Below are 70,806 nucleotides of genomic sequence, written 5' to 3' on the forward strand. Positions count from 1 at the left end.
GATTAACACAGAAAGATTGTTTAATTTGTTTCCTCAGGTGGAGAAACTGTTGCAGGATATTCGTGTAAATGTTGGTAATCTCATCAAGGTGAACTACGGTGAAAACAACATGTTCACCACTGCGTGGAATCAGATGATGGCTTTGGTACATCACATTTCACTGTTTTATTTCAGGCTGGAGCATTGAGCTGTATGGATGAATTAGACTAGTTTACATTATTATAATCAACATATGCATTTATTTCATTTGAGGGAGCACGAACGTTTGACTATTTCTCACAGCAACTCTAAGTAAGATATGTAACTAATATGGCTAACTCTGGCCTAGGCTAACTCTTTTAACTATGCTACAGTTACAGACCTAAAGCTTGCACTTAAAGGTTCATAAGTCAGAATTACAAGTGAGACCTGTGATTCTATTCACACACAGTAAATCCTTAAAGCTTTAAAAAAAAAAAAAAACCTCTCCGCCTGCTATCACTAGCGACTCAACTAGCTAAATGCTAGCAAAGTAGTTGTCACTGTCATATCACAGCAAACCAGTGATTACATTTCCCATCCTGCACTGTGGCCTACAAATATGGCCGCCATGGACTACACTTCACACACATGTTCACCTTCACTGGAATTCTAATCACACACACCTGTTGCCAATCTCACACTCACTCACTCCACACCATATAAGAGACTTTTTGCACAGCATGACTTTGCCTAGTATTGAGTGTATTCTCGTTACCAAGCGGTTATTGCTCATTTCGAGTCATGTTTATTGACTTTATTACTCGTTTCGGATTCTAGCCTTGCCCAGTTTCTGCCTGTTTGTAGATCGCCTGTTTTGACCACACTCTTGTATCATGATTTTATTTGTCTGCCTGTCTCTCTCTATTAAACGTCTTTTACTGCACTTGAATCCGTCCTATCCTCCCTTACGTTCCGGAATGTGACAGAATACTAGGCCTCAGCATGGATGCAGCAGGAAGACGGAGGAGACGTCACGCTAGGAAAACCAAGCAAACATCCCAGCTGTAGATTCAGTCCAGTTTCCTCAGTGGACTGTAGTAGATCTCCCAGAGCAGTATGATGGGTTGTCAGGCGAGCCTGAATATTTTCTTGTGGACTGCCAGATCTATTTTTCTAGCCTTGTGGACCCCAAGCCCGGCGAGAAGCAATGGCTAGGGTTCCTGTTGTACCGGTTTTGTGGCCCAGCATGCCAGTGGGTGCAGCGTCTAGCAACCATGGGATCCAGGGGACTGGAGAATGTCGCTCAGTGTGTGGGACTATTCGTGATGGTGTTCAGCAGTCCAGAATCCAGGGCCATCCTGGAGGATCTTTTGGGGGAGCCTTGCCTCAGAGATGAACCTGACATGCCATTCACTACCCATTATGAGCAGGCAAACTGGGTGACCTCCTTCTCAGAGCTCCAACCTGAGACCCATGAGATGGCCTCACCAGCCGAGCTGCAGCCGGAGGTCAATGTGGCAACCTCGGTTCCAGAGCTCCAGCTCGAGACCCACGAGGTGGTCTCACTTGCTGAGCTTCAGCTGGAGGTCAACGTGGTGACTTCAGCTCTAGAGCACCAACCTGAGACCAACAAGGTGGTCTCACCTGCCAAGCTCAAGTTGGAGGTCAACATGGTGACCTCTGATCCAGAGCTCCAGCATGAGATCCATGAGGGGGTCTCACCTGCAGAGCTCCAGCCAGAGGTCAATGTGGCAACCTCTGCTCCCGAGCTCCAGCATGAGATGCACAAGGCAATCTCATCCCCAGAGCTCCAGCATGAGATGCACAAGGCAATCTCATCCCCAGAGCTCCAGCATGAGACTCACGAGGTTGTCTCATCTCCAGAGCTCCAGCATAAAGTCGAGTTCCTGCTAGAGGTCAACGAGGTGACCTCCCAAGCCATGTTCACGTCCGAGGTTGAAGAGGCAACCTTTCAAGCTAAGTTCCTATCTGAGGTCGAAGATGCGGCCTCTCACGCAAAGGTCCTGTCCGAGCTCGAAGAGATGGCCTCTCATGCCAAGTTCCTGTCCGAGGTCGGAGAGACGGCCTCTCACGCCAAGTTCCTGTCCGAGCTCGAATAGACGGCCTCTCACGCCAAGTTCCTGTCCGTGGTCGGAGAGACGGCCTCTCACGCCAAGTTCCTGTCCGAGGTCGGAGAGACGGCCTCTCACGCCAAGTTCCTGTCCGAGGTCGGAGAGACGGCCTCTCACGCCAAGTTCCTGTCCGAGGTCGGAGAGACGGCCTCTCACGCCAAGTTCCTGTCCGAGGTCGGAGAGACGGCCTCTCACGCCAAGTTCCTGTCCGAGGTCGGAGAGACGGCCTCTCACGCCAAGTTCCTGTCCGAGGTCGCAGAGACGGCCTCTCACGCCAAGTTCCTGTCCGAGGTCGGAGAGACGGCCTCTCACGCCAAGTTCCTGTCCGAGGTCGGAGAGACGGCCTCTCACGCCAAGTTCCTGTCCGAGGCCGGAGAGACGGCCTCTCACGCCAAGTTCCTGTCCGAGGTCGAATAGACGGCCTCTCACGCCAAGTTCCTGTCCGAGGTCGAATAGACGGCCTCTCACGCCAAGTTCCTGTCCGAGGTCGGAGAGACGTCCTGTCACGCCAAGTTCCTGTCCGAGGTCGGAGAGACGGCCTCTCACGCCAAGTTCCTGTCCGAGGTCGGAGAGAGGGCCTCTCACGCCAAGCTCCTGTCCGAGGTCGGAGAGACGGCCTCTCACGCCAAGCTCCTGTCCGAGGTCGGAGAGACGGCCTCTCACGCCAAGCTCCTGTCCGAGGTCGGAGAGACGGCCTCTCACGCCAAGCTCCTGTCCGAGGTCGGAGAGACGGCCTCTCACGCCAAGCTCCTGTCCGAGGTCGGAGAGACGGCCTCTCACGCCAAGCTCCTGTCCGAGGTCGGAGAGACGGCCTCTCACGCCAAGCTCCTGTCCGAGGTCGGAGAGACGGCCTCTCACGCCAAGCTCCTGTCCGAGGTCGGAGAGACGGCCTCTCACGCCAAGCTCCTGTCCGAGGTCGGAGAGACGGCCTCTCACGCCAAGTTCCTGTCCGAGGTCGGAGAGACGGCCTCTCACGCCAAGTTCCTGTCCGAGGTCGAAGAGACGGCCTCTCACGCCAAGTTCCTGTCCGAGGTCGAAGAGAGGGCCTCTCACGCCAAGCTCCTGTCCGAGGTCGAAGAGAGGGCCTCTCACGCCAAGGTCCTGTCCGAGGTCGAATAGACGGCCTCTCCCGCCAAGTTCCTGTCCGAGGTCGAAGAGACGGCCTCTCACGCCAAGTTCCTGTCCGAGGTCGAAGAGACGGCCTCTCACGCCAAGTTCCTGTCCGAGGTCGAAGAGACGGCCTCTCACGCCAAGTTCCTGTCCGAGGTCGAAGAGACGGCCTCTCACGCCAAGTTCCTGTCCGAGGTCGAAGAGACGGCCTCTCACGCCAAGTTCCTGTCCGAGGTCGAAGAGACGGCCTCTCACGCCAAGTTCCTGTCCGAGGTCGAAGAGACGGCCTCTCACGCCAAGTTCCTGTCCGAGGTCGAAGAGACGGCCTCTCACACCAAGTTCCTGTCCGAGGTCTAAGAGATGGCCTCTCATGACACTTTCCAGTCCGGGATCGACAATGTGACCTTCCACGCCACGTTCCAGTTTGAAACCGATGTCACGACCAGCCAAGTTCTCCTTATGCCTGAAACCAACTCCACGACCAACCAAATTATGCTCACGCCAGAGTCTGCTGACACGACCAACCAAGTTCTGCTCACGCCCGAGTTTGCTGACACGGCCAACCAAGTTCCGGCCCACGCCCGAGTTTGCTGACACGGCCAACCGAGTTCCGGCCCACGCCTGAGTTTGCTGACACAGCCAACCACGTGCCACTCACGCCCGAGTCTGCTGACACGGCCGACCGACATGCCGCTCATGCCCGAGTCTGCTGACACGGCCAGCCAAGTCCTGCTCACGCCTGAAGCGGACGTCACGACCGGGGATCTGTCACAGCAAACCAGTGACTACATTTCCCATCCTGCACTGCGGCCTCCAAACATGGACTACACTTCCCACACACATGCGTTCACCTTCACCGGAATTCTAATAACACACACCTGTTGCCAGTCTCACACTCACTCACACCACGCCATATAAGAGACTTTTTGAACACAATGACTTTGCCTAGTATTGAGTGTATTCTCGTTACCAAGCGGTTGTTACTTGTTTCTCGGTTTGAGTCATGTTTATTGACTTTATTTCTCATTTTTCAATTTGGATTCTAGCCTTGCCCCGTTTATGCCTGTTTGTAGATCGCTTGACCCATTGCCCGTTTTGACCACGCTCTTGTATCATGATTTGGATTTGTCTGCCTGTCTCTCTCTATTAAACATCTTTTACTGCACTTGCATCCGTCCTATCCTCCCTTACGTTCCGGAAAGTGACAGTCACAAACAGACGCGAGCGGTGTCTGATTTCTGATTTGCTTCATTGTACTCAGTAATGTATTTAGCAGGGGAAAAAAAGAAAAGGAAAAAAAAGTATCAATCCAGTTTCCTCAGTGGACTGAAGTAGATCTCCCAGAGCAGTATGATGGGATGGCTTAGCACCTAGTGTCTGTGGTTGAGATGAGTTTTGCTCTGAAGTAACACTGACAGATCCTCAGTCTAAGCCATTCAAGAGTTCATTTAGGACTAAAATATCATGTGTGTGTAAAATGTGGACAGTGTTCAACACTGGTTTTCAGATCCACTCATTTATTCAGGTTTTTCCTTGCCCTAATTTGACATCCTTCCTGTATAACAGTGGACAGGAACCTATCGCTCGCAAGCCACATGTGGCTCATTGAAAAAAATCATGTAGCTTGCCAGGTGTCTCATCCTTCACCAACACATGATCATTAAAAACCCATCACTAGAGACCAGTTGTCTGTAGAAAATTGCAAAGTCAACTACAATTCCTTTGTTGTTCAGCTTACTGAAGTGAATGAACAGTCAGTTTACATGAATAATTTTCAAGTTGTTCTGGCCCGTCCTCTTTATCTTTGAGTTGTCTATGGACCTAAATAAAGTTACTGTTATTGAAATGTTATTGATAAAACCGTGTTTGTGCGGGGGGAAAAGGCTTTGGTGAAAAAAGGTTCCCCGACCCCTGGTCTAATTCGTTCATTCCTTGCAGAAGTGGGACTAATTTACCGTCAAGTAACCAAAATCGGTGTGTGATCTGAGGCGTTCCTTCATTTTCCTACTTCATAATTAGCTTTAGACTTTTAGAGTTTGTATTTGTGTGTTAATTCTAGAAAAATGTTAGAAAAAAAAGCGGTGCGTTCACTTTTACCCAAGTCGCTATTAAAGGAGTGTTTTTACTTTTACTTAAGGAAAGTGTTACTTCTACTACCACTGATTAGTAGCTTCATATGGACAAAACTAGTTTCTAATCTGCTTGAATGAGCAGGTTAGAGTGCTTCTCTTAATTTAACAAACAATATAACACCTGAGATAGTACTATTGTATTATATAACTTTGTATTATTGTTGATTCTCAAACTAAAGTGCCAGAATTATGAGGTGTGTGTGTGTGTGTATGCTCTTGTAGATTAAATGCTGTGGATACAACAGCTACAACGACTTCACTGGCTCCCCGTATGTAAACAAAAACTCACTGTACCCCCAGTTCTGCTGCTCACCAGCATCTGTACAGTGTGTTGAAGGAACTGCAGCTTCACAGGTACACCTCCTGAGTCCACTCCTGGAGTCTGATCACAAACCTATTCATACTCTATAACCTTTATATTCACCACAAACAATTTCAAGGCTTTTCCTTCTCCTGAATCTGCTGATCTGGTTGAGGGTTAGACCTCTTAATGAGGGAGATATAATTTACGGTGGCAAAACCTATCCATCTTTGTCCTTTTGATATCATCATGTCATTTCCTTTGCAGAGTGTGCACGGCTGTTTGGATGCTGTGGTGAATTTGCTGAAAGATAACATTGCTTCGGTAGTGGGCGTGGCTATTTGTGTCATTGTTATAGAGGTACTGAAACCATAACACTACATACTCGCAGAAAACTATATACACAGTGCTGAATTAGAGACAAATGTAGGATTGCCCCCCCCCCCCCAAATATGGTGCAAAGCCACATAATGATGCGACTGCCAGGGTTATTTCTTGACTCCCATCGTCATCTGGCCCAAACATGTCAACTGTCACGGGTCTTACATGGATATTTGTCTACATATTACGTGTAATGCTTGCAGTATATTGTGTTTTGTGTCTCTTTTTATAGGTTGCTGCGATGGTCGTGTCCATGATACTGTACAAGAGGTAAACCTGGAAACCTGCACAGTACACTGTGACCTCTCACATCGAACAGGATACAATAATAAAGTCTGAAATTACCTTGGTACAAAATTATACATGTTCTGTCCCACATGTTATAACCTCCAATGAGTACAGAAAAGAGTCTTTTTTTAGTGCATTTGTAATCCTGTATGTTTCTTTAATAACTTTGTACACTTCTATAGGCCAGTCAATAAAGGTTTTATATTGTAGATACATATAGTTTTATGTTTGTTCGAGTGTATCTTGTTTGCCAAGAAACTTCTGCATATGGACGAATGTGACGCCTCAAGAGCCGTTTGTTACAGCTGTAATTACAAAACAAAAACCATTGAAGACCACATAATTTAGAGAATACAAAATTGGAAATAAATATTCCATATTATGTAAGGGCTGGACAAAATTCTTTTAATTGATGAATTTTAAATGTAAGTTTTCAAGGAAGCAAAGTGGAGCAATTTTAGACACATTACATGAATCACTATTGAAAACCACTAGATAGCGGTAATGCACAATACACTGGGGTGTATGTGTGTGTGTGCGCCACCTGCTGTAGAAGATGAAGGATGTCTGTCTAAAATGCCGGATGTGAATAAACCTGACTATCATGAAATTGTGGATTTCAATTAACTTACGTTCTTATTGAAGTCGTCTACTCTCACAAACCTGAAAAAAAACCTTGTTTTTTAAAAAATGCATTCTGCCATTAAAAAACAGTACTCACCTATAAATACAGAGATGACGATTAGTGCGTAGTGGACATCTAGTTATTTCAAAGAATGCTTGGACCCCATTGATTGCTGATTGCAGCTAAATTAGTTTGTATCTGTATGAGGTGTAAGGTTAATACTTCAGTACTCACCTTTTTACCTGTGTGTTACTTTAAAGTACTCTACTGTACTTTTGCCTGAAAATGATTCAAGCTTAGTAGTGATAAGTAAGCATCATGTTAATAAAAGATGTTGATAAAACAGTTTGTAGCACAGAGTCTTAATAGGAAATCAGTTAATTGTCTGATTGGTCGTGCCCTGTTCCATCAATTAAAATATTTTTGGTTTCATGAGACACCCTAAACTTTAACATGTTCTTAAATCCCTGACATTGTAGAGGCTTTGCCTTGTTCTTTGAAGAAACAGTTGAAAATCTTATTGGAAGCTATAAGCCAGTGTTCTTGCATCATAAAATGTAAGAGCCAATCATGTTTCAGTATGCAAATGCAGGTTATGATGCAGTACCGGTTTACCAAGGAAAGGGGATGTTGTTTCCATGTGGCAGATTCACACAACATTGGTTTGGTGAGAACACGGAGATGCTTATACACTTACAAGCCATGATATTAAAACCCCTGGCAGGTGAAATGAATAACACTGGTTACAATAGCTCCTTTCAAGGGGTGGGATATATTACACAGCAAATGAACAGTCAGTCCTCGAAGTTGATGTGTTGGAAGCAGGAAAAATGGGCATTGTTGTGCCCATGCTGAGCCTTGTCCACCTCCAGAAGCGCCAACACTGGGCACGTGAGCATCAGAACTGGAGCATGGAACAATGAAAGAAGGTGGCCTGGTCTGAATGAAGGAATCACATGTCCTTTTACAACATGTGGATGGCCAGGTGTGTGTGCGTCGCTTATCTGGGAAAGACCTGGTACCAGGATGCACTATAGGAAGAAGGCAAGCCGGTGGAGGAAGTTTGATGCTATGGGCAATGTCCTGCTCTTAAACCTTGGGTCCTGGCGTTCATGTGGGTTTTATTTCGACACGTACCACCTACCTACGGTTCAGTCCATCTCAAGTACTCAAATAATTGTAAAGTTGGTTGCTTGGGCGTTTTTAATTTTTCAGATTTCTTTGAGTGATTAACCAATAAACATTTTGTACATTCTTGTTCCTTCTTGTCCTAATGTAACGCTCAAGATTGCTCACAGTTCCACGTTTAGGGTCAATGTATAATGGGAAGGGTCTTAGTCTTAATTTTTTAGGGGGTACTTATTAAGAATAGTGTGCATGCAGATCATTTCAGGGTTTTTTACTTTAAATTTTTATGAGGGCAAGACATTTTTGAAAGCAGCAGTAAATGACGAATGAGCTGTAGACACTTTCACCAAAAAAGAACACCGCAGCTCTGTTTATGAGAACGTCCCACAAGAGTCGAAGCTGTTCGTGGCTTAACACCCTTGTTTTAAGGAAATGACCAGCCTAGCACCAATGACAGCTGCAGAAGGCAGTGCAATAAACTGTCAGATAACTTTTATGTAATATTATGTACAGTGGATCTGTCAGAAGATGTCAGAATGGATGTAAAACCTCAACACACCACATTTGCATTCGCTGTATCGATGGTTGAAGATAAAATGACCAGTGATTATTTTGATATTATAGCCTTTTTGCAAAAATATAAGCACCCTACATGTTAAAACCTGTACTGTTTCAAATAAACCATCATTGTTTATAAAATCAAACGACCGATTTTAAATTCTCCTGCAATACATACTTTTTGTTGCTGTTTTCCAAATCTATATTTATTAATATATAAGCAGGGTTTTGTTGTTTTTAAAAAAATGCTTTAACTGATATAACAACTGAGTACTGTTTGTACTGGATCGTTTTCCATGTTGTCATCTTGACTTTTCTCAAACAGGAAGCAGTGAGGTCGGGGGAAGTATTGCACACTACACGTCTGAGCTTCTTGGTCGTGAGATGAAACCGCACGCATTTTTACGAAGAACTGCAGTAGCTCACTTCCTTTCATAGTCGGACTTGCTGTGTTTTAAACAATAGACATTTTTCCAATTTACATGTAAGAAAAGTGAAGAAAGAAAAAAAAAAACACTGGTAAGATGGCTTGCAAATGGATCCTGAAGGTACTTATGGTCGTCTTCAACTGTGCAATCTTTGTAAGTCACATTTTCTTGAATACAATATATAAAATATGTTTTTTTTTTTTGTTTTTTTTTTTGTTTTTTTTAAAATGGTGATCATTAATACAAATAGTTTTAGTATTTAAGGTGTATTAATATTAGATCAAACCCAAGTGTGTTTATAATTACTATACATTACGAACTGAGACTGTCTGCTGAACGAATATACTGCCCAAGGTCAACCGCAAAGAGTACACTAACAGTGAAACTGAAAAACAAGAGGTTAGGTCACAATTTATCCAAAGCAGATCAAGATTGTTTTTGTCAAATATTAATCAGATAAACCAACATTTATTTTCAGTCATAAGCAGGGGAAACCTTGGTTTGTTTGGGTTTTTTTTTTTTTTAATAAAAGCTACTGAAACATGTAAACAGCTGTTTTTATGGTGTGGTGATAAGAAAGATTTAAAATTTTATCTTCATCTGTGTAATCAATTGCACAAACAGACAACTACATGTGAGTTACATCAGCCGTATTAAATATACCATACGTTTCTTACAGTGGAGACCGAAAATCTGACACCACATTCCAATTATTTTATTTATAACTGGAAATAAACAGCAAAAGAACAACATTAAAACAAAGATTTAAATAAAAAAAAAATTAAAGGAAAGAAAAGCAAATGTTCAATTCAATATTCAAGATTCTGCGTGATTTGTTGGTCACTGTTTAAATTTAAGCAAACTTGTGACACTTGTGAGTCCTTTGTACGAAAGCGCAGATATTTCTTGAGATTGATCGCTTCCACTTAAGAATTCGTTTTGATTGAACATTAATCATCAGGTTTTACACAAGTTTGTGGCGTCCATGCCAGCTGGAGTGCAAACCGTCATTAAAGCAAAAGGGAGACAAACTAGAAACATCTTCTTTAGCGTTCTCATACTTTTGGACCCCACTGTATTCTCCTGAGGGAACACATCAATTATGTCAAATCCTGGAGTCCAACCCTGAGGTGTGCACTGGACTGATGTTCTGCTACACCGTCTCTACACCACCCATCCAGTGCCCATTAAACAGAGGCCATATTGGTCGTGTATCCTGTCTAAAAAAATTAAGATGAAACCTTAGATTCTGTGTGGATTACTGTAAGGTTAATGCTAATACAGAGAACGATGCTTACCTAATCCCAAACCTCCTTGAATCCCTCTCTGGGGCAGCCAGTTCTCCACCTTAACAGTGGTTACTGGCAGGTGACTATGGACCCAGAATGTAAGCCAAAGACTGCCTTCGTCACTCTGTCCGGGTTCTACCAGTTGAATGTCATGCCCTTTAGATTAAAAAAATGCCCAGATGACACTCCAAAGACTGATAGAGATATTCCTTGGAGAGTCACGTGGAAGCATATGCTTCGTCTATATTGATGACATAATCATCCAATCAACCTCCATGGCCGAGAAGTTTCTCACCCTCCCCACCGTTCATCATCAGTTGCAAACAGCTGGCCTGACCATCAACCTGATAAAGAGTAAGTTTTGCCTTCAGGAAATAACTTTCCTCAGTCATGTTCTGTACACCCAAATAAGGTCGAAGCCACCTATCCGTATCCTGTGGCACACCACATCATAGAGGTCCAGTGTTTCCTCGGATTAGCCAGCTGGTACCACCGGTTTGTACCAAACTTCTCCAGGATTGCTGAGTCCATTAATTCTTTGAAAAAAGAAAGGGCCATTCATTTCATTCAATATCACAGTGGTAAAAAGTCTTCTTTCGACAGCTGAAAGCATGCCTCACATCACTTCTCATTCTCGGTCATCCCAAACTCCAACTTCCATTCACTGTGTATACTGGTGCCAGCAACACTGGACTGGGTGTTGTATTGACACAGCAGAAAGACCTGGAGGAGGTGATCGCCTGTGCCAGTAGAACCTTAAACAAAACAGAAACAAATCATTCTGCAAATGAAAAAGAATGCCTTGCAGTAGTATGGGGTCTGGAAAGGTGGTACAATTACCTGGAGCCCAAACTATTCACCATTGTCACAGACTATTCAGCACTGAGTAACCAGCTCCACTACAAACACCACCCGCCTCGTTAAAGTCACCAATTTTGTGATGGAGAACCATAAAAGAAGGCTTCAGTGCTGTGAAAAAGTATTGATTTCATCTACTGAATTCATCTGTTTTTGTGTATATCTCATATGAAGGTTTTAGATCTTCAAACAAAATACATCCTGAGTAAACACAAAATACAGGTTTTTTCTACTGAAGCAAAAAAAGTTATCCAACACCTATCAACAATGTGAAAAACGAATTGCCTCATTACACTTAAAATCTGCAGCAATAACTGCAACCAAACACTTCCATTAACTTGAGGTCAGTCTTTCACTGATTATATCATATTGTCTTGCTGCGTAATCCAGTCGCGCTTGAGTCTCAACTTACGGACTGAAGACCGGACATTCTCCTTTAGGATTTTCTGCCTGAATTATTTAATTCCGTTAATTTTATTTCATTGAACAGCACAGTATGTCTAAAAGTTGAAGATGCTATGTGCTATTTTTTGTGAAAAATCCTGTAGAAGTCCTCTGGTATAAGTCGATCTGCTTTACACGTCCAATTGTTGACGCTGGTTGTATTAGATAAAGACCACTGGTAAACAGCAAGTCTTGCCATAGATTCTCAATCATACTGAGGCCTGGGTTTTAGCTGGTTCTTGGTTTGAAACTACTGTAGTGTAGCTTAGCACAAAAGTAGCTAGCTGAGGGTTACAGCAGCTCAGTGGTTAAGACATTGGACTACTGATCAGAAGGCTGTGAGTTCAAACCCCAGCACTACCAAGCTGTTATTGCTGGGCTACTTGAGCAAGTACCTGACCCTTCAACTAGTCAGATGTATAAATGTAAGTCAGTCTGGATAAGTGTGTCTGCCAAATGCCAAAAAATGTAACAGCTTAGGGTTTTTGTCCTTTTGGAAGTCTCTCGCCCAGTGGAACATGTTTTCTTTTAGGGTTGCCAGTTCCCCAATACTTGCTGTTAAAAAAAAAAAAAAGCATCAACAGAACACGATACTGCCACCATGCTTCGCACTGTGGATGGTGCTTTCTGGGAAATATATACACTACCAGTCAAAAGTTTAGACACACTCGTTCTTTATTTTTATTTTTATCTTTTCCGCATTTTAGAATAATAATAATAATAAAGTCATCAACACTCTGGAGTAACACAAATGTGTCTGTGGGAACTGTGGTGTGATAAAAAAAATCCAAAATAAATCAAAATAATTTTATATTTTAGCATCTTCAAAGTAGACGCCCTTTTGCCTAGAAATGTATTCTTGGCATTTTCTCGCCCGATTTCTTGAGGAATCCCCCTGAGATGTTTTTTAAACAGTATTAAAGGAGTTCCCACCTACCCTGGACACTTATTCGCTGCTTTTCAGAATATTTTGCTCCAAGTCGTCCATTTAAAAATACATTTTTTTGTAAATAAAATGTTAGTTTTCTAATGAAAGAAATGAATACGTTGGCACAATTATATTTTTGTTTACAACACCGATTTCACACATTTAATCATACACCTTCAGATCAAAAGATTTTTAAGATCATGAGAAACATATATATATGTACACACACACACACACACACACACACACACACACACATATGTATCAATATATTTTGTGTAGCTTATGTCAATTTCCATTATCACAATGTTGAGAAAGTAAACTGTAGCTTACTTTTGTTTACATTTACTTGGTGCTTTTTCTGGGTTTTACTCCCTCACCGCTTCCTGTAACTCCACAAATCCCCCAGCTAGAATGACAGCTTCCTATACATCTCCTCTGTTTCACTTCTGTTTTCTCTGTATTTCTCCTCATATGGTCTCCAGTTAGCAGGAGCTGCAATTGTGGTCATCGGAGTTTTGGTCGAAATGAAAAGAAATCATATACTTCGAGTGGTGGAACACGTTAAGGACATTTCCCCCGAGTTAGCACATCTGTCTAATGCTGGCTACCTGCTGATCGCTGTTGGGGCCGTACTCACTTTCATGGGCTTCCTGGGCTGCTGCGGAGCCTGCTGCGACAATAAGTGCATGCTCATGACTGTGAGTGACGTCTGATCTTTGGTTTTAGTCACTCTTTTCCGTGAAAAATCTGCTTCTTACCCCAAATGTAATCAGACAGTCAAGACATGTTTCTTATCTGCTGTTTGGCAGTGGAGTGATGAGGCTAATGAAGCTAACAGGTCTATCTCAGCCACAATCTCTTCATTACATACAAAGCCAATTTTTTTTTACTTCACTGATTTTTATTTTTTTTTTACTTCAAATGACGTCATTGTGTTATGCAACTGAAATTTTAAACGAACAATTCGTAGCTCAAAGCTCAAACTGCACTACGGTAGGACGTAGAACCAGTTGTCCAAGATGGCTGCCCTGATAATATCCCAGTGTTCAGCTACATAGAAAAGCTTTGTTTATTTCTATACATTACATTTTGTTTTTGTGTGACACTAAACATACAACCTCTTGGCCTGTCGATTACATTTGGAGTATGGAACGATTGTTTTTTTTTTGTTCACGAAAGCATTCCTTTAAGAACACATATGCTTCACTGGATCCATTTTGATGTTTATGTCTAATGTGACACGTCCTTACAGTTTTTCGTCATCATCCTCATTTTGTTTGTCGTGGAGGTGGTTTCAGCGGTATACATTCTGCTTTACCAGTCTAAGGTAAGAACAATGATCCTGAATATATAGCAAATTATTGTGTACACATAAGCATGCAGTATGATATGTCCAAGCGGCCAGTTGAAAACTGTATCTAGGTCACGGGTCCCCAGTATCAGTCCCCAGAGGTGTGCTGGACAGATATCCCAGTCTCACCTGTTTACGAAAGAATTCGGACTAATTCCAGGTTATTATTCTTAACTGCACATGTCTACAATATTTCCCAGGTGGCCTTTCTTTATCCAGTGAGCTTCATATCTGACCACCTGCGCTCGCATCTTTTATATTGGGTCCATCGGGATCCCGGGAGATCTCTGGGGATCTACTCTAGACACCTGTACTCTAGACCTTATGCTGTTCCATATAGTTTGTCTTTTTAATAAATGTCATAATTAACTTATAATTTGGGTCCTTTTTTTTGTACAAACGCATGAACATTAGCTGCGATTATGCAACAGAATAACATTGTTATAGCAGGTTCGTTTTTATAAATATATTCATGATATTTCAAGAAATTTCCACTAAGTATCAGTTACTATAAAGCTATATTTAAAAACAAAACAAAACACTTACATGCTTAAAATTCCCCTAGGTGTCCAGACTGGGCAATTTTCCATGATGTCTACTTCCTTCATTTATTATCAATTCAGGTTAATAGTGCTAATTTCACATTTCCAGGCAAAGTGCTGACCTCAGAGTTACCTTTAATGCTTTTTTTACTCTGTGGTTAGTGTTAGACCATGGACAGTTACGAAACTTGAAAGAGCCTCTTAGTAAAGACAGGCGGAAGTGAACTTTTTTTGAATATGAGCAGTTAATTGCCACATACAGTGACAAGCATAACTGACAAAAATGCTAAAAAAGAGTACACCAGGTCAGCTACATATATATATATATATATATAGTAAATGGGAAATGTGTTGTAACAATTAACACGGAAACATCGTTTACTTTTTCCTCAGGTGGGGGAAGTGCTGGGAAAAGTTAGTGAAAAATTTGCCAAGGAGATCAAGGAACAGTACGATACAAACGAAGTCTTCACTAAAACGTGGAATGAGACGATGACTCTGGTACGTTATCAGAATCAACGGGATTACACATGCATTTCAATTGAGGGAGCGCCAACTTTTTACTATTTCACACAGCAACTGTATCTAATATGGATAACCAATTTAATTATGCTACAGTAACAGACCTAAAGCTTGTGTGGTGAGACCCGGGAGGATGATACTATATTAATACTGATTTTAAAATTTCAGGGAATAATTGACAACACCACCCTGGGAATTCCACCCGGGGAAATATTTGATAGAGCACAAACTAGCCCTAGGTCACACAGGTTTATTTCTCCAACGAGGGCAAGAGACATGGGTCCAGTATAAAACTAGAAACACTAGATTTTACATGACCAAAAACATTAACATGTAGAACAATGAAGAAACAAAACACACCAATTTTTGACCATCCGCATAAAAGATTAAGGCCTTAACACTAAAATATAATCATAGATTCTAGAAGAATTAATGCATATAAATACATATATGCCACAGCTGTCAATACATCACAAAACACATTTGACTTTTTTCTATTTATTTATTTATTTATTTATTTATTTATTTTCTGCATCTTTAGCCAATTTGTGGCAGGACAGCTCCCTATTAACTGCTACCTACTTTATATTTATCAAATAAAAATTCTTTATTTTTGCCATTAATTAGGTTTAATGCTTTGGTTCGTTGGAAATGGGTCCAATTTACCGTCAAGTAACCAGAATCAGTGTGTGATCTGAGGCGTTCCTTAACTTTCACACTTCATAATTAGCTTCAGACTTTTAGAGTTTTGGAGTGCTTTTACGTTTACCCAAGTAGCTATTAAATGAGTGTTTTTACTTTTACTTAAGGAAAGGTTTACTTCTACTACCTCTGATTAGTAGCTACATATGGACAAAACTAGTTTCTAATCTGCCTGAATGAGCATGATGTCCCAGGTTAGAGTGCTTCTCTTAATTAAACAGTATTATTGTATTATATAACTGTATTATTGTTGATTCTGAAAATAAGTGCCAGAATTTTAAGGTTTGTGTGTGTGTGTGTGTGTGTGTGTGTGTGTGTGTGTGAATGCTCTCGTAGCTGAAATGCTGTGGATTCAGCAACTACACCGACTTCACTGGCTCTGCATTTGTAAACCGCACCTCACTGTACCCCGAGTTCTGCTGCTCGCCAGCATCTGTACAGTGTGTTGAAGGAACTGCAGCTTCACAGGTACACCTCCTGAGTCCACTCCTGGAGTCTGATCACAAACCTATTCATACTCTATAACCTTTATATTCACCACAAACAATTTCAAGGCTTTTCCTTCTCCTGAATCTGCTGATCTGGTTGAGGGTTAGACCTCTTAATGAGGGAGATATAATTTACGGTGGCAAAACCTATCCATCTTTGTCCTTTTGATATCGTCATGTCATTTCCTTTGCAGCATGTGCCCGGATGTTTGGATGCTGTGGTGAAGCTGGTGAAGAGTAACTCTGCTTTGCTAGGGGCCGTGGCTATTTGTGTCGCTGCTATAGAGGTATTGAAACCATAACACCCACATTGGGCACCTTTCAGATGAATATGTTCACAGAAAACTAATGTACACGACGCTGGATTAGAGACAAATGTAGCACCGTGTCCTTTCCCAAATTTGGCACAAAGCCACATGATGGATGCGACTGCCAGGGTCATTCAACCCAAACATGCCAACTGTCACGGGTCTTACATGGAAATTTGTCTATATATTACGTTTAATGCTTATATTGCGTTTTCTCTCTGTCTTTTTTTTAGGTTGCTGCAATGATCGTGTCCCTGATACTGTATAATAGCAATAATTAAATCTGGAAACCTGCAGGAGTGGTTTTGTTTTTTTTTTTTTTGGACATTTTTTAGTAAAATCTTGTATATTTCATTAATAAATTTGTAAACACAAAATTTATGCAAAAAATAAAAAAAAAAATTTTTTAAATGGGGCAAATACAGTTCTATAGGCCAGTGAATTTTTTGCATAAGTTTTGTGTTTACAAATCTGTTCAGTAATATTGGCACCCTTGGTAAATATGAGCAAAGAAGCCTGTGAAGTATTGTCTTTATTGTTTAACCTTTCGATCTTTTGTTTTTAAAAAAAAATCCACACAAATACTCTGCTCTAGTGGATATCAAACAATTGCAAACAAAACACAGGTTTGTAAAAAAAATCTTTGTTAAATATAGGTCTGCAACAATTGTTGGCACCCCTATGAATTCATATTAGAAAAATATATATATTTTTTCAAGTATATTCTCATTGATATTTGACATTTTTTTAGTACACCTGGGTGACTAGGACTAGTCATTCATAACAATGGGTAAGACCAAGGAATATAGCTGTGATGTGTGGGAAATGGTTATATATATATATATATACATATATATATATGTGTGTGTGTGTGTGTGTGTGTGTGTGTGTGTGTGTGTGTGTACTGTATATTATGTTTCTTCATGTGTACCTTTTTGTTTTAAGCAATTATGTATTATTTTTCTGCTTTTTCATCCCTTCAGTGTTTGCTTTACATGCTAAAATCATGCATGGTCAGTCATTTGAGTGGTGTTCCATTCAAGTTTAGCACCTATTAATCAGGAAGTATACTGTAAGTCTGATCGAGCTGAAGTTAGGTATACTCCATTGCCATGCTAATCTGTAAGTGAACTTCTAATGGTGGCTGGGTTACTTAAGAACATGGCCACCATCAGCCAATCAGCTTTCAGCAGGAATTTCCCTGTATTAACACGAAGCGACCACTAACTGGTTTCATAGGCATGATTTTATCACACTTTACCTTACTTGTGTCATTTCACATCCTGTGCAACAAACAATGGTGAAATGTTACATACATACATATATATATATATATATATATATATATATATATATATATATATATATATATATATATATATATACATATATATGTGTATATATATATATGTGTGTATATGTGTATATATAATATATGTGTGTGTGTGTGTGTGTGTGTGTGTGTGTGCCAGATAATTGTAACATTTAAGAACCTTTTGCATCCACTGCAGATATTGGTCGTCCCCCCCCCCAGCCTGAAAGGCCTGCACAATTATTTCCATATTGCAACATGTTACTTTTTGTTTGCTGCATATTTGTTTATTTTTAAGCTGACTATGGACGTTATTAAAGTTACTGTTATTGACTAAACCATGTTTTATATATTATAATAAAAGATTGGTTTTTGCTATGGCTCTATTGAAGAAAAAAAAATGCATTAAACAAAAATGAAAAAAAAAAAAAAAAGGCTCTTTGGTGAAAAAGGTTCCCGACCCCTGCTTTATTGAGCAGCTATACACAAAAATGACCCAGATTCTTGGCTTTGACCATTTAATAAAACAATTAACAGACCTAGTAAACGTTGCTAGTTAATTAATCCTTTGTGTAAGTTCATTTCAACTGCAGTGATGATTTGGCATAGTGAGTAGTGTTGGTTTGAGTTTCAAGGATTCTTGGTTCAAGCCTCACTTTTGGTTACTTATGTAGCATTTGACTGTTCCTCCAGGGCCTGTGCGGGTTTCCTCCAGGTTCTCCAGTTTTCTCCCACCTCTTGAAAATATGTCACTTAATGGTTTAGCTAATGGTCGGACTTGTGAGACTACCGCGACTCTGACCAGGACAAATATGTTTCTGAAGATGACTAAATAAATTAAGTATTTCACTATGATTCCGATGACCAGACTGAGGTATAAGGAATACTAAAACCTAAGGTTTGAGCAATGGGCTACTCAGTAGTGGTTTTTGGATGAATCCCTTAGAAGAGAAACTTGTAATGAAATATAGTGTTCATCAAATTTCCATGATATCAGTGTTAAGATGTGCATTTAATAAAACATGCAGTGAACAACTCTGTTCCACACGTCGTTGGCAGCCATGAAAGAAGTGGAGCTTCCCCATGTACTGTACTAAATCTTAATTTAACCCCCGAGACTTACAGACATAGATCTTTTAAAATAGACTGGATTCTGAAAGCTTATTTTTAAGTATGCATAAATAACATTTTGGCATGCATACTTAAGATTCTAGTAGGTTTTTTTTTTTTGTTAGTATGCATACTTAAGATTCTAGTAGTTTTTGTTAGTATGCATACTTAAGATTCTAGTAGTTTTTTTGGATTATAGTAGTTTTTTTGTAAGTATGCATACTTAAAATTCTAGTAGTTTTTGTTAGTATGCATACTTAAGATTCTAGTAGTTTTTGTTAGTATGCATACTTAAGATTCTAGTAGTTTTTTTTGGATTATAGTAGTTTTTTTGTAAGTATGCATACTTAAAATTCTAGTAGTTTTTGTTAGTATGCATACTTAAGATTCTAGTAGTTTTTTTTGGATTATAGTAGTTTTTTTTGTAAGTATGCATACTTAAAATTCTAGTAGTTTTTGTAAGTATGCATACTTAAGATTCTAGTAGTTTTTGTTAGTATGCATACTTAAGATTCTAGTAGTTTTTGTTAGTATGCATACTTAAGATTCTAGTAGTTTTTTTTGTTAGTATGCATACTTAAGATTCTAGTAGTTTTTTTTGTAAGTATGCATACTTAAAATTCTAGTAGTTTTTTGTAAGTATGCATACTTAAGATTCTAGTAGTTTTTTTGGATTCTAGTAGTTTTTTTTGTAAGTATGCATACTTAAGGTTCTAGTAGTTTTTTTGGATTCTAGTAGTTTTTTTTTTTTGTAAGTATGCATACTTAAGATTCTAGTAGTTTTTTGTAAGTATGCATACTTAAGATTCTAGTAGTTTTTTTGGATTCTAGTAGTTTTTTTTGTAAGTATGCATACTTAAGGTTCTAGTAGTTTTTTTTGGATTCTAGTAGGTTTTTTTTTTTGTAAGAATGCATACTTAAGATTCTAGTAGATTTTTTGTTAGTATGCATACTTAAGATTCTAGTAGGTTTTTTTTGTTAGTATGCATACTTAAGATTCTAGTAGTTTTTTTGGATTATAGTAGTTTTTTTTTGTAAGTATGCATACTTAAAATTCTAGTAGTTTTTGTAAGTATGCATACTTAAGATTCTAGTAGTTTTTGTTAGTATGCATACTTAAGATTCTAGTAGTTTTTTTGTAAGTATGCATACTTAAAATTCTAGTAGTTTTTTTATAAGTATGCATGCTTTAGATTCTAGTAGCTTTTTTGGATTCTAGTAGTTTTTTTTGTAAGTATGCATACTTAAGGTTCTAGTAGTTTTTTGTTAGTATTTGTATATATTTTTTGTACCATGTACGTTTTATGTTTCTATGCTTAAACACTTCTATGTATTAGTAGATCAGGGTTAAATGTTGGGTAAGTTAGTGTTTTTTACAGGCTGAAATTAGAAATAAAGATGCAATTTGTGAAGAGTTTCATTCGTTGCTGGATTAGCACACACGGTCCACCTAAGAGACTGTTCAGTGACAATGGTGGAGAGTTGAACAACGAGGAAATAAGGGCCATGGCAGAAAAGTTGAACATTGAGGTAAAGACCACAGCAGCATATAGTCCCTGAAGCAAATGGTCTTTTAGAGAGACACAATCAGACCCTCACAGAAATACTGATGAAAGTTTAAAAAAAAAAAAAAAAGACAATAAATGTGACTGGAAAACTGCCCTAGATTGGGCATTGATGGCAAAAAAGTCCATGCACAATGTATATGGATTTAGCTATCAACTTGTGTTTGGATAAAATCCAAATCTACCATCAATCTACCAAATCTACCAAGAGTTGTTATGGCAGTCACATGTCAGAAGGTGAACTCCATAGATATCAAAGCAGCTTTTCTACAGGTAAGAGAGTTGATTAGAAATGTCTACATTTACCCTCCTCCAGAAACGCAGTGCAAAGGAACCCTGTGGAAGTCGAACAAATATGTGTATGGTTTGGTAGATGCCTCTCTGTACTGGTACAACAAGCTCAAAGATACTATGCAGCAGCTGGGAGGTCACGTGTCACCGGTTGACCCTGCAGTGTTCTCCTGGCTGAATGATGGTGGTGAGTTGACTGGTTTCTTGCCTCTCACAGTGATGATTTTTTTTTGTGGGGTGGTTCTAAAACATTTTCCTCTTTGGACATCCCACACTGGAAAACTGCTTTCCAAGATGGACATGAAGAGCACAACAGCTTCAGTTATGTACAGTAGGAATGGAAATCCCTTCTGGAAATGGAGAGATACATGTACACCAAAGCACATATATAAAGAGTCTTCAGCCCAATGTTATAGATCCGGACAGAGCTGTGCAACGTAAGGCTCCACTGACAGACCGTGAGACTGACATGCTGAGGTCTAAGATCTCGCAAACAAGCTTATCAGAAAACTAAAGTCAGGGGAAGTGACTCTAAAATTTCAGAACCTGGGAAAAGACAGCTCCTGAAACTGGGAAATCTTCCAGATGGTGGTACTCAAGGCCATCTAATCTTGTCGATGGGAGAAGATGGAAAATTCTCACCTATCTCTCGGCAGTCTAGGAGAATCAGAAGAGTTGGCAGGAGAAACTTTGGCGCTTGCTGATGACATTGATAATGGGATCTGTTTTTCTGCACTCTACTCAGAAATAAAAACAGGCGACAGCAACAGATTGAGCAATTTGCCAATTATTTGTGTAACTGACAATCATTAGCACCGCCCAACAGGAAGTCTGCCATTTTGGATTTTGTGAAAAGTGCAATTGGTGAACTTTTACATTTTTGATATCTCGAACGGTTTGTCTTATAATACTTCAAGAATTGTAACAACGTTCATTTACAGGAAGTGAGGCTATATCTCAGCAACGACCGTGAATATTTTAGAACAGTTCTGAATATCAAAGGAACTCTGATATTCAAACCCATTGTGTGAAAATGTGTGGAACTACAAATCATTCTTCAATCCCTTTGCCTATTATTATGGCTCTGCTTTCCTGTCACTTCTTATGAAATAATCACGCGTCTGTGAATGTGCGGCTCACCGAGTCTGGGTGCTTGGCCCCCCCAAAAGATGCTGCTCGCAGCTTTAATTTACCGCAAGACTCGTCTGTTCTGATACTTTTGCTCGCCTAAAAATCAGGTGGTCTGATACAAAAGGTTCTATGTTTTATATTGTTGAACACATCTAGGTGTAAATACCAGGAAATAAAACGCTGGAATCCTAAACTCTCGTCTCATCTCCGTCTTTTCATCTCAAAACCATATGTGTTTGGTGTACAGCACAAACAAATAAATTGGCCTTGCCGTTCCAGTTGTTTCATAGGGAACGGTGTGTGCTGCCCTAGCAAGTATGCAATTATACAATCCAATCATGTGGCTTGGCTTAAAACCATTCATGGCTTAACACGCTAGCTTTAGAGACATAACAAGCCTAGCACTGATGAAAGCTGCACAAAGCAGTGCAATAAACGGACAGGTAATGCTGCACACGAAAGTTTTTTTAAAAAAAAAAAGAGAAAGGTTTTATTTAATAACTTAATAAAGTTGCCAGTCGTTGCTTTCATCTTTCTCAGTCTTTCATCGCCGTCTAACGTATCATTTAACCGCTCTAACGTCTAAACAGAACAAATATTATGCGCAGTTGATGGATTTACATGATCCCAAGGTTTGGATTCAACGAACTGTTGATGATAAAATGCTGAGTGTTTACTCAATTACATGCATGTTCACAGCCTTCCTTTATGAAATAATAGCCCATTTGTGAAAATATAAGCACCCTACACGTTTAAAATGAGGAGCATGGCTCATGTTTTGTAAAAATCTGCATGATTCAAATTGAATTATCACTGCTTATGAAATAAAATATTTTGTCCTGTTTTCCAAATCTAATTTTATGAATATATCTATATATATATATATTTTTTTTTACACGCTTAACTGGTTTAAAATCTGAGTACTGCTTGTATTGTATTGTCTTCTATGGTGTAATCTTGACTATAATATGGAAGGATTGAGCTCAGGGGAACTAGATTATTTTACCGGTCTGATCTTCTTGGTTGTGCAAACGCAGAACCTTTGACACAGCAAACATTTTACGATGAACTGGGGTAGCTTATTTCCTTTCACAGTTGGGTTTGCATTGTGCGTTTGAAACAACAGACAGTTTTGTGATGGAAATTTTGACGGTTACTCTGCAAGCAGTTTGTGTTCATTCCTAATTCCTCATTTCTTACTTTGCAACACATGCTTTTTTTTTTTTTTTAAGCACTTATTTTTCTACAATGCCAACTGGAGCTGATACACTTCCACAACATGGTGAAAAGTGGTATCTGCAGGATTTAGCATGCTTCCCTATCTCGTATATTTTACCGCAATCCATCAAAGCCCACTTAACACCAAACAGATATTTTGTATGCAGTTCTTTTTTTTTTTTTTTTTTTTTTTTAGACCAAAACCATTTCTTTCAATTTAGTTAATTTGAAGAAGCCTTTATGGGTGTTCTTACCGCCATGGGCAGACCCTCAGCAAACCACACAAACTAGTTATTATAAGCAAAATCTCTTACCTTTTATAGATGGCCACCTGTCCATGCAGTTTGTCTGCATGAGTCTTCCACCCTCTTGGCTCCTTTCCAATCCTGCCAACACCACCAATTTTATGTCGTGGAATCTCTTCAGCAAAAAGGTAAAAACTTCTCAGAGGCTTGGGGTCTTGATGTCAAAAGGTAGACTTTTATTGTTCAAACAAAAAGTCGAGTTGATCTGCTGAAGATCTGAGGGAAGCTGTCGCTGACAAGAGTTACACAAGTTCATAGGGAGGTCAGAAACGGCCTCATTTCGAGTGAGGTGTGGTTAGAAATTGACTCGTGTGTACCTTTTTGCACGTACATGCTTGCTATATAAAAAAAAAACCCTGAGAACTCTGCTCGGGACTCCTGAGACTTGTGTATGTGAGACCTTTCTGCAGGAAGCAATAAAACCTCCTGCCTGTTCCAAGGCTGCTGCATGCACTGTTTATTTTCGAGAATTTTCCAGAACAGTTTGTTAAATTTACACTTGGTTTTCAGGAGAACTAAAAAAAAAAAACAAAAAAAAACCCACTGGTAAGATGACTTGCAAAGGGATCCTGAAGAAACTAATGTTCTGTCGAGCCACACATGATTTTATAGAGATGCCGGTGATCCTGACCCTTTCTGCTCTCCGGACCTGCCTGATCCGTTCGGATGCCCTACCTCTGGATGGAGCGCTCATCAACTGGAGGCTACAGATGTGAGATTGACGAGGACGGTACCGCTTGAAGTACCATAGAAATGGTTTTGGACCTCAATTCCACATGGACGTTCTCGCTGTGGTTGCTGGGACTACAGTTCCTGCGATGGCCCCGGGACTGTGATTACAACATACAGTTTTACTCTCAGGTCTCCTTTAGTGAACAGTGGACTAGTTCAACAAACAGACTTCATATAAAAACCATACTGAACTTTCTTTTACTTTCACACTATCCGGTGTGACCCAGATGAGGACGGGTTCCCTTCTGAGTCCGGTTCCTCTCAAGCTTTCTTCCTCTTAACATCTCAGGGAGTTTTTCCTCACCACCGTCGCCACCGTCTCGCTCAATAGGGATAAATTCACACACTTAAAATCTCCATCCTGTGTTTATATATTTCTGTAAAGCTGCTTCGAGACACAACGTCCATTGTTAAACGCGCTCTACAAATAAAACTAAAATAAAATGAAATCAAATTAATACAATGCAGAAAACGTTGATTTTTGTTGTTGTTGAACGATGATCATTAATACAGATATATAGTATTAACAGTTTTAGTGTTTAAAGTGTATTAATATTAAGATCAGGCCCAAGTGTGTTTATAATTACTGTACATTAAGAAGTGAGACTGTCTGTTTGATGAATGTACTGTCCAAGGTAAACCGCAGAGAGTACTCCAACAATAAAACAAATCTGTAAAAAGTTGAATCCTACACCACATTTTCTCCAAAGCAGGAAAAGATTTGTTTTTGTCAAATATTAAAACAGATAAACCGACATCTATTTTCAGTCACAGTCAGGGATTAGAATGAACAAAGCTTCTGAAACCTTGGTTTATGTGAACAGCTGTTTTTATGGTGTGCTCCTGAGAAAGATCGCTAATTTAACTTTGTGAACAATACATGTAAGTGTTTCCGTGTACTCAATCACACAGACATATAGCCACAAGCTAGTTACACTAACGGGACTAAATATACCAATATATACATTTCTTAGCGTACAAGGAAATCTCTTTTCTTACGATATACATTTCTTATAGTACGGTCCAAAAGAGACGGCATTCCAGTTCTTTTATTTATAACTGGAAATATTGGATCTTGAAATTTTTGTCCGTTTTTCCAGGCCAGATTGATGAAGCTCTATCGTATTAGATTGAGAGCATTGGTGAACGGTCTTGCCACCTATGATTCTCAATCGTAGGTCTGGGATTTGACTGGTTCTTAGGCAGCTTAGGCAGTATGCTTAGGGTTGTTGTCCCGTTGGAAGTCTTGTCCAGCGGAACAGATTTTCTTCTAGGATTGCCCTGTATTTGACTTCATCTTGTCCTTAATCCTGCGCAGTTTCCGAATACCTGCTGATGAAGAGCATCCACAGAACATGATGCTACCACCACCATGCTTCGCAGTGCGGATGGTGTTTTCTGGGCGATTAGGAGCGCTGGGTTTATGATAAATGTAGCACTCAAGTTCCATTATTGTTTCATCAGACTGGAGAACATTTTTCAACACATTTGCTCAACCTCTCCATACAGGATGTCATACGGCTCGTCACACTTCCATGGAGTCCAGCTTTGTGTCCAGGCTGTAAACAGATACTTCCATCTGAACTGTGGAGATCTCGAGCAGCTTCAGGGTTTTCCTTGGCACCTTGGTTGCTTCTCTAACTGACACTGATACTCCTGCTCCTTACGTAGTAACGGACATTTGACATACAGCCTTCTCATAACGGGGTTCATTTTGATCTGTGGGAAGTTTTTTTCAATATGGAATATTGTTTGTCGTGGAGGTGGTTGCAGCAGTATACATTCTGCTCTACCAGAATATGATCCTGAATATATAGTAGATTATTGTGTACACTTAAGCATCCAGTTGCAAACTGTATCTAGATGACTGCTCTCTAGTATCCATCCCCAGAGGTGTGCTGGACAGATTTTAATCCCAGTCTCACCTGCTTACGAAAGAATTCTGACCAATACCAAGTTGTTATTTTCAGCTGTACAATTTCAAGGCTTTTCGTTCTCCTGAATCTTCTGATCTGGTTCAGGGTTAGACCTCTTAATGAGGGTGATATAATTTATGGTGGCAAAACCTTTTCCTTTGCAGCGTGTGGGCAGCTGTTTCGATGCTGTGGTGAACGTGGTGAAGAGTAACTCTGCTTTGCCAGGGGCCGTGGCTATTTGTGTCGCTGCTATAGAAACCATAACACGCTGATTGGGCACATTTTCGGATTAATATATTCACAGAAAACAAATGTACACGACGTTGGATTAGAGACAAATGTAGCACTGGGTACTTTCCCAAATTTGGCGCAAAGCCACATGATGTACGCGACTGCCAGGGGTATTTCTGAACTCCCATGGTCATCCGGCCCAAACGTGGATATTTGTCTACGTATTACGTTTAATGCTTATATTGTGTTTTGTCTCTCTTTTTATGGGTTGCTGCGATGATCGTGTCCATGATACTGTACAAGATTTAAACCTGCAGGTGTAACACTGAGACCGCTCACATCTCACAGGATACAATAACACAGTCTGAAATTACACTGGTACAAAATTATACATATTCTGTCCCACATTATAAACTATGTGTACAGAGTCAGAGTCGTTTTTTTATGCATTTTGTAATCCTGTATGTTTCTTCAATGACTTGAATTGTGAATGCAACCACAATATGTATGCAAGAAAATGGGGGCCAATACATTTCTATAGGAATAAAGGTTTTATATTTTATATACGTATAGCTTCATGTTTGTTGACGTGTACCTTTTTGTTGTTCGTAATTCCGTATTTATTTTTCTGTTTGTTTTACAGGCAGAAATCATTTAAACATAAAGCTGAAACGAACGTGCGCCGATTCAAACAGCCTTGTTTGTCAATAAACTTTTCCATATGGATGCACGTAATGCCTCGAGAGCCATTTATTACAGTTGTGATTACATAACAAAAAAGAAAACAGCTGAAAATCTTACTGGAAGCTACGGGCCAGAGTTATTGCATCATAAAATGTAAGAGCCAATCATGTTTCAGTATGCAAATGCAAGCTGTGAGGCAACTCCAGTTTAGCAGGAGAAGGGGATTCGTGGCAAACTCCTAAAACACTGGTTCGATGAGGAAAAACCTGTTAATGTTGTGACTGCACAAAAGAATGCAAATTGTGGTTTATTTTCGTGAAATCAGATATTTATTACTGAATACAGAAAATACGTGTGTGTATTGGGTGACTTTACATACAAACATAAAATTAAAAACATTTTTCTTTAAATTTTCTTTTTTTTTGTTACAGTATACTAAATACTTATAATTCGAATAATACTTTGCTATAATTTTGCGATAACTCCGTGATCATTATCTGATTAAATTAATGTGTTTAGGAAAAAATTAACCTGTAGCAGTCCTATACTGTGTTCCATCCCATCCATTTTATAACCTGAAGCAAAAGGTGAAACGTCGCTCTGTCATTCCTCAGCCTTGTCGGACAAACAGTTAACCTCTGAGCCCACGCTGATGCTGCGCTGGCGCTGTTTGTGTTCCTCAGCAGCCCGTTGTGGCGCTTCAGGAAATGTCGGAACGGTCAAGAGCGTCATACCTGACAGCGCATTATCATTGGTCGACTGTGGGGTCATGACCTGGTCTCCGATTGGCTGGAAGGAGAAGAAGTCTGGTGTGCTGCGGTTGGTGTTGGTTGAAGGTGGAAGCCTTGGCTTCATTTCCTGCTTCAGCACTTGTGTTAAAGGTGGAGGTATCTCCAGCATCGTCAATTCTTTCTCATTCTTATCTTTCTTCAACCCGTCTTCCACACGTCCGCCGTTCGGGTTAAAATCCTGTGCCGAGAGAGGAGTGTGCGTCTTGGAGGTTTCTCCACAGATGCAAATGGTGCTCTGGGTGTCGTTTCCTAAACCTGACGGCAGCGATCCTCCCGCACCCTCGTTCCGCCCGACGTACCTTTCCCCCTCCACCTCCTCCCCGTCAGAGTAGGAGGTGTCGGGGTTGACCGAACGCATCAATCGCTGCAGCTGAGTAGAGGTTCTGCAGAAGGCTCCGCCCACAATGCTGGTGGCAGAAGGGGCGGAGCTAAGGAGTCGGTTGAACAGAGCGAGGTTGTGATTGCGCGTCGCGGATTCTTCCAGGTTCTCATCAATTTCTTCCAGAGGCTGGAAATGCATCTCTTCCTTAGAAATTCTGGATTTTAGAAAAAGTGGTTTTATGCAACTGTCTGGAATTAAATGTAAATTTAAAAAAAACTAGACTACCAAAAACTAGGTACTGAAAAAGCTTTCAATGTGTGTGTGTGTGTGTGTGTCGTGAGACACCTACGCCATGTCGAAGGTGGAGCCCTGGAAGGAGGGTTTGCGGAGGACGAACAGCGTGGCGGCGGTGTAAGGCGGCCGAGGGTTTGAATCGTTCCAGTAGCGATCCCTCTCCATTTTGGGTAAATCCCCATACATTTCATCTACTGCCATCATCGATACCTTGAAAGTGAAGTACAACACACATTTGATATTCTGTATAATATAGCTATTACAGACACTGAACATATACGCAACATTAAACACCTCTTACACAGAGCTTCTTAACGATGCACTAATTATCTAGAGATCTGCCTGAAATGTAATGATCAGTATTATAAAACATCGATGCAGCGACATTCCTCTGAGACGTTTCTTCAAAGAAACAGATCTGGCAGACTGAGTTGCAACAAATACATGAGTGAATGAATGAAGTGGGAAGTGAATAAATGAGTGAAGAAAAGAATGAGATGATGGATGGATGGAGGGATGGACGGATGACTTTAGACACACCTGGAAGTTCCTGTCTATGAGCCAGTTGGTTTCGAAATCATCATCATCCTCACCAAACGGGTTGATCAGCTGTTCGGCTACCTACATTTACAAAGAGATACGACACAGCACGCGCGCACACACACACACACACACAACAGAAAGACTTTAAAGATGAAATGACAGAATTTTGTATAAGAAATAATATTTGCAGATTTCTAGAACATAAGAGTGACATAAAAGACATTTAACAAAAAGTGTGTTAGTTCCCTTAAGTTCACTTGATTAGAAAATTTATTCCAAACTGGAAAAGAATCATAGTTTTCATAGGTACGGTTGAGCTGAGATCATAATTTTATTTATTTACGTTGTGTGAGAGTTCTTCATGAGTTCCTTGTTTGTCCTGAGCGGTTAAACTGCCCACCGTTCTTCAGAAGAAATCCTCCAGGTCCTGCACATTCTTTACTTTTCCAGCATCCTCTGCATATTCGAGCCCTTTCCTTTCAACAGTGACTATACGATTTCGAGATCCATCTTTTCACACCGGGGACGACCGAGGGACTCGTACGCGACTATTACAAAAGGCGCAAACGTTCACTGATGCGCAGGTAAGCAACACGATACATTAAGAGTCGGGGGGTGTAAACTTTTGAACAGGATGATCGGTGTAAATTGTTATTACTTTATTTGAAGATCTTCATTTTTTTCCATTTAGTACCGCCCTCCAGAAGCTACAGAAGATATTTACATGTTTCCCAGAAGACAGAAATAATCAACAATTAGTCTTCTGTCCTCAACGCTTTCATGTAAATTCGGAAATTTTGAAGCAACAGCTTGACCTTGTAGCACGGACACTTACTGAAACTTTACGTAAGCTCTTTACGTAAGCTAAGATCTCCTTACAGAAAGCTTAGCCCGAGCAACGCTTAGAAATTTTTCATTGCTAAGTAACAACACTTTTTTTTTTTTTTTAATTTATTTTTAAAAACCCTGTTTTTTCATGAGACTTAAAGTGCATACAATGCCACACAAAATCGTCGTGTTAGCTGTTACTATAGCGACGAGCTCATATTAGAACTAGCGCATTAATATAAACCTGTGAGTCACAAAACTTCTGACCAATCAAAGTCGACCATTCGACGCTGCTGTGGTGTAATAAATATTAATTAAGCAGCTGGTTTACTCGAAAAGACCGTCGAGAGAGTTGTTTCGTGGGCCGACGCCCTGTTCCTGACCTTGAGCCAGCCTGCGTAGAAGAAGAACTGGAGAAGGGTGAAGATGGGGACGTAGAGGTCGAGGTCGTGACCCGGGTAACCCTGACTCGGGTCCAGAAACTGCCGGCCAATCAGACACACCAGGAAGAAGCTGTACACCGCTAATGTCACCACCTGAGATGGAGGGAAGAGTGCTTCACTTTTATATTGAATTTTATAAGAAGGACACAAACATACAAGACAAGACTGTCACATATCCGTGGTACTTTAACAAAACAAATCTCTTTCTTTGTTTAACGTTGTGTTAAAACTATTAAACTGACTAATTGGAAACTTTTAAGTGCTTGACTCTTGCTGTTATGTCAGTGACTGACGATTAATATGCGCTTCTGCTTTTAAAAAGGATTGTAAATAGTACATGCTTTTGCCTGTTTTTTGATTAATTATGTCAATTTACTGATGATTAAGAATATTTTTAATTGTAATAATTAACATTAATAATGGAAGTTTAATTAACTGGACATCAGCCCGTACTCATAATCCGCGATCACACGAGATTTAATTAGACAAATTAGCAGGTTAAACAAAGCAAGCAAAATTTACACTTCATATTAGAATATTAAATTACACTCCACTATTTTTCCTCACCAGCATGCATACACACACACACACTCTCTCTTACCTGTGTGTAAACAAGCGGCACGCTGATCATGTCATAGTGGAAGAGCATACTACATTTCTCTCTGAACTGATTCAGCTCCTACAAAACACAAAGAAGTGTCAGGCCAAGCACGAATAACTGTCATACTGTATTATCATCATTTTTGGATTTGATTTCATCATAAATCTACAAATCACCGACGAGATCTTATACAACCCCAATTGCCAAAAAAAAGTTGGGACGCTGTGTAAAATGTAAATAGAAACAGAATGCAATGATTTGCAGATGTGATAAACCCGTACGTTATTCACAATGGAACATAGAAAACATATCAAAGGTTTAAAGTGAGGAAATGTGACGCTTTAAGGAAGAAAAATAAGGTCATTTTGAATTTCATGTGTTTTCATGTGAATTGTACTAAGACACTTGGTCCAGCTTGGTTGAAAGATTATTGATACATTTATTAATAACGATGCAGTGAATATCTGATTCCCAAAGGATATATGTTAAAAAAATTTTTAAAAAGCTATATGTTAAAGGCAGAGGAGCGTTTGGTTTTCGACTCGTGCCAATTCGTGCGGAATTTGAACCGAGGGGAGAAGAGAGAGAGAGAAAAAAGGAAGCATTCATTATTAGCTTAGAGAAGACTGAGACAAAACCAGAGCGAGAACGGTTCCCCTCTCGGGATGGAGCCTTACTGTCACGCAAGCACAGCTACAAAAATAGGCTTATATTTGTTTTATTTCACACACGAGGGAAACCTGTCGTCACGAAGCACATGAATGTTACAAGCCCAATTCCAAAAATGCTGGGACGCTGTGTAACATGGAAATAGAAACAGAATGCAATGATTTGCAGACGTGATAAACCCGTACGTTATTCACAATAGAACATGGAAAACATATCGAATGTTTAGAGTGAGGAGATGTAACGCATTGATACGGAAAAAAAATAAGGTCATTCTCAATTCGATGGCCGCAACACGTCTGAAAAAAGTTGGGACGGGGGTAATAAAAGGCTGGAAAAGTAAGCGTTAGTAAGAAGAAACAGCTGGAGGTTAATTGGGAACAGGTCAGTAAGATGATCGGGTATAAAAGGAGAATGTCAGAGAGGCGGAGTCTCTCAGAAGTAAAGATGGGCAGAGGTTCACCAATCTGCGAAAAACTGCGTCTACAATTTGTGGAACAATTTCAGAATAATGTTCCGCAACGTAAAATTGCGAACACTATGAATGTCTCATCACCTACAGTACATAATATCATCAAAAGATCCTGAGAAGCTGGAGAAATCTCTGTGCACAAGGGAGGAGGGTGAAAACCAATACTGCATGCCGGTGATCTTCGGGTCCTCAGGCGGCACTGCGTTAAAAACAGGCCTGATTCTGTAATGGAAATCACTGCATGGGTTCAGAAACACCTCCAGAACTCACTGTCTGTGAACACAGTTCACCGTGACATCCACAAACGCTGCTTAAAGCTCTATCACGCAAAGAAGAAGCCATATGTGAACATGATCCAGAAACGTCGCCGTCTTCTCTGGGACAAAGCTCATTTAAAATGGACCGAGGCGACGTGTCTGTAGTCAGACGAATCCAAATCTGAAATTGTTTTTGGAAACCATGGACGCCGCGTCCTCTAAACTAAAGAGGACTAAAGAGGAGAGGGACCGTCCGGCTTTTAATCAGCACTCAGTTCAAAAGCCTGCATCCCTATACCCTCAGAGATGCAGGCTTTAAATCAAAATCTGATCTTTATCTCTGAACTAAAGCTTTTCATTGTGATTAGAAAGGCTTCATGAAAAATGACCCACAATTTATTACAAGAACATTTTAGCGATGGTGCTTCATTTCTGTTAAAACCACGACCCAGTTCTCTAGGCTAGTTATATTTGAATCAGGTGAACCCGTTATGCTTCTATATCTCTGAGCACAAAGTGTATAGTAGTGTGTTGAACCATGGGCGATCATATTGTAAGAGTAAACGATTGAAATGATTACCTCCATCAGCAGTTTATAAGTGTTATTGTCTTTGATTCGGCCTTCACATCGAGCCACGGCGGCCAGATTAGCGAACCACACACACGGGATCCAGTATTTATTATAGGGAGACTGCAGACTCTCAAACCTCTTCCTCTCTTGCCGGGTCATAAATCCTACAGAGAGTGAGAGAGATTCCAAACTTTTATGTCCAAAGTTCAGCACAGTTTGAGGAATTATCCTGCCTCAACAGGGTTATTGGGTAATAGGTACAATGTAGCAGAAACATTAATAGATGACAGATTTTTGAAAAAAATCTGAGTGCAATTATAAAACTATATATTTTGAGCACCAGAAACATTTGAAGAGCTCTTTGAGTTCATACCCACGATCACAAACACCAGAAAGTGAATCCTTGCTAAGAGTTTACTCCTGCTTTAATCTTACATGTATTAACAGACCCATCATCGACATATTTCAGGCTTACCTGCCTCTACCACGTGGTCCACGGTGGGAAAGCGCTTGAAGACGGCGGTGCTGACGGAGCGCAGGATGAGCAGAGCAGACAGACTGGTGTAGCGCATGAGTGTACGCCGCAGCAGCCTTCCACGCTCATCCCCGCCCTGCACACCGCCCGAGAGCACGCACATCACCCGGTCCGGCAACGGGATCGACGTGTACTGACTCCACCAGCGGTTCACTATCACCGTCACGTAGAAACCTGCACGGATTTACATCATGGATGTGTAGAAATACAGATTGCCTCACTACGTAAGTTTCTATAGTGTATAAGAATGTAAATAAATCAATACTGATACCCAAGACAAAAGACATTGGGATGAGGCTGGCGTAATGGTTGCAGTAAATTGAGAGTTTTTCGAAGTGTCTCTTCTGCTGATCCACAAGAAGGAATCTGGAAAAGTTACTGTACATGTGAGTGAACTGAACCAGTAGAGTAAACGGTACCGTGTCAACAAAGTTGCTTTGCCAACCATGCTGTCCCAAATACCTAAAAAACTCTATCCCAAATTCCCAACCATGCGGTCCCAAATTCTCAAACACCGTCTCAAATTCCCAACCATGCTGTCCCAAATTCCCAACCAGGGTTCTAATTTCCCAAACACTGTCTCAAATTCCCAACCATGCTGTCCCAAATTCCCAACCAGGGTTCTAATTTCCCCAAACACTGTCCCAAATTCTCAAACACCGTCTCAAATTCCCAACCATGCGGTCCCAAATTCTCAAACACCGTCTCAAATTCCCAACCATGCGGTCCCAAATTCTCAAACACTGTCCCAAATTCCCAACCATGCTGTCCCAAATTCCCAACCAGGGTTCTAATTTCCCCAAACACTGTCCCAAATTCCCAACCATGCTGTCCCAAATTCCCAACCAGGGTTCTAATTTCCCCAAACACTGTCCCAAATTCTCAAACACAGTCTCAAATTCCCAACCATGCGGTCCCAAATTCTCAAACACCGTCTCAAATTCCCAACCATACTGTCCCAAATTCTCAAACACTGTCCCAAATTCCCAACCAGGGTTCTAATTTCCCAAACACTGTCTCAAATTCCCAACCATGCTGTCCCAAATTCTCAAACACTGTCCCAAATTCCCAACCAGGGTTCTAATTTCCCCAAACACTGTCCCAAATTCTCAAACACTGTCTCAAATTCCCAACCATGCTATCCCAAATTCCCAACCAGGGTTCTAATTTCCCAAACACTGTCCCAAATTCCCAATCATGCTGTCCCAAATTCCCAAACACTGCTTCAAATTCCCAACTATGCTGTCCCAAATTACCAAACACGGTCTCAAATTCCCAACCATGTTGTCCCAAATTCCCAAACACGGTCTCAAATTCCCAACTATGCTGTCCCAAATTACCAAACACTCTATTCTATATTCCCAAACAGTGTCTCAAATTCCCAAACACTCCACCAAAATTCCCACGCTATACCGATGGTTTTTCGTCAGTCTTGACAAAAATGGTAATTCCTGCTTCTATAGAGCATGATAAAAATATTTTTCCTTAGTAGGTTACTCACCTGTATGTGATGCTGATGGCAGTATACATGGCGAAAAAAGCCAGAAACTCCTTGTAGAGAACTTTATAGATGCTCCCCTTCCAGGCCAGCAGAAGCTTGGAGAAGCCGCAGAAGCGAGCGTTCGCCACACGTGCCGTGTACGTCACCGTCATCTGAGGGTTCACAGCTTCCTACTGGGGTTCTGCTAGGAACCCTGTCTGAAATGCGAACGCTGTTCGGTAGGGTTCTACATCCAGGTTTGATGGGTTTCCTCCGAGACTGCAGAACCCTTAACCTCAGTGTCTGATCTATCAAAAATCCATCGGATATATATTCTGAGAACAAGAAATCACACAAAGAAAGTGGATGTGCACGTCGCTTCAGCTGTTTCAGGCTACAGTCAAATTATGTTTTCTATATTTTATTTTATTTTATAGCCCTGACCTAAGCGAAGAACAACACTTCTGATTGGCTTTCAGAGCTCAGTCTATCCAGGAGCTCTGGGATAAATCTGCGTTATGAGGAGGATGGAGCTCATTAACCCGGAGTCCCGCTGCTCAGACCGCTGATTCGTTCTCTTCGTCGAGACGTTGGTTAGGAGTCATTTCACTGAATCGATTCTTTGAAACAAACCACGATGCAGCTCAACTAGTCAATAATACTAATTTTTAATCAGTGCAACTCAAAGTGCTTTACAGAAATAAAGAAGATAATCAAAAAAATAAAACAGTAAGATCAAACTACATTAAGGATGGGTTTGTTTGACTCGCCTACAGTAATCAAATGAAAGCAATGACTCAAACGAGTCATTCAAGAATCAATTTCTTCACGAATCGCTCATTTCTCATCTCAGGGCTGATCCATTGCGAGCGATGGAGCGGTAAACAAGAAGCACTTGTGTGTGGAGAGTACTAGACATGACCAACATGCACAAACATCATACCGTTTATAGAGATACCGATTAACCCTTAACGAGATACAGATCAAACTTCTGCATTATTTTTGAGGTGGTAAATGAGGTAAACACCGCAATTCATCCGAAACCCCTACAGAAACTCTCAACTCGAGTGTGTGAGGCCGACCCACATAATGACTGCATTATCTGTTCATTAAATCCAAATTATATCAAACGTCATTTGGAGATTTCAGGTTTCTCTTGATTTTTTTCCGGGATATTCTTCTCTCGCCGACCCTCATGAGGTAACACACTGTGCTGAAACTGCAGGGTTTCTTGTTTGTACAGATTATGATCACAGGATGAAAGATGGCCTCTGCTGCTCCAGTCACTTCACATTTTTTAGATCCCAGCAAACTTTTTTTTTTTTTTATTGCAATCTTCTTTCAAACCTCCTAATTTATGTAGCAAAGCTTGTGCTTTAGACATGGTGCACATTAGACACATTAGAACTTTGGAAGTTTAAGGCTGGGATGAGCGACCATTTACAGTACACCATGTTTACTCAAAGCACCATATTTCATAAACAATACATTTTTTCTATATTAATAATTTCCTGAAGAAAAAAATTACACAGAACGCAGATCCAACTCTACACATCCAGCATCTTTCTCCTGGTCAGTCAGTGCCAAAACCTATTATTTGCATACTGAAACCTGATTGGCTCTTGTGTTTTATGACACAATAACCATTTCTTGTCGTATGTTTAGAAGGTTTTGCTTTTAAGCTCTCGTTTCATCCTGAAGTCTATTTAAACATGTTTATATGGATAAATCTCTTCGGCTATATAACGGTCAGTGAGCAGAGGCTAAAATATAAAAAATCGTCACTCCAGCAGTTTTGAATCCTTTCCAAATAAGTTTCTAATTTGCATATTCAACACATGATTTAAGGGAAGGTGAGGAAAAATATTGAGAACATCAGCTGATCTCCGATCATGTTACTTCAGTAAAATAACTTGAGGTGGAAAAAAAAATGTGAATTTGTGTCAGGATGGTTTTTAAACAGTTTTATAATTTATTATAAATGATTTTTTTTAAAAAGCAAATTGTTATATATGAGCATATACTTTGGGCATTTTCAATGCTTGTGCTATTTTCTTATAGCCACTTCCCATTTTTTTTTGAAGCTCAACAACCTTTTGACGCACATCACAGCTATATTCCTTGCTCTTACCCATTGTTATGAATGACTAAGGGAATCTGGCCTGTGTGTTACCTCATATTTATACCCCTGTGAAACAGGAAGTCATGGTTGTGGAACCTGTGCACCTGTGGAACAGTCCTTAAGACACGAACGGTATACAGGCGGTAGGCAATTAAGGTCAAGGTGACTCTGAAAAACACCAGAAGAAAGATGTCTAGGGTTCCTGCTCACCTGCGTGAACATGCCATAGACCTGCTGCAGGGAGGTATGAGGACTGCAGATGTGTCCAGAGCAATAAACTGTAATGTCTGTAATGTAAGACGTCTAAGACGGTGCTACAGGGAGACAGGAAGGACAGCTGATCGCCCTCGCAGTGGAAAATTACATGTAACCGTGTGTCCCTCCAGACGTGATCGAGAACTTGCAAATGCCTTGGTGGAAGAGTGGGGGAACATCTCACATCAAGAACTGACAAATCTGGTGCAGTCCATGAGGATGAGATGCACTGTAGTACTTAAAGCAGCTGGAGGCCACCAGATACTGACTGTTACTTTTAATATTAACCCCCCCTTTGTTCAGGGACTCATTATTCCATTTCTGTTCATTAAATGCCTGTGAAACGTCATCAATTTGTCTCATATATATGCTTTTACACATGTTTAGAAATTTGCTGGAAATAAAAGCAGTTGAACGTGAGAGGACGTTTGTTTTTTTGCTATATATATATATATATATATATATATATATATATATATATATATATATATATATATATATATATATACGCTGATTTCCTTTTCCAGCAGGACTCGGCACCTGTCCACAGTGCCAAAACTTCTAGTAACCGGTTTACTGACCGTGGTATTACTGTGCTTGATCGCCCAGCCGACTCTCCTGACCCGAACCCCATAGAGAATCTACGAGAGACACCAGACCCGACGATACAGACGAGCTGAAGTCCGCTATCAAAGTAAGCTGGGCTTCCAGAACACCTCAGCAGTGCCACAGGCTGATCGCCTCCACGCCACGCCGCACTGATGCAGTAATTCCTGCAAAAGCATTAAATCCCCGTCCGAGTATCGAGTGCGTAAATTAACACACTTTTCATCCGGTCGACATTTCTGTATTATAAATTCTTTATTCAAATATCTTGAGATACTGGATTTTAGATTTCCATTCGCTGTACGCCGTAATCATCGAGACTCAAACTGGAAAAAAAGCCTCGAAATATTTCACTTCATGTGTAACGAATCTAGAATATATGAAAGTCGCACTTTTTGAATTAAATAATAGGGGGGGAAAAAAACGAACTTTTCCACGATATTCAAATTTTTTCGAGACGCACCTGTTCACGTATGTAAATATATAAAAACCTGGCTAACGCAGAATGAACGCTAACCGGAACATTCTCACCGACTCGAAAATAACATTCAGTAGCTTTGATATAATACTGTAGATTAACACTGTTATTGTGGTGGGGGAAATATTATTTTTAAACCAACGTAAGACAGAGAGGTGATGGATAATTAATGCTTGTTGTGTTCAGATATACTGCATATTGTTAAATTTATTGAAACAGCACTTAAACGGAGAGAGAGGAGCGGGGGAAGGTAAAACATGTTCCTTTACTATGTGCTTCATTAGAATTCAGAGAAACATCCTGCTGAAACCATACGCAAAAAAAAAAAAAAAACAGAAATACTGTCAGTGTTATTCTGTATAATTAACTCTTGTAATTACACAGTGTGTACACAATAATTACAAATAGAAAATCTTTCACTGGGAGGAAACTGTAACAAACCAACAAAAAATATATATATCCCATGAAGTAAAACACAAGGTTTGCAAAGAGGTTTACGGCAAAGTATAGCGATGAGATGTAGCTTCTCCTAGCATAACCCTGCCTGCTTCATCATTACTGTAAAGTGAGATTCATGTAAAGTAAACACAAGGGGGCCGTGTTGACCAGCAGTGGAATACCTTCTTTAACAGCTTCTGATGATTGTGCATGACAAAGTAAACAGTGATCTGAGGAGGTTGCGGAGATCAAGATCGCAAACGGCAGAACCCAACGCAGATGATTATTACTCGCATACAGCCACCGCAAGGTTTGTGCAAGATAACGAGATTATCGTCCCTACGCCATATTACACTGCTACAATATCCGGCGATGTTCATCACCGACTATACTACCTCGTCAGACCTGCCGACCTTTACGCATTTTGAGTAGGTGTGCCATAAAAACATTAGCGTACGCTAACGGTAGAGAGTAAAAGGTTATTCTTTGGGGGCATTGCATTATGGGTAGTGTAGTTTGGGGTGGGGATCAGGGCTGAGAGTTTCCCTTTTTTTAAAGCAAAATTTTTTGTTTGTGGAAGTAAAACCGACCGGAATAAACGCCGCCCATTCAGCAGAACTGGCTTCTGACTCATCATTGTGAAGGGAAAAGATCAATAGAAAAGTACCCAGAAAGGTGTGCAGAAAGAAGTGCGCTCTGGCCCTGGAGCTCTCCGTAAAGCACACTAGTACGACACACGTGAATCTGGAATGATCTGCACAGGTACTTTGGGGGGGTGGCTGCTGACACTTCCTGGAAGAACCGCCCCTTTTACCCCTTTGGTGCTCTCAACTCATGCAGAGATTACAAATATTACACACCGTATAATAATAAACTGATGTTAAATATTTGTTATGGACAAAAAAAAATATTTGTTAGGGAAAGAAATTTACCAAAAATGGTCTCAAAAGAGGAAAAAAGGACGGGGTTAAAAAACAAGGTATTTTTTGTTTGTTTTTTTTTAACCCGTGCTCTTCTGCTCACTACAGTGACAATATCTTCTTTCTTTTTTTTTTTTTTTTAAAAAAAAAACACACCATTCAGCTGGTAATATTATTACACCTTAATATTCAGCATAAACTGGAAATGGTATTTTTCTCGGACTTTTGTTCTGGATGATTTTGCCAGGACACAAACAAGCATTAGGCAGAGTTCATTACACCATCTGACGTACAGCGTTAAAAGCAAGCGTTCCCCCGAACCTATCGTCAGGGTTAAAGAAAAACATGGCGGTGCCGAGAGATCGTACACTTCTGATGACGATTTTGAGACACTGACTCGAAGGGCGGTCAGTTTCAATACATCAAGTACATTCTTAGTCAGAGATCAGACGCGGTTTTGTTTTTTTTTTTCTTCATCAGCTTTCAAGCAGTTTTTATACCCTTTTACACGTAATTCACTATCACACAATAAAATAAAATCACTCTGTGCTGTTTAACGGATTAGAATAAGGAATTTCTGTGAGTAAAATAAAACAGCCTCTGTGTGAGAAATGAGGCAGAGAGAGAGAGAGAGAGTGTGTGATGGAGAGAGAGTGATAGAGAGAGAGGGAAAAACGCTCATATAGAGACACGGGTGTATGTAGTGTTGCAAGCCTTTATCACTATGAAGCTTTCCAGATCTGACGATGATGAGCGTGTCGATGAGGATGTGTTGCTGTGGGGTCTGAGAGGGTTAATGAACCAGCGGGCAGCGGCGGAAGGCTGTGTAGATGTGTGTGTGTGTGTGTGTGTGTGTGTGTGTGTGTTTAAGGGAAGATAAGTCATTTGTTGGGGGGATTGTAGGGCTCCAGGAGCAGTTTGGAAAACGTGTTGACTTTGTCTGCTCCTCGTACCTCGTGAGGAAGTAGAGGCAGTTTGACTATGTGGAAATCCTCATACAGGTCCTCCATCTGAAACACACACACACACACACACACAAACACACACACACAGTCTGATGTTTGCGTCTCTGCTTCAACCATGAGGCATAGGTCAAGTGATGAAGCGAAACAATAATGTTTTTCATAGAAATCTTCTCCTGAGGCGCTGGTTGACGCACCATAGATACACGTGGATCTTAGATGATCTCACGTGAGCCTGCCATATACAAGCCCCGCCCCCTACATTGCAATGCTGCAGAAATATATCTACATCAGCCTCATCATTTCATTTAAACACTCGCTCACCTGCGAGCGAGTAAACGTGTCTAAGTACTCGTGAACGACCGGAGCCGTAAACGCCTTAACGTCGTATCTGACACAATACACCTCACACGCTCACCTGGTCCAGGTACTTGGACTGGATCTTGTGTCTGGCCTCGCACATCTTGCAGGGTCTCTCGGCGTCGGGAAACACCAGCTGGTTGACGATGATGTTGTGCGTGTCGATGTGGCACTTGGCCAGCTCCTGGATCAGCCGCTCGGTCTCGTACAGGGACAGGAACTCGGCGATGCACACGCAGATGAACGTCGTCTGCTCCTGTTTCGACACGCGGAAGGGACGAGGAAAGAAAGAAAGAAAGAAAGAAAGAAAGAAAAAAGAGACAAGACAGGTTAGAGCTCCAACTAAAACACTCTTGATGATGAAAACAAGGTTTAAATCTATACTCTTTGACTGAATGCTGACAATTGTATTAACATACTCATTTCCAAACAATGAACATGTTCATTTCCCCCACATTAACACGGATATGTACATTTTTTTTAAAAAATCTATTCTATCAATTTACCACGCAGCCCATCAGCGTCAGAGATCCCGTCGGCCGTTTCGGACACGTTTTAAGCAGATACGCTTGAAACGACTCTCTGTGAATGCGTGACTTATAAACTCACTAAAAAGAGGAAACAGCAGTTTTGTTGGGGGAATAAAAAAAGGGGGAGGGGGCTTTAAACGCACGATGGACATACTTGTAGTGAGTGAAACAGGTGACTGAACTTCACAGTGGTCAGGTTTCCAGTACGAAGTGTTTAACAGTGTGTTCCGGGACTCACCGGATCTTTAAACTGCTCGCTGACGGAGCGGATAACGGGAAGCGTCTCCTCCAGTTTGGAAGCCAGCTGATCCGCGTTCATGTCGCCCAGCCCCAGCATGTTACACATCTACGGCGAGAGAAGGAAAAACACAAAAACAAACAACTCTGATTACATTAAATTTCCCAAAAGGCACAGGCTGCGTTCACGCCATGTCGGAATTACCGTAATTACCAGACGACACCCCGGGTACGTTCTACTCGGAGCCGTTCACGTCCTCGCACTCGGAACTCCGTGCTAGCTTCGTTAAACTGTATTGCGTGTCTTTCGTTTATTTCCAGATTCATTTTGAATTATCACGACATTAATAATAGTCAATTATACAAATTATTACACAGAAATATTACGAGATGACTACTTAACTACATTTTACTGCTGACGCTGCCGGTGTTTCGAGCGTTTCCGCATGACGTCTCGGCGGTACGCCTCAGCAGTCAGGTGGTACGCCTCAGCGGTCAGGTGGTACGCCTCAGCGGTCAGGTGGTACGCCTCAGCAGTCAGGTGGTACTCAGTCGGAACTCTCAGTAAATTTCTAGCTTGCACGTTGTAATTACGAGTTCTACGAGGACTTGAACGCTTTTTCCATGTTGGAATCACGTAATTACTACACGGCGTGAACGCAGCCGTACAGAAAAGTTTGTACACCCCTACTACGAAACGACGGTTTTATTACAGATGTTCCTCTTCCATCACGTACGACATGAAATGACAGTGTGCTACCACTGCCCTATTTAATACAAATACGCTCAGCCACATCCGTCTCACCTCTCACTGTGCGACAGGGTTAAATTAATCAGTCCCTCCAGCATGAACTACTTCAGAATTTGAGCTCGTTTTAGTTTTTTTTCCTGCCTTAAAACAACAAACACGTCTCAATAGGTTATCAGACACCTTAAATGAGGATGTCCCAGCATGCAGTGCAGCAGACCTGAGAGATGAAGGGGCTGATCTGGTTCTTGATCTGCATGAGGCGGCCCAGGCCCCGCTCCACGATGGTGGGGAAGTTGAGCAGGCGCAGCGTGTGGCCTGTAGGAGCCGTGTCAAACACCACCACGGAGAAGTTCATCCCTTTTACTAACCTGCAGCAGAGCGCGAGAAAGAGAGTCAACAATCGGTAAATTACAGTAACACGCTCAGACTGAATAATTGGAGCGGTCTCTTTGCGCCACCTGGTGGCCCATGAACAAACTTTCACATCAACTCATTTCCTTAAAAATATCTGCTTGGTTTCTAACAATACGTTTTAACATAAAATATAAATAATGAATATTAATCAATAGGACCTGAATTTTGTTACATAACAAAATGATGATAAATATCACTGCTCGGGTGAAATAATCAATTTCCATACAGAACAATCAACAATGTCATTGCTGTTAGGATAACTATGACTTTTTATGTGAAGGAAATGTAAAAAAAAAAAAAATAACTGAATTGTTTGGATTTGCGCTTTACGTGGAGCGAAGTCTTTTCTCTCGATTAATGAGTTCCTTTAGTTTTTCTCTCACGTTCCTTCTATGCTTACATTCAGACCCGCTAATTAATTAGTTAAGACTGTTAAAATTTTTATTTAAAGGCAGAGCGTTTTTTGCGGACAGAGCTGATGTGAAGCATGTTAGATAGACAGATTTAATCATACCAGCATCATGCATTGTTTAAAAAATACGAGTTGGATAAAATGTTTTGCAAAGAGATATATATATATATATATATATATATATATATATATATATATATATATATATATAGATATATATATACACATACACATAGACACACACAGTATCTCACAAAAGTGAGTACACCCCTCACATTTTTGTAAATATTTGATTATATCTTTTAATGTATCAACACTGAAGAAATGACACTTTGCTACAATGTAAAGTAGTGAGTGTACAGCTTGTGTAACAGTGTAAATTCAACACACAGCCATTAATGTCTAAACCGCTGGCAACAAAAGTGAGTACACCCCTAAGTGAAAATCTCCAAATTGGGCCCAAAGTGTCAATATTTTGTGCGGCCACCATTATTTTCCAGCACTGCCTTAACCCTCTTGGGCATGGAGTTCACCAGAGCTTCACAGGTTGCGCCACTGGAGTCCTCTTCCACTCCTCCATGATGACATCACGGAGCTGGTGGATGTTAGAGACCTTGTGCTCCTCCACCTTCCGTTTGAGGATGCCCCACAGATGTTCAATAGGGTTTAGTCCATCACCTTCAGCCTCAGCTTCATTAGCAAGGCAGTGGTCGTCTTGGAGGTGTGTTTGGGGTCATTATCATGCTGGAATACTGCCCTGCGGCCCAGTCTCCGAAGGGAGGGGATCATGCTCTTCTTCAGTATGTCACAGTACATGTTGGTATTCATGGTTCCCTCAATGAACTGTAGCTCCCCAGTGCCGGCAGCACTCACGCAGCCCCAGACCATGACACCTCCACCACCATGCTTGACTGTAGGCAAGACACACTTGTCTTTGTACTCCTCACCTGGTTGCCTCCATACATGCTTGACACCATCTGAACCAAATAAGTTTATCTTGGTCTCATCAGACCACAGGACATGGTTCCAGTAATCCATGTCCTTAGTCTGCTTGTCTTCAGCAAACTGTTTGTGGGCTTTCTTGTGCATCATCTTTAGAAGAGGCTTCCTTCTGGGACGACAGCCATGCAGACCAATTTGATGCAGTGTGCGGCGTATGGTCTGAGCACTGACAGGCTGACCCCCACCCCTTTAACCTCTGCAGCAGTGCTGGCAGCACTCATACATCTATTTCCCAAACACAACCTCTGGATATGACGCTGAGCACGTGCACTCAACTTCTTTGGTCTCCCATGGCGAGGCCTGTTCTGAGTGGAACCTGTCCTGTTAAACCGCTGTATGGTCTTATAGATAGATAGATATATATATATATATATATATATATATATATATATATATATATATATATATATATATATATATATATATAAATAAATTATATGGTATCTGACCTCATGACCTCGGCGTAGCTCATGGCCTCGTCGATGCCGGGGAAAGCGCTCATGGCCTCTTGCATCATCTTCTTCCCCATACTCAGCATATTGTCCTCTTCGAAGAACTCATCCGGCAGTTCAGCCACGCCCAGACTCGGGTCAATCTCCTGCAGAGAGAGAGACACGTGAGAGAGAGACACGTGAGAGAGAGACACGTGAGAGAGAGGTGAATATACATATTACACATGTACAGCAGTTAATGGGCAAATTCCACTGTACTAGCAGTAATGCAGAATTAACAATAAGTAGAATTTTAACAGTAAACATCCGCATTTGGTACTACAGTGGGAATAATATCTGCATTTATTACTTTGATTTTAATTCTCATCATCCAGGACTTTTGCACTGTCTGTAGTAAGACAAGTCCACCCTTTTCCTGACTATTTCATGATTTTTTTTTTTTTTTTAAATGCCACAACCTGTATGTAAAAAAGGAAAACGTAACATGTGACATGTAAGTTCATGTAAATCCTTCTTTGTGAACAGCAGTTTATAAGATGCTGCAGGAAAGACAAGAATTCTGCCTGTAATACTGATTGAGCCCAACAGGGAGGGAGCTGACCATGGCGAAGAGGTTATCATAGCCTTTCACTTTGGTGGGAACTTTGGAGAACTTCTGGTCGAAGGCGTCCGAGATGTTGTGTGCCGGGTCGGTGGAGATGATGAGGACGCTCTCCCTCACCGTGGACAACTGCACGGCCAAACTGCAGCTGCAAAACAGGACAGAAAGAGAAAGATATTACTATTGATACTATAAATAAACAGCTGTAATGAAACCCAGGTCTGTTCACGAAGCCCATGAGAGGCACACTTAGTGTCCTTGTGTAATGTGTATTAAACACACCGGCCTCAAACATGGACTTAAATCTCTTTAGAATTAACTTAATTAATACTATATAGTCTCTGCTAATGTTTAAAAGATGATAATGAATGAATGAATGAATGAATGAATGAATGAATATCAGACAGCTAGCTGTTTACTTTATGAGGATTATGTTTAGTCATTTAATTTAGCTTCCTCATTGATTGTTTAGCTGCCCTTTTTTTTTTACAATCTACAGAAGAGAAATAATGTGCACACGGTAATTTCTAAGTAATAAAAACAATAATTTAACTTATCTAATGTTATCTAGCTCATGTACAATGTCAGCTAGCTAACTTCAATACTGACAGCTAGACAGTACAGCGTTTAGGTAGCTAACTTTAGCCGGCTAGCTTTACTCCCACCCCCACAAAAAAAACCCTGCATTTAAGCTAAAAATTACCTGCATGTCGTTTTTCCAACACCGCCTTTTCCACCTACAAAAATCCACTTCAGAGATTTCTGCTCTATTATGTTTTTTAACGTCGGCTCTAGAGGCTCTACATCAGGTGCATCTTCAAATTCGTCTTCCACCGAAGCCGCCATCTTGTAAACGATACAGGCTGGAATATACCATGTTTATAAAAAAAAAGCCGCATATTTTACGGTCTTCGCGGCAAACGACGCCATTTTGGCTCAACCTGTGTTAAGCGCTATAAAGGTGACCGTACGAAATATTAGATCCAACATGGCGCCTTCTAGCGCTCAGTTGCCACGAGAAGTCAACGGGACAAAGTCGATGGCTGAATCCAAAATGGCTTCGTGTTCCCTGCTCAAGTGCACTACATAGTTTGTAAAGTAATGTCTTTTAAGACCTAACATAGTGTACTTATGTACACTAGGGAATCAATTTGGGATTTAATCGATGACTCAAGGCTTTTGGATAGCACCAAATGGTTTGAGACTGGAGTGTTCGAGAATATTCCAGAAAATGTGTTCGTTTGGACCATATTTTAAAAAATAAATGAATAATAAACACACACACACACACACACTATATATATTATATATATATATATATATATATATATATATATATATAAACATGCAAAATGTACACCCCAACTATTAAGTTACACACAAAGTCATGTAAAAATATGTATCTGGAAGAATTTTTATTTATTTGTATATCATTTTATCATCATCATCATCAACAAGGAGTTGACATATTCCTAAAAGCTGTGCCATCACTGCACATGTACAACACACACACACTTAAAATCCCTATCTAGCAGCCTAGATTCAGTATTACACATTACTGTAGCAAACCTGGCATCAAACCATGTCATATATTGTTAAAAAGAAAAAAAAACAAAGATGATTGTACTTCACAGGAGTTCATTAAATCACTATTTTTGTTATTTTGCATTGAAAAAAAAAAAGAAAAGTCTGTACTAGAGCTACATTTTTATTTTTACACATATTCAACTTCAGATGAAATGCAATATACACATCCTATGAAACCCCAAAACATTCTTCAGCTACGTTTAGCCAGCCAGCCAGATAACACCCCCCCCCCACACCCCACCCCACACACACACATTCATTACACGTCATCTGCTCCTGTCTGAGACAGAATCATATCTGTTGAAGCTAACTTTCAGAAATGTTCTTATTAATAAGTTCTCCTCAGGCTGAATTCAGGTTCTGTGCTCCTAAACCGTGTCTAGATCAGGCTTATTTTAGGCATAAGAGATATTTCTGTAGCAATACTTTATTCATACAAGCTATAAAAATGATTCACATATTTTAGTTACTCACTTCTTCTGTGCTAACAAGGTAAGGAGTTATTGAATGCCGTTGCAAAGAGATAATAATAATAATAATAATAATAATAATAATAATAATAATAATCCAGAGATAAAGATACAACAATCTGAGATCTCAAAGAAAAAAAATGGTTTTCCCAAGATAACAACAATCTGACATATCAAATAAAATACTCTTTTCCAAGATAACAAACTAATGATAGGAGATCTCGAAAGAGCCAAATATTTTCCACAGATAACACCACAATGATCTGAGATTTTCAAAAATCTAAATGTTTTTCTTAAGAAAAACACGGCCAAAAAAAAAAAAAAAAAAAAAAAAACCCAAAAAGACACAACTCATTGCTTTCCAGAGATAAAACCACAACAATCTGAGATCCCGAATGAACAACGTATTTTCCCCAAGATAACGACAAAACAATCTGAGATCTGAAAAGAACCCAACGTTGTTGTTTTTTTGTTCTGAGATCTTTAAAGAACAAAATGCTGGTTTTCCTGATATAACGACAACAATTTGAGCTCTTAATGTTTTTAGAGATAATAACAATCTGAGGTCTCAAAAAGAACACAAAACATAGTTTTAGTTTCCAAAACTGCAAGACAACAATCAGATATCTCAGAAGAACCAAACATTTTCCCCAAGATAGCATCACAACAATCTGAGATTTGAAATAACAAAATGTTTTTCCCCGAGACAACTAAAAAAACAAAACAAAAAACAATGAGATAATTTGAGTCCAAAACCATTTGAGTCCATGACAGAACCATAACACACAAAATCTTCTCGATAATCCCCTCACTTAAGATTTTGAACAAAATGTTGCTTTCCCGAGATAATGTGACAATCTGAGAGGATGAGAGTTCAAAATTGTGTTCTAGCGTGATTTTTTTTCTCTCCCTGTGATAATGACATAAATAGCACGAGATCATGTGTAAACATACAAAATGACCTGGTTATCAGAGGAAAACAGTAAATAAAAATATGTGAATCCATGGCGTTTAAGTATTCTGTACTCTATACATTAGTGCTTATACAGTCACGGATTAGTACAATGAACCGGATTCATTTCAGCCCTACATACGAACAAATAATGAAAAATACAAATCACAAGTCTTTTTTTTTTTCCTTTTAGCATAGATGTGAGAGTGTGAACAGAAAAGGGACAGATAGAAAAGACGTCACATCGAGTCATATCAGAACTGAGAAGCACTTTATGACACGTGAATTTTCAGTCCTTTTTTTTTCCTCTTTCAAAAAAAAAAAAATACATTACAAAAAGGAAAGAAGACTCATTTTAAAGCTTTAGCTCTTTCAACGTCGGCTCCCGGCTGGCCGAGCAAATTCAAAAGGTGCACAAAGATGATTGTGTCATCCAAACATCTCCAAACATTCAACCACAAACACACACACACACACACAACAAAACGAATGAAGGTGAAAGTTCACAGCCAAATGGATTAAGAGTTTCATGTACAGTACCTATAGTACAGTGTTTTGGAGTCGAGGTGTGATTTTATGCTGATCTGAAATCGTGGACAACAACTGGCAACCCGAGAGCCAAGAAAACAGCAGCACAGGAACCGAGTTCCACGACAACACAAAACACACACTAATAATCTTCATTATTTAAACATTATGATCTGCCTTATGGTTTAACCTGCAAAGTACACATAGGAGTTTTCTAGAAAAATCCACAGCAAAGACGCAAAGGAAACTGAAACTCAGGATGGACTAGGGAGAAAAACAGAAACTTTTGGGGGAGGGTAAAAAAAAGCCATGAAATGCAGCATTAACTGAATAGAAGGGGGATCTTGCCAAATCTGGCAACACACATGACACAACAAGTTGCTATTTACATGGTGGTCTGCATTCAGTTTTCACGCTTGTGTATTTAAAGGTGCAGTTTAAAAAAAATTTCAGCGCCCTCTGCTGCATGTAAGGCGAATTGCAATTATAACACCCACACTGACGTGCTTTTTCCATCCTCGAATCGATTCCACCCCTGGTGGTGAAAACATAAAGTAAATGTCTTGTGAGCTTTAAACATTTAAACAAAAGTGGCCGGGCAGTTCTTTTTGGGATGGAGGCGGAGCCAATTTCAGGGCCGGAAAACTTTAAAAACAGAAGCCTGGAATGAATAAATATTAGTCATTTGCACTGCATGATAATATTTATAATAATATCACAGTTTTCCTACGAGATCTATGAAATTATACATCGAATACAAATCACGAACTGAAACAGAACAACATTTTCAGCATTTTTTTACTTTCACCCAAGATTTCGGTGCATCCCTACAAACTTAGTGTTTCCTATTTCTACACGTGTATCCCTATTCCGACGCGTTAATACTCGGTGTTTAATGAGGTGCTTTAGAGAGGCGATTAAGGAAAACCTTAATCTGTGCATCGCGCTGTTCCTATAAAACAGTGGGAAAAAAAACAGAGAAAAAAAAACTGAAAAAAACAGAGAGCGAAAGAAAGCAGACCTAAGTGAGGAGTGCAATATATAGATCAGACAGACATGTCAGCCATGGCACATTCGCTTCTCACATTTTCAATTCGTCTCTAATTAAAGAGCGCTGTGATTCAGCAGGATATTCACAGCCTCAAGCTGTGACACGAGCCCATCAACTTTAGCCAGGGCACACGCCTTCACGAGGAGAGGCTCGGTCAGACACGGACGACTTCCTCCTCCTCGTGTGTATTGCACAAATGGAAAGAAAACTGGTTAAACGTGTGACCACTTTTCATCAACCACATTTAAATGTAACGATTCGGCCAATACATGATCAGAAATGAGGCCTGCGTTCGTCCTTAAGCCAGTCTGGTCAGCTTCTACATATGCTCTAACCAACACTCAATCATTTCTTCACACACACACATACACATTCACACCCCTCCCACCCTCTTAATCCCCTCTCGTGACCCCCCGGCTGACTCGACTGGCATGTTCCCCGTGCTGGCGTGTCTCGGTGGCAGTGATCGCGGCTCAGTTGGTCTCGTAGGAGGAGAGCAGCGCGGCGTCCACCGGCTCCATGCAGGAGGGGCAGGTGAAGGAGCGCATGAGCCACGCGTCGATACAGGCCACGTGGTAGATGTGCATACACGGCAGGAACCGGATCGGGTCTCCGTACTCAAAGTCCAGCATACAGATCACACACCTGGGAGAAGAAAACACACACACACTTTAGTCACACTTGTCCGATAGAAGGATAATGTATTATGAATCATGTAGTCCACTGTATTTTCTGCACTGTTAGTTGAAGTACTAAAGTAGAAGATTGTAATTGTCAGGTCTCTCTGTGCTGCCTGTAAGGTGAACAGCAATAGAAAACAAAACACGAATGCACCTCCTCTGGTAAAACTACAGTCGCCTCTTTTTTTTTTTTTTTTTAAGAAAATGGAGCAGAACTGAGCAGCTCAGATCTGACAAAGGGGGTGGAGCTAACTTCTGAGCCTCTCTGAGATGCATCAAAAATAACTCACAATTAGGAGATAAACAGTTGAGATTGAGATACTAAGAAATGTGAGATAAAAACATGCTATTACGAGATAAATCCGTGTAATATTTTCTCATACACAAACGTGGGTGTGGTGGCTGTGGTTGTGCTGAAGGTGGTAATGGTGGCTGTTGGTGTGGTGGTGGTGGCTGTTGGTGGTGTTTGTTGGTGTAGTGGTGGTGGCTGTTGTTGGTGTGGTGGTGTCTGTTGTTAGTGTGGTGGTGGCTGTTGGTGGTGTGGTGGTGGTGGCTGTTGGTGTGGTAGTGGTGGCTGTTGGTGTCTGTTGTTGGTGTGGTGGTGGTGGCTGTTTGTGGGGTTTGTTGGTGTAGTGGTGGTGGCTGTTGTTGGTGTGGTGGTGGCTGTTGGTGTGGTGGTGGCTGTTGGTGGTGGCTGTTGGTGTGGTAGTGGTGGCTGTTGGTGTCTGTTGTTGGTGTGGTAGTGGTGGCTGTTGGTGTCTGTTCGTGTGGTGGTGGTGGCTGTTGGTGTCTGTTGGTGTGGTGGTGGTGGCTGTTGGTGGTGTTTGTTGGTGTGGTGGTGGTGTTTGATGGTGTGGTGGTGGTGGCTGTTGGTTGCAGTGGCAGTCGTTGTGTTGAAGGTGGTGGTTGTTGTGATGGTTATTGTGATTGTGGTGGTGGTGTTTGTTGGTGTGGTGGTGGTGTTTGATGGTGTGGTAGTGGTGTTTGATGGTGTGGTAGTGGTGGCTGTTGGTTGCAGTGGCAGTGGTTGTGTTGAAGGTGGTGGTTGTTGTGGTGGTTATTGTGATTGTGGTGGTGGTGTTTGTTGGTGTGGTGGTGGTGGCTGTTGGTTGCAGTGGCAGTCGTTGTGTTGAAGGTGGTGGTTGTTGTGATGGTTATTGTGATTGTGGTGGTGGTGTTTGTTGGTGTGGTGGTGGTGTTTGATGGTGTGGTAGTGGTGTTTGATGGTGTGGTAGTGGTGGCTGTTGGTTGCAGTGGCAGTGGTTGTGTTGAAGGTGGTGGTTGTTGTGGTGGTTATTGTGATTGTGGTGGTGGTGTTTGTTGGTGTGGTGGTGGTGTTTGATGGTGTGGTGGTGGTGGCTGTTGGTTGCAGTGGCAGTCGTTGTGTTGAAGGTGGTGGTTGTTGTGATGGTTATTGTGATTGTGGTGGTGGTGTTTGTTGGTGTGGTGGTGGTGTTTGATGGTGTGGTAGTGGTGTTTGATGGTGTGGTAGTGGTGGCTGTTGGTTGCAGTGGCAGTGGTTGTGTTGAAGGTGGTGGTTGTTGTGGTGGTTATTGTGATTGTGGTGGTGGTGTTTGATGGTGTGGTGGTGGTGTTTGATGGTGTGGTAGTGGTGGCTGTTGGTTGCAGTGGCAGTGGTTGTGTTTAGGTGGTGGTTGTTGTGATTGTGGTGGTGGTTGCGGTGCTCGTGGTTGTGTTGCTGGTTAGGGTGTTGGTCGCTAGCGTGTTGTTCGCAGTGGTTATGGTGGTTACTGTGGTGGTACAGACTCTTTGATCTTCTTGTCGGAGGGTTCGGAGCCCGGGTTGAAGATGCCACGTGGGAGGTGCTGGATGAGGCCAATGCGCTGAGCGATCCGTATCTGCTCCTCCTCCGTAAGCTGGGTGGCCAGGCGGGCCTGACTGGGTGTGGGGTGGTACACAGGCACCTGCACACGCTCCTGCACGTCACACACACACACACACACACACACAGGGATTACATTACTGTACAGTTAAAATACTAAATTTAAGTCTAACTATTTAGACAGGAATGTTTCATAACACTTAAATGTACAGCATGTGCAAAAGTGAACCTAACACAGAAAAAAAACAAAAACATTTTTTACAATAAATCCATCAAGTCAGAAAGAGTTCTGTGAAGATGCCTGGATCTGGAAGAACAGGAGGAAAACTGTTCTCCAGTTACATGACCAGCAAACTGACTGGTATTTGAACAACACTCTTTGGTTTCCCAAACAGCTGATCTCGTTGCCTGGTAATGGAGGCTACAGAAACATTCGCCTGCCAGGATTAAAGGTCTCTCACAGAGTCTAAGCCTCTGCAAATGCCAAGCAGAGCCGGGTGGAACCTTACTTTCTAATTATACGGAGCAGGGCACGCGAGTTGTGTACTCGTTATTCACGGCATATACGTACCTTAAAGAAACGATTTCAAGACAAATCAGACTGTGAACTAGATTTATAATCCGGTTAATCTGTATAACTCCGCCTTCAGACTTTAGGCCACGCCTCCTCCCAGAGTCTGAGGGGGGATTCTGCTTCAAGACAGAGTTACAACAGTTTTCAGATCTGTAATGTCCTTCTGTTTATACATATAGATAACAGAGAAGAAGAAACCCTAACCCTCTCTTTTCAGAGAGAGAAAAGAAACAAAAAACTACCTGTTGTGTTTAAGCGTGTGTGTGTGTGTGTATGTAAGGAGTGCTTGGCTGAGAAGTGTGTGAGTTTTTGTGTGTGTCAGGAGTGTGTGAAGGGCGAGTGTGTATGTGGTGTGGGAGTACAGTACATTAATACTTGAAAGAAAGGCAGAGGCTCACTATGGTGGAAAGGTGTGTGAGAGGTGTGTGAGAGGTGTGTGAAGAGTGTGTGTGCACCTGATAGGGAGGTGGAGGCTCTCAGTGAGGAGTGAGGAGTGTGTGTGTACCTGATAGGGAGGTGGAGGCTCTCCGGGGAGACTCGCTCCCTCGGACTCGTTGAGCAGGGACAGGTCATCAGCACTCTGAGAGGAGAGACAGTTCCCCATCGAGCCGAGCAGGAGAGGACAAAACCAGCCACAGATAAACTCTTGATAAGACACAGATTCACCGCCGTCTGTCTGTCTCTCTACCCAGTTATTCAGGAGACACACAGCAGCAGCTAGCTGGAGATGAACGTTAGATATTTCCCGAAAGGAAAATAAAAATCCAGTTCCGGTGTAAACTGAATATCCAGATATCTCTACAGCGCGCTCTCTCTCTCTCTCTCTCACACACACACACACACACACACACACTCTCTCTCACACAGTGTGTGTGTGTGGAAATCTAATCTGGGGAATATTTTTAGGTGAGATCTCTTGTCGACTCCATCTCTTCTTTCGTGTGTTTACAAACTGAGAGAGCGGAAGTGGAAACGCGGGGTGCATTATGGGAAATGGAGTTTGACGTCAGCCCACCGCTGGCCCGCCCTTTAAACACAGAAAGGCTGTCTAAATAGTACATAAATATTAAATAAGAACAAATAAGTACATAAATATATGTAATGAAATATTTGAATTAATAAACCTGAGTATACATAATGTATTTTATTTGACGAATGCCTTTATTTAATACTTTATGAATTTATGTATACCTAAATACACATATTATGTTTATTTATTTTTTTCGTACTTCCTGAAGTAGACAGATAGATAGATAGATAGATAGACCGACAGACAGACAGACAGACAGACAGACAGATAGATAGATAGATAGACAGACAGACAGACAGACAGGTAGATAGATAGATAGATAGATATACAGACAGACAGACAGACAGATAGATAGACCGACAAACAGATAGATATACAGACAGATAGATAGATAGATAGACAGACAGACAGATAGATAGATAGATAGATATACAGACAGACAGACAGATAGATAGATATACAGACAGATAGATAGATAGCTCGATAGATAGATAGATAGATATACAGACAGACAGACAGATAGATAGACAGATAGATAGATAGATAGATAGATAGATAGATAGATAGACAGACAGATAGATAGATAGATAGACAGACAGACAGATAGATAGATAGATAGATATACAGACAGACAGACAGATAGACAGACAGATAGATAGATAGATAGATAGATAGATAGATAGATAAAATTTAAAAATGTAATAAACACTTTTTAAGTATTAATCCTTGGATAAAGATACTTGTTTAGCAATACCCGAATAAATTGTTGTTTTAAACAACAACTCCCACACCATCAAACACCACCACCACACCAGCATTTAAATCCTCACCAGTGACTGCATTACAGGTTGAGACAGGAGAGATGCCGTTGTGTATCAGGAGGGTTAAGATCATGCTGGCATACTGGGTAAATCTACAAGGGCATAGCAGGGTGCACCCCAGGAAACCCATCTTACAAGAATGCTCAGAGTTCTATAGGACTAACTTGAATAGCTTTGGATGGCTAGGAAATGCAAGGGCACAAAATGCAGGTCTCAGTCAGCTACAAGTAAGCCCCATTGTGGCGATACCAACTGTACTACCCTGGAGATTCATAAAACCATCTGAAGATACAAGATTACAACGAATAATAACAGAGAATTCTAAAATAGCACCACAAGGGATAATAATTCAAAACTATATGGACCAGTATCAGGATAAATGACTCATATATACAGATGGGTCAAAACAGCCTTTTCATTCCTCGGTATGAAGTAGCAGACAAAAAAGGGGCGACCGATTATTTATCAGTGTACACTGTAGAATTATTAGGAGTCCTATTGGCACTGCAGTGGTTGGGAAAAAAATCATCAGAGCCAAGATGTTGCTATAGCTTCTGAGAGTCTATCTACACTATCAAATATACAGTCTGGGAAAACATCATCCAGACAAGACATTGTCTACTAAATACTTTATCTGCTTCTCATACCTCATGCTAAGGGGCTGAATGTTTCCTTCTTCTGGGTTCCTGCTCATGTAAAGATAGAAGGAAATGAAACTGTGGATGTACCGGCAAAATGATTAATAAAACATGAAACAGTTGATATACAAGTACCATTAAGTAGAGCAGAGATCAAAAGCATTATAAAGGGACACACACACATAAAATATGGCAGGAATGCTGGGACACAGCTGACATCTGTATACTATACAAAAACAAGTAGGCACGAGTGTGAGGCAGGGCAGAAACCCAAAGGAAGAGATGATAATTACTCGTCTTAGAATAGGTCATGCTGGCTTAAATCTAGCATTAAACAGAATAGGAAAACACCCCACTGGACTCCGCACACACTGCAGTACACAAGAGACGGTAAAACACGTTCTGTTAGATTGCAAAAGGAGGAAAGAACTGAGCTAGAGATGCAGATTGGAAAACAAAACATGACACTAGAGAACTTGCTGGGGAAAACATCTGGGAAAATGCACGGTCTCCTAATAAACTATCTAAAAAATACTGGGATAAGTGAGAGACTTTAGTAATCTAGTAGGAATGTCTAGTATATAGTTATTTACCTCTTTATTTTATTTCATTTTATTTATGTATTATTATTATTATTATTATTATTATTCCATTTTATTTCATTTTTTCTGCCAATCCACTGCCCACACTCCAGTCCAGTAGGTGGCGGTAAGCCGAAGAGGTTACATGATGACGTAATCCTGGTCATAGTGTACAGCTGTTCTGCTTGGTTTTCCACTAGTTTCTTTTGAGTTCATCCAAGTTGAAGTGTTAGGCAGAGAAAGGACCGCTGTTCAGGAGAAAAATCACCTTTTTGGGGCCAAGACACAGCAACGGGTCATTTATATCCACATCAACCGGTGAGTTACAGCGTGACGCATGAAACAGGAAATGCAGTTCATTCGTTTATTCGTGTGATCATCTGTACATGACAGAATAATCTCTTCGAGAGACAGAGAGGGACAGACAGACACACCAACACCACCAACAAGAACAACAAATGTATGGATGGTCAGTTTATTATAGTACAGCTATAAAACTACAGAAAAAAACCCCTGAAGACATGACGGGGGTTTTTTCTTTTTCCTCAAAAGAATTCATATATCGTTACATTGTGGCACGATACTGACATTGGAGTTGATTTTACTCTATTAGAGATTTGAGTGATATAGATTACCTAATACTGCAGAAGGATCATCACTATTATCATCACCTGAGCCAGACTTCAGAGAGAGAGAGAGAGAGAGACCCAGAGAGAGAGAGAGAGAGAGAGAGAGACACCCAGAGAGAGAGAGAGAGAGAGAGCGACCCAGAGAGAGAGAGAGAGACGCACCCAGAGAGAGAGAGAGAGAGAGAGAGACCCAGAGAGAGAGAGAGAGACGCACCCAGAGAGAGAGAGAGAGACGCACCCAGAGAGAGAGAGAGAGAGAGAGAGAGACCCAGAGAGAGAGAGAGAGAGACACCCAGAGAGAGAGAGAGAGAGAGAGCGACCCAGAGAGAGAGAGAGAGACGCACCCAGAGAGAGAGAGAGAGAGAGAGAGACCCAGAGAGAGAGAGAGAGACGCACCCAGAGAGAGAGAGAGAGAGAGAGACGCACCCAGAGAGAGAGAGAGAGAGAGAGAGACCCAGAGAGAGAGAGAGAGACGCACCCAGAGAGAGAGAGAGAGAGACCCAGAGAGAGAGAGAGAGAGACGCACCCAGAGAGAGAGAGAGAGAGAGAGAGAGAGAGAGACAGACACTGACACCCAGAGAGAGAGAGAGACTGACTACTTGGCTGTTTTCCTCATCATTTTCTTTTGTGCTTTTGATCTGTTGATCTATATAATTTCATTTAAAGATAAACACTTAACTGTACACAATTAAAATCAAAATACTTGACTGAAGGTTTATCAATACATTAATTGTTTTTATATATATATATATATATATATATATATATATATATATATATATACACGTATATACATGTACATACACACAGCAGATTTTGATCAGTTCCTATTTTCCCCAGAGTTTTTTTTTTTGTGGTCAGAAATGGCACCTGACCTTCCTGACCAACACCCTAGTGCTAGAATACTGCGAAGCATAAAACGCAACCAATACAGAAACCAGTACTAAAAAATTCATAGTGTAATAAAATAATGCATCTCTTTAATAATAATAATAATAATAATAACGATAATGAAGCACTTTGATCCTTTTCACCAAAAACATACTTTCTAGTTCGGTGCCCAGACCTAACCACAGAGTCCTCTTTCCTAATGTCACAGAGGCACGAGAAAAGGAAGAGGTTAAAAGCTCCAGTGTTGTTCGAGAAACACTTGGGTGAGCAAACGAATAGCCGGAATTCCCTCTTTAACTGGACCGAAACACTAGTGCGAAACGTGAATGATCAAATAAAAACAGCCAGGCATCGTCACACTTCATAGGTTTTATGTTATAGTTTTTACGTCGGCGCACTGAAAGTAAAAACAACAGGTTTTTTTTTTCAGCACCAGGACGACACACGCCGACGAGAAGTTTGTAGGCGTCGTGGGGAGCATGGTAAGGTCTTGCAGTGTCTCTTTGGTTCGTTTTAAAATAAATTCTCCCTAGCTTTTATTTTTCTCAAAATCTCTTTCTTCTCCAACAAAGGCGGGGTCTCCTCCATCACTGCCCCCTTCATCCTCTTTCTCTTCCTTCAATTACTGTCCTCCTCCTTGTCCTTCTCCAGCAGCAATGCCCTTCACACCTGGGAACTGTCCTGTAGACCCGCCCCCCATCCAACAGCAGTACGTATGACTCCACCGAGCAGGTCCGAGTGGTTTAATGTGGAGTTTCTTTATGAGGTGGCCTCCTCTGTGCTGATATTCTACACCATGAGCTACACCACAAGTACATTTCACGACTCATCAGTCAGAATGAAAAACACTCGAGCATATGACGTATGACGCAATCATACAGCGGTTACCGAGGGCTGTGATGTGCTTCCTCCACGACACGTGAAACCAGCTGACCACACGCGTATCAAAGTTCCTTCCTAAGGCCTAAGGAACGACATTTAAAATCCTGAACTGAATTTATCCGTCGAACTGCTTCCTGCACGAGAGGTTCGACCGGGAGAAGAATCGATGTGGGGTTTTGTGAGAGGAATTGAAACGGTAGAGCGTGTTTTCTTTCCGTGTGAATTCGTACGTGAATTTTTGGCTTCCATTTCCGAGTTTCAATCTGAAGACGTATCGCGACACCGTTTGAATACGATTAAAGCTGGGGTGTTTTTGAATGATAGGAACTTAGAATTTTTGATGAACTATGTGATTGTTTTAGGGGAACACTTTATCCACAGATGTAAATACTTATAGATTATGTGTTGTGTATCGAAGGCTCCCTCAGGAGGGACTTTTTGTGGTGAAGTGCAGTTCCGGTTTGAGTCGCTGCGTCATGGTGATCTGTTTTGGGGAGGGGGATTTGGGGATTTCCAGTCACATGGCTGTGGCATCGTTGGGATTCAAACTCGCAATCTTCAATTTCAAAGCTTACTTGTTTATTTTCTTTATATATATAAATATATACCGCTGAATCAGAATCTCCAATTACAGTGATCTCTCTCTCTCTGGGTGTGTCTCTCTCTCTCTCTCTGGGTGTGTCTCTCTCTCTCTCTCTGGGTGTGTCTCTCTCTCTCTCTCTCTGGGTGTGTCTCTCTCTCTCTCTCTCTGGGTGTGTCTCTCTCTCTCTCTCTGGGTGTGTCTCTCTCTCTCTCTCTCTGGGTGTGTCTCTCTCTCTCTCTCTCTGGGTGTGTCTCTCTCTCTCTCTCTCTGGCTGTGTCTCTCTCTCTCTCTCTCTCTCTTTCTCTCTCTCTCTCTGGGCGTGTCTCTTTCTCTCTCTCTCTCTCTGGGCGTGTCTCTTTCTCTCTCTCTCTCTCTGGGTGTGTCTCTCTCTCTCTCTCTGGGTGTGTCTCTCTCTCTCTCTCTCTGGCTGTGTCTCTCTCTCTCTCTCTGGGCGTGTCTCTTTCTCTCTCTCTCTCTCTGGGTGTGTCTCTTTCTCTCTCTCTCTCTCTGGGCGTGTCTCTTTCTCTCTCTCTCTCTCTGGGTGTGTCTCTCTCTCTCTCTCTCTCTCTGGGTGTGTCTCTCTCTCTCTCTCTGGGTGTGTCTCTTTCTCTCTCTCTCGCTTTCTCTCTCTCTCTGGGTGTGTCTCTTTCTCTCTCTGGGTGTGTCTCTTTCTCTCTCTCTCTGGGTGTGTCTCTTTCTCTCTCTCTATCTCTTTCTCTCTTTCTCTGGGTGTGTCTCTTTCTCTCTCTCTCTCTCTCTCTCTCTCTCTCTGGGTGTGTCTCTCTCTCTCTCTCTGGGTGTGTCTCTTTCTCTCTCTCTCTCTCTCTGGGTGTGTCTCTCTCTCTCTCTCTCTCTCTCTCTCTCTCTCTCTCTCTGGGTGTGTCTCTCTCTCTCTCTCTCTGGGTGTGTCTCTTTCTCTCTCTCTCTCTCTCTCTGGGTGTGTCTCTCTCTCTCTCTCTCTCTCTTTCTCTCTCTCTCTCTGGGTGTGTGTCTCTCTTTCTCTGGGTGTGTCTCTCTCTCTTTCTCTCTCTCTCTGGGTCTCTCTCTCTCTCTCTCACTCTCTCTCTCTCTCTCTGGGTCTCTCTCTCTCTCTCTCTCTCTCTCTCTCTCTCAGGCCTGATGATGATGGTGATTCTGCAGTATTAGGTAATCTATATCGCTTAAATCTCTGATAGAGTAAAATCAAGAATCAATCAATCATGTCTTCAGTGTTTTCTGTAGTTTTATAGCTGTACTACAATAAACTGACCATCCATACATTTGTGTCTGTGTGTGTGTGTGTGTGTGTGTGTGTGTGTGTTGCAGATGGGGCTATAGGGAACGTGCCGATTCAGGTAACTCCAGATCCTCACTTTTTACAAAACTGTCACAGACAATCACTGACAAGTAGAGATGCATCAGTACTGATACTGGTGTCCGGTAGCAGTCTGATAACATTCTCATTTACTATTTACACACACACACACACACACACACACACACACACACACACACACACACAGACACGAGGACTAGAGAGCTTCACATCTGATTACTGATTATTTGTTGGGATACTGAATAATTGACGAGCTCTCTCGTAGGAAGTTTCCGGAGCCCCCACGCAGGAGACATGCACAGATGGTGAGTCCACTCAGGGTCCCTCGTTTACGCCACTACAGGGACATTCTCATGGCACACACTCGTATTTTACATACAGCTACATGTTTGTTTGTTTGTTTGTTTGTTTGTTTGTTTGTTTTTTTGCAATTCTTTCAATAACTTCTCTGTGAATTTCTTACATAACATTTCTTACATGCTGTATTGTAGTTTTATTAAAAAATAAATAAATAAATAAACCCCCGTCTGTCTTGTTTCAGAAGCAGAGAAGGTAATTCTGGAGAATGCCGACAAGGTCAAAACACACACACACACACACACGCACACACACACACACACACACACACACACAACTTTTACATTTAAATATTAACATTAATATTTTTGTTAAGAACTTGTAATTGAGTAGGGATATGCCTTCAAGCTAATTTTACATTTGGTTCTTTTAGTTAAAGGGGTCATATGATGCTTTTGAATGTTTTCACAAAGGGATTTATTCTATCTAACAGAGAACACCGCTCCAGACCCGCCTAAAACGCCTCGATCCGAGTCCAGATATTACTTCCGCAAACGTGTACGTCACAGTTGGAAATATCGGCATAATCCCGCCTTAATTTTTTTATTTTTAATTAATACATTTTTTTTATTTAAAAACTGTATTCTAAGTCGCTTCAGGACATAAAGTTATCACAGTGAAGACCGCACGTTAAACCGTTACAACGTCGTATCTGAAAAGGATGAGAGAAGGAGTCTCCGGTGTCAGTAACGGTCAGTCACCGCTCACCACTGTGAGACGTTCTGCTCAAGGCGTGTTCGCAAAGTCGGTTCCGCTCCATCATCCGCATTTCCCGAATCCGACTCAGGCTGGAACTGATCCGGTAAGACCCACGACATCGTTAAGTGTGTATATAATCGCTTTAGAAGCCTGGGAAGCTGAAGCTTGTGATTATGGTAAGGGGCGTTACATTTCTGATACACGCTTGAGGTTTTTGGCTAATCACGACGCGTTGGATCGGCTGGCCAATCGGAGCACTCTGGGTTTTTCGGAAGGATGGCCTTTGGAGAAACCGGAACTCCGTCAGAGCGTTTCAGACAGACTGGGAATAAAGGTACTATATGAAGAATAACGTGAAGCATGTTAACCTGTTCTCTTACACCCGATAAACAAAACTGAGCTTCTGTCCTGTTGCGTAAATTAACAAGTCCGTCTTGTTGACGAACTGAAACGCGGTCACTTTCCCTCCGTGTAAACAAACACACTTTATAGTTTCCTGTCAGTTTCGTCATTCCTTTCTGCATCGCTGACCCATCAGCCTTCTCAGGATTATAACTCGAACACGATGAGAATATTGAGGTAATAAAACTAGTCACGGTTACAGCAGGCCCGACGAGCGCCAATCAAATATCTTACGAGGTTTTGATGAAAAGAACAAGTATGGGTTTATTTAGATTTTTGGCCTGGCGCTCTAAACGTGACATTAAAAGCAGGGAGCACGAGAACTGTTCGTCATTTTGATTGTTTCGTGTTCGCAGCTGAATGAGCCAGTGCAGGAGAGCAGAGATGGAGAAGGGGCGGGGCATGAGGAGGCGGAGCAAGGTGATGCGGCCTGCGCGGGAGGTAAAGGAGAGCCTGACGTTACCGCCCAGTGACACTGTAAGGAACTGCAATATGTGTGTGTGTGTGTGTGTGTGTGTGTGTGTGTGTGTGTGTGTGTTATACACAATAACACAACTGCTCTGGTTGTGTTAGAGTGCTTTTTCATATTACACTACAGGAAATTGAAAAATAGAGGCCGCTTTTAATAGTGCCAAGATTTTATATATTACTTCTTGACTATATTTCTATAATTTATTTCTTAATTATAAATTGTTCTATTATTAATGCTGTAATAATTGACCATCCAAAAAAAAAAAAAGACACAAGCTGCAAATTTCTAGTGTGCCTGCAACTTTCAATCTTCTATCATAATCAAGTTTCTCTCTCTCTCTCTCTCTCTCACTCTCTCTCTCTCTCGCTCTCTCTCTCTCAGGTCTGGCTCTGGGTGCTGAATTTCCTGCTTAGTTAAGTCTGCAGTAAGGATGAATGAGACGCCAGGAGCAGCCTCCCGTGCAAGCTCCACCACTTTACTCCACTACACGAGTACTGTGTGCTCTGTAACCGATGCTGCCTTGAATGCAAATGGATATTAAGGGATGACTGATGAAGGAATAATGTGCGTTTCCTATCCCTCAGTTCGACTGAATGAAAACTAGGTGTGTGTGATACATGTAGGTGCGTGTGTGAAGTCTGTGAGGGAGACGCTTTATTATTATTATTATTATTATTATTATTATTATCATTATCATTATTACCCTTTAATAAAAATATCTGCTTGGAGAAAAAAACCTCCAGTCTCGGTTTTGTGTCCACTCAGGCTCTAAACGAAAGTGAACCACTAACATACAACCAATCAGGACAAGGATGTGGTCTCGCCTGAGTTTCAGGGGCAGTTTAGCCGAAAGATCTGAACAAAATCACTGACACCACTTTTAAGGCTATTACTAAATATAGATACTAGGATAAAACACACACACACACACACACACACACACACACACACCATTTCTTTTGGTCAGTTAACAGAATAATAAGATTGGGTTAGGCTATCGAAGGGACTTGACTATGATTTAATATATTTAAGAACATGCAAGCTCCGCACACACAGGGCCACGCTGGGAATCGACCCCCCGACCCTGGAGGCGTGAGGCGAACGTGATAACCAAAAGCCACCGTGCGCCCTTTCCTTAATGACAATTTATCGGAAATAAAAACGGCGAAGAAATAATAATTCCAATATTATTAAACGATTACTTATTGTTTGGTCAGAAATCTTCAAGGTTGAATGATTGATTTGTTTGTTTGTTTGTTTGTTTATCTATTTATTTAGCATTAAAATGCTGTCTAGTACAGTGGCGATATTAAAACAGTGTCGATTTTTTTGGTCATTTGAAATAAACAATAAAAAAAGAAATAACAGAAACGAACTAAACTAGAAACACTTGTGCTACACCACGTTAACACCAACCCCCCCCCCCCCCCATTTTTTTTTCCTTTAACGGAGTGATTGATGGATAGAGACACGGCTTTGGTGTAAATTCTCAGAACTAACGGCACTTCAGGTTAAAGCCCTACAGCGACCCAGCACGTCCTCTTCAGTAACGTCAGGTCCTAACAGGCACACTAAATTACAGAGCACGTATATATGTGGGCTTGGAGCGTTTTCAGTGTAAGCGATCCACTGAACTGCGTGCTATGAGTAATCGGCCTTCAGAATTCATTACGTTGATAAGGTGTCTCGGACGCGGGTTGGATTTAAACTTCAGTTTCCACGACGAGGCTTTTTTTTCTTTCTTTCTCCCCCCGTGGCTGTTGGTTAAAGGCCACGAAACACCAAGACAACACATCTGTAATTTGTATGTGTAAAATCGGTGGAGCTGACCCTGGGGCTCTGTTTCAGCTTCTCTGAGCTGAATCGTGTTTGATTTGAAAAAAAGCTCTAACGCTGGTGTGAGACGTGAGGACGGCAGCGATAGTTCAAGCCCAAAAGCAGAATTAACACAATACTCCGGTCACAACAATGACAAACACAAACGTGTGTGACGTTTTGCACTGGAGCTAAGAATCTACTGTAGTAAGGGAAGATTATAGCCTCCGGTTTAGCATGATGCTAACTGCATGTCTCAGAGTTGCTAAACAGTCTCCTGTGCACTTAATTCTGTGCTTATGACTGCGACTTCCTGTTACAGTCCTACGCACAGAACTTCCTGTACTTCCTCTTCCAGGCCACATCACACCAGTCCGTCATTGATTATTTTACTGTAACAGTACCACCCCTCCCCCCACCACCCCCCATCCCCCCCATCCTCCCCATCCCCAAGTGTATTATTCCTTATTTAACTCTGTTGTAAAAACGTCGTTTTTAATCAGCTTCTAAAATCAAGCCCGTCCTCTTTCTAGGTCTTCAATAAACCGCGGCTCGGTTTAGCTCGGTTTATTGCTCTCCTCTACAGTGAGTACAACATGCAGCTGTGAGGTTACTCACTGATACCCAGAAAAGCTCCACGTCAGCCCTGTGGTGTCATCCTTGTGCTAGCTTCCTGTTCTCTACAGAATCCAGTTGAAAGTTGAAGTCGGTTTAGGAAGCTCTGAATGGTTTGGTATATCTGTATCCGTGAGCCGCTGGGACGCTGCTCTGCTGCTAGGTCGCGGAGGTCCTCGGAGCAGCTGCTGATCTCGGCTGAAGGTTAAGGGGGACTGTGACTGCAGTGACTGTGCGGAGGTTGGTTTTTTTGTGTGTTTTTAAAAAAATAAGTAGTTCCTTCTTTCCTCTATTTATATTTCTTTCTGTTATTGTCTATACCCATTTTTATTCTCTTTACTTGCTCCTTTTTTTTGTGATGGTAACTATGTACAGCAACTTTCATTGTTTTAAATGTGTTTTGTAAATAAATTACTTACTTGTTCCTTCCTTCTTTCCTCCCTTATTTCTTTCCTTCCTTGTTCCTTCTATCCTTCCTTCCTTCCCCCTTCTTTACTTCCTTCTTACTTAATTCATTCCTTCCCCCTTCCCAACTTATTTCCTTCCATGTTCCTTCCTTCCTTAATTCTGACCTACTCCTTCCTTCCAAATTCCTTCCTTCCTTACTTCTTACTTATTTCCTACTTCCTTCCTTCCACGTTCCTTACTTCTTTCTTCCTTACTTAATTCTTTCTTCTTACTCCTTCCTTTCGTTCTTCTTGTTTACTTAATTCCTTCCTTCATTCTTACTCTCTCCTAATTCCTTCATTACTTACTCCCTTCCTTACTTTCTTTCATTCTTTTCTTCCTTCCCCCATCATTACTTCTTTCCTTCCTTATTTCCCCATTCCTTACTTCTTTCCTTATTTCTTCCTTCTTACTCCTTCCTCCGTTCTCCCTTCCCTCCTCATTCCTTCGTTCATTCCTTCCGTAATTCTTACTTACTCTGTCCTAGTTCCTTCCTTCCTTCTTTCTTTTCTTACTTCTCCCTTCCTTCGTCCTTCCTTTCTCCTTCCTTTATTTTTCCTTCTTTCCTTCCTTCCTCCTTACTTTTTCCATCTGTCCTTTTTTCCTTCCTTCCTTCTTCCTTCTTTCCTTCCCTTTGGAAACACAATTTCCTTTTTTAGAATTAAAAACACACACACGTTTATGCAGTCAAGAACATCATTTATTCAACCAGTTGCTCTTTACAAACTGTTTTTTTTTTTTTATTCTTTATAATGGAAAAAGAATCTGTAGTTAACACATGCACATTTTGCCAGCGGGCTCTGAGGGGTCTCTAGCTGAAACAGGGGCTTTTCCTGAAAGCGCAGGACACAGGGATCCACTAGGGGGCGCTAAGACTAGAAACGTCTCAAACACAACTTCTGCAGCTCAGAAAAATTCGGAAGCATAACGAAGCAAAACCCAAAAAAAAAAAGTAATTAAAAACACAAGGCAGTAAGAAGTGATTAGTTTCGACTGATGTTATGCCAGAGTGGGGATATTTAGGTAGACACTCCATGTCCTACGATTTAACCTATTTATTTATTTATTTATTTAAAAAACGTCCACTCTGTAAGCAATCTCTCATCGTCTGTAATATTAATACTGACTTCGGTTAGATTAAACACACCTCCTGAACTCACGTCAATCTTCCATTACGATGGACTGAAAAAAGGACATTCTCCATAGTGTTACTCGTGTGATATTTAAGTGCATTTCACGCTAAGTGCATTCTGCCTCATAAGGTGCTTTCAACAATTCATCAGCCAACAATTTCTTAAAAGTAGCCTGGCTCTTCTAATAAAGAAAGGTGCTTTTTTTTTTTTTAATAGTTTTATTTTAAGGTCCACGGTTCCCTTGGAGAGAATCTTCTGGACCGTACCCTGATAGAAAAGCATAAAAAAAAAAAAATTCGAATATAGTATAAAATCGTAGTAACAAATGAAAACAAATAAATTAGAAAGAAAAATAAAATTCCGCCGAGCTGCTCGATATCACCCGGTGTCCTGCGTTTACAGCAAAACCGTTCGACACGCGGAAGCCGATCGGAAACATTAGCATTGTTCCTCCACCGACTACGATGGCGCGTGCTGGTACTCGCGGCCGCGCGGAACCTGTGACGTGACCCCACGGAGCCCGGACGGCCACATTTCACTTACACTAGCAGTAGAAACAGAGAAGCGGCAGAACAGGAGAGAGATCGGTATGGCGTAACAAGAACAAGCTTACAGACAAGGATATTCTGCTCAAGAGGAAAAATAAAATATAAAAGCATCGTTTTCGGGGCGGGGGGAAGGGAGGGCGGGAGGCAGGATGTACGACAGGGTAAGACGGACGTCTTGTACAACATCTCCAGTAACGCAAAAGAAGGAAAAAGGGAAAGGGACATTTTGCCTTTACATTTTTTTTCAGCATTGAACAATAAAAAGAACTAAATCACATCCATTTCCTGTAGTACTATATTATATATTATATATATATATATATATATATATATATATATATATATATATATATATATATATACACATACATATATATATATATACATATATATATATACGGCTTCGAAAGATTGAAAAAAAGGTGGACGAGGAAAGATGGGGCGAAAAACTTTTTTGTCCTTGTTTTTTTTTGTGTTTTTTTTTTTAAGAATCATGTTTTACAAGATGGACTCTGTGAACAAAAGGCACTTTTGAAGGGAACAACCTTTAAATGCTGGCTTAGTACTACACTACACTAATCACAAGCACTAGGAAGGGGGCATTTACATTTTGGGTGGGGGTGGGGGAGGAGAGAGAGAGAGAGAGAGGCTTTGGGGTAGGGGTAGGGGTAGGGGTAAGGGGGTGGGGGAGTTGGGGGGTTTAGGTTTGGGATGACGCCCATCTAAGTTTCATTCTTCCGCATTCTCTGGAACGTTCCTTGTCCTCCAGGAACCCGTGTTCACATTGTCTAAAAACTACAAGAACTTCTACAAATACTCAATACAACATCTTTCAAATCATCACAAAGGCGAAAAAACACTTTTGCTGATTAATTACGCAGCTCCTTAATTTACAGTCGACGAGTCGATCCGTGACGAAATTGAAAAAAAAAAAAAAAACCTAAACAAAACGGGGGTTTAAAAAAAAAAAAAAACGAAAGAGCCGGACAGAACCGGCTCTCTGTGCATCGAGACGTACGGTCGATACGCAGAATTAAATACGGTGTTCTTAAAGGTTGAAATAAAATGCCTTTTTTCACAAACTGGAGAAGAACGAAACCCCGACCCCAGCGAGCACACCAAAGAAGAGAAGCGACGCGTTCTCTAAAACGCATCGGAAGAGAAAGTATATTATTCTTTGTAATAGAGTGAACCCACGCGATCCTCAAGCACAAGGATCGTACTATAGTGTAATACACTGTTTTGTAAAATTGTTCATTCCACCCTTCCTAATAGTTTAAACAGAAAAATATTACAAAAATAACATTAAAAAATAAAAAGATAAAGGTAAATAAACGGGGAAAAGAAACACCCAAAATTTCATAAAGATTGGGATACTGTTCATGGCCCTTGAGTTTAGAGTCCAGGACGAGAGGACTTTTAAAAAAAAAAACCCAAAAATGTTCAAATTCTCGTACAGACTCACAGGTTTGTACCCTCGGCCCTCAAACACCTCGCTCTCTTTTCCCCTTTTAAATACTTAACGTTGCTATTTTTAATGAGTCTTGTACCGTGTACGAACGACGTTTGGTCATACGGCGATATTATTTCATGGGTTGTGAGGACTGGTTCGTTTTTTGTTTTGGAAGACAACTGACTGGGGTGAAAGGTCAAAAAATAACTAGACTGCCGTATTCCAAAGAAGAGCTACTATACATATTTCCATATATATACACAGCACGTACGAGTATGATCTTTAATGTCTGGATAATATATATTTATAAAGGCGCTGTTTCCAGTCTTCTGGCGCTTGCTAAGCCATGATACATAACATATTGTACATTAATTCTGTAGCTTATACACGACCCTGAATTCAATGGCAGGTTGCATAAAGGAAAGAAAAAAAAAAAAAAAGAAAAGGGAGGCACTTTGCTGCGCGGATTGGAATCGTCAGGGAGGGGGCGGGGCTAACGGGAAGGAGAATTCTCTGATGTGTGACTGACAGCCGGGCAGTCCAGTTATTTTGTGATGTCAGCGGGATGCAGATGTGCACAGTGTAACGCTGTTGGCGGGTTTGTTCTTTTATTCACATTGAGGAAAAGGAACGGAAATCGTGAAACGTTGGACGAAAGGGCGTTTTCCGAATAACATAGTGCAACGGACAGTGTGTGCGTGCGTAACGACGGCCTTGACCAAATCCGTCTATACTGTAGTGCAGAGAAGAAAGAAAACAATAAAGTAAAGCATGCATGTGATGACGTGATGTCGGTATTATCAGTCCGTACAGGATTTCGCCATACGGGAGGCTTTTTTTCGTGATTGTTGCAGCAAAAATTGCTTGATTTTGCGTCGGATCTTTAAAAAAAAACGCGCGCTACTATTTGCGCATTTTTTGTGCTTTTTTTAGCGCAATCGCACGGAATTGTTTCGCGGCGATGTTTGTTGGTAAACGAGACCTGTTAGCTGTACTCGTGTTCGACGCCACGTGAACAGAAGAGGGCTTCGGCTGAATGCTGGATTTGAAATTTGAAAAACCGCAAGCTCCGAAGGATATCGCGCCGCTCGACTTGGCGTTCACTCCTGCGATCGCGAGATGGCGAATTCCTCGAGGGACTGTATTACGAAAGCCGCTCCTGACAGGAAGCGAGCGCTGACGGTGCCGTAGGGAAGGACGCAGCGTTGATGACGGAGCCGGAAAAAGTCATTGAGAATTCACGAGTGTCACTGTAGAAATCGTACACGATACTGTTACTACTCTGGAAAAAAGCAAACCTGAAAGACGCTAAACTCTCATGCGGTTAATTCTGTAAAAGAAAAGAAGAAAAAAAAAAAACCCAGATGACACAAAATGAAAACCGGTTAATAACAAACTACTGCAAACCAAAACAAAACCCACTTTCAGCAGAGAGAGAGAGAGAGAGAGAGAGAGAGAGAGAGAGAGAGAGAGAGAAAAGGCTTTTTTCTGAAGATTTCTACTGGTGTTCATGTGGTTGCACTGAAATTGAAGTATCCACAGAGAAACAGTTACTGCTGGAAGTGGTGCAAACTATTTTTTCCTTTTTTTTTTTCCTTTTTTTTTTTTTTACGCACGATGGTTGGTCATTAAAGCTGAATTTGTGCATTTATAAAGGCTTTACAACACCATTTTCGATAATGCGTCTCAGTCTTCGGTTTATTGCTAACAAAAACCATGTTTATTAGTGTAATTAGCTGATGATGTCGAACGTGTCGAGGTTTGTTGTACTGTATGTCGTGGGCTACAACCTCCCCAAGCATGCCTTATCCCGTTTCGTGTCGAAATGTGTCGTTTTTTCCCCCCTGCGCTGCTAACGTGTGGGTGTGTCCCGAACGCTAGCGGAGAGCTGTTCCGTCACGGTCGCCTGAAAAACCTGAAAGGACATACTTTGCGGTAGCGTACAAATAGAAGCGTCGGCAGAGAGGAGGATGTCGTATTTTTGTACTGTTGTATCCCGATCGCTCGCTAGTTCTGATGCTAATTAGTGGTCGGGTTTTGTTCTCGTTCCCGTGTCAAGTAGCGGGTCAGTTTAACTCTGACCACGCCTGGAATGGTCTAGCCTGACAGCAAGACGCCGAACTGATGCAACATGAAATCAGTCTGCTTTTCCCTGTTCGTTGTGTTTATTCGCAGAAAATGGGTGGCTACACGATTAAAAGAAATGTCCGTCTCGCTCTCGAAGGGCGAGATCTCGACAGCGACGTGACAGCCATCCGTGGCCTGGGGTTAAGAGAGTAAAATTGGCCGTAGTGTCTCTCTGGGTGAGACAGGTGCTATGCTATGCTATTTCTCTCTCTGCTGTCAGTCAGAGACGCTAGCCAATTGTACGCATCTTGCGAGCTCATGTATGTAGAAGAGGGAGGATAGCGTTTTCCTCCGAGCGAGTTAAATGTCACATAGCGTGAGCAGCAGTTTGGTATGGAAGCCTGTTTCCGCCACGGAGGGAAAAAA

At 41.2% G+C, this 70,806-nt stretch overlaps 6 protein-coding genes across 12 annotated transcripts in view; 2 read left to right on the plus strand and 4 right to left on the minus strand.

The window, feature by feature from the left end:
- Positions 1-1,235: 1,235 nt before the first annotated feature.
- On the plus strand, positions 1,236-7,324 carry LOC128602419 (tetraspanin-1-like). The gene is made up of 4 exons (XM_053616194.1): positions 1,236-1,469; positions 5,558-5,689; positions 5,904-5,996; positions 6,250-7,324. The coding sequence occupies exons 1-4, from the start codon at positions 1,236-1,238 to the stop codon at positions 6,289-6,291; spliced, it is 501 nt and encodes a 166-aa protein (XP_053472169.1). The 3' UTR covers positions 6,292-7,324.
- Positions 7,325-8,944: 1,620 nt separating this feature from the next.
- LOC128602205 (tetraspanin-1) lies at positions 8,945-17,855 on the plus strand. Its single transcript, XM_053615861.1, has 7 exons — positions 8,945-9,197; positions 13,049-13,264; positions 13,819-13,893; positions 14,853-14,960; positions 16,020-16,151; positions 16,366-16,458; positions 16,713-17,855. Exons 1-7 carry the CDS (start codon positions 9,141-9,143, stop codon positions 16,758-16,760), a joined length of 729 nt encoding a protein of 242 aa, XP_053471836.1. The 5' UTR covers positions 8,945-9,140; the 3' UTR covers positions 16,761-17,855.
- Positions 17,856-27,297: 9,442 nt separating this feature from the next.
- Positions 27,298-35,158, minus strand: best2 (bestrophin 2). The gene is made up of 9 exons (XM_053616015.1): positions 34,799-35,158; positions 33,569-33,663; positions 33,238-33,471; positions 32,772-32,926; positions 30,797-30,874; positions 30,136-30,288; positions 28,922-29,002; positions 28,437-28,591; positions 27,298-28,301 (listed from the first exon to the last, which is right to left on the minus strand). The coding sequence occupies exons 1-9, from the start codon at positions 34,948-34,950 to the stop codon at positions 27,578-27,580; spliced, it is 1,827 nt and encodes a 608-aa protein (XP_053471990.1). The 5' UTR covers positions 34,951-35,158; the 3' UTR covers positions 27,298-27,577.
- A 2,517-nt stretch (positions 35,159-37,675) lies between these two features.
- On the minus strand, positions 37,676-46,179 carry get3 (guided entry of tail-anchored proteins factor 3, ATPase). The gene is made up of 7 exons (XM_053615969.1): positions 46,021-46,179; positions 45,318-45,465; positions 44,714-44,862; positions 42,654-42,804; positions 41,687-41,794; positions 40,977-41,174; positions 37,676-40,606 (listed from the first exon to the last, which is right to left on the minus strand). The coding sequence occupies exons 1-7, from the start codon at positions 46,161-46,163 to the stop codon at positions 40,478-40,480; spliced, it is 1,026 nt and encodes a 341-aa protein (XP_053471944.1). The 5' UTR covers positions 46,164-46,179; the 3' UTR covers positions 37,676-40,477.
- A 536-nt stretch (positions 46,180-46,715) lies between these two features.
- rnf11a (ring finger protein 11a) lies at positions 46,716-54,284 on the minus strand. The gene is made up of 3 exons (XM_053615628.1): positions 53,508-54,284; positions 52,353-52,522; positions 46,716-50,550 (listed from the first exon to the last, which is right to left on the minus strand). Exons 1-3 carry the CDS (start codon positions 53,604-53,606, stop codon positions 50,379-50,381), a joined length of 441 nt encoding a protein of 146 aa, XP_053471603.1. The 5' UTR covers positions 53,607-54,284; the 3' UTR covers positions 46,716-50,378.
- Positions 54,285-67,295: 13,011 nt separating this feature from the next.
- nfixa (nuclear factor I/Xa) overlaps positions 67,296-70,806 on the minus strand; it is a 116,419-nt gene continuing 112,908 nt past the window's right edge. For all 7 annotated transcript variants that reach the window (XM_053615553.1, XM_053615547.1, XM_053615551.1 and 4 more), the window contains one exon: positions 67,296-70,806. This exon is cut by the window's right edge and continues 1,018 nt beyond it. The gene's annotated coding sequence lies outside the window, so the exon portion shown is untranslated.

This window comes from Ictalurus furcatus, chromosome 26, assembly GCF_023375685.1.
Source record: "Ictalurus furcatus strain D&B chromosome 26, Billie_1.0, whole genome shotgun sequence".
NCBI classification, from domain to species: Eukaryota; Metazoa; Chordata; class Actinopteri; order Siluriformes; family Ictaluridae; genus Ictalurus; species Ictalurus furcatus.

Excerpts from the sequence above, each read along its gene's own strand:
- LOC128602419 (XM_053616194.1), top strand. The coding sequence starts at position 1,236 with ATGGGATCCAGGGGACTGGAGAATGTCGCTCAGTGTGTGGGACTATTC. Across the intron at positions 5,690-5,903 it reads AAGGAACTGCAGCTTCACAG|AGTGTGCACGGCTGTTTGGA; the intron begins GTACACCTCCTG and ends TTTCCTTTGCAG. Across the intron at positions 5,997-6,249 it reads TTTGTGTCATTGTTATAGAG|GTTGCTGCGATGGTCGTGTC; the intron begins GTACTGAAACCA and ends CTCTTTTTATAG.
- LOC128602205 (XM_053615861.1), top strand. The coding sequence starts at position 9,141 with ATGGCTTGCAAATGGATCCTGAAGGTACTTATGGTCGTCTTCAACTGT. Across the intron at positions 9,198-13,048 it reads TCTTCAACTGTGCAATCTTT|TTAGCAGGAGCTGCAATTGT; the intron begins GTAAGTCACATT and ends TATGGTCTCCAG. Across the intron at positions 13,894-14,852 it reads TTCTGCTTTACCAGTCTAAG|GTGGGGGAAGTGCTGGGAAA; the intron begins GTAAGAACAATG and ends CTTTTTCCTCAG.
- best2 (XM_053616015.1), bottom strand. The coding sequence starts at position 34,950 with ATGACGGTGACGTACACGGCACGTGTGGCGAACGCTCGCTTCTGCGGC. Across the intron at positions 33,664-34,798 it reads GCCATCAGCATCACATACAG|ATTCCTTCTTGTGGATCAGC; the intron begins GTGAGTAACCTA and ends TAACTTTTCCAG. Across the intron at positions 30,289-30,796 it reads TGCCGCTTGTTTACACACAG|GTGGTGACATTAGCGGTGTA; the intron begins GTAAGAGAGAGT and ends CCTCCATCTCAG.
- get3 (XM_053615969.1), bottom strand. The coding sequence starts at position 46,163 with ATGGCGGCTTCGGTGGAAGACGAATTTGAAGATGCACCTGATGTAGAG. Across the intron at positions 42,805-44,713 it reads AGCTACGCCGAGGTCATGAG|GTTAGTAAAAGGGATGAACT; the intron begins GTCAGATACCAT and ends GCTCTGCTGCAG. Across the intron at positions 41,175-41,686 it reads GCGAGCAGTTTAAAGATCCG|GAGCAGACGACGTTCATCTG; the intron begins GTGAGTCCCGGA and ends GTGTCGAAACAG.
- rnf11a (XM_053615628.1), bottom strand. The coding sequence starts at position 53,606 with ATGGGGAACTGTCTCTCCTCTCAGAGTGCTGATGACCTGTCCCTGCTC. Across the intron at positions 52,523-53,507 it reads AGCCTCCACCTCCCTATCAG|GAGCGTGTGCAGGTGCCTGT; the intron begins GTACACACACAC and ends TGTGACGTGCAG. Across the intron at positions 50,551-52,352 it reads TCCGACAAGAAGATCAAAGA|GTGTGTGATCTGTATGCTGG; the intron begins GTCTGTACCACC and ends TTCTTCTCCCAG.